General features: G+C 38.5%; 2 protein-coding genes across 2 annotated transcripts; both read right to left on the bottom strand.

Moving 5' to 3' along the window:
- Positions 1-11,571: 11,571 nt before the first annotated feature.
- Positions 11,572-28,869, bottom strand: BLOC1S5 (biogenesis of lysosomal organelles complex 1 subunit 5). The gene is made up of 5 exons (XM_057399276.1): positions 28,758-28,869; positions 26,764-26,846; positions 24,342-24,471; positions 20,140-20,198; positions 11,572-13,987 (listed from the first exon to the last, which is right to left on the bottom strand). The coding sequence occupies exons 1-5, from the start codon at positions 28,849-28,851 to the stop codon at positions 13,808-13,810; spliced, it is 546 nt and encodes a 181-aa protein (XP_057255259.1). The 5' UTR covers positions 28,852-28,869; the 3' UTR covers positions 11,572-13,807.
- A 7,821-nt stretch (positions 28,870-36,690) lies between these two features.
- Positions 36,691-53,221, bottom strand: EEF1E1 (eukaryotic translation elongation factor 1 epsilon 1). Its single transcript, XM_057399238.1, has 4 exons — positions 52,883-53,221; positions 50,921-51,121; positions 43,626-43,721; positions 36,691-37,348 (listed from the first exon to the last, which is right to left on the bottom strand). The coding sequence occupies exons 1-4, from the start codon at positions 53,219-53,221 to the stop codon at positions 37,208-37,210; spliced, it is 777 nt and encodes a 258-aa protein (XP_057255221.1). The 3' UTR covers positions 36,691-37,207.
- Between the last annotated feature and the right edge of the window lie 18,868 nt (positions 53,222-72,089).

Here is a 72,089-nt window from a genome sequence, read left to right as displayed (position 1 = left end):
GACAAGGAGCAACCCCTGTGCTTCCAGAGCTTCAGCCTCTCCCTGAGCTGGTGATAAGTTACTCCCCAAGTCCTTTTTGCCAGTTGTTCTTGGCAAGGGGATCAGGGAAGACTATTGTTGTTGCTGGCTGTTATCTCTGCCTCTGACTCCACTTGGCAGGGGTGCAAATCCATCTTTCTGGTGTGGAAACAAGCTGCTGGACTCTGGATGCGTCAGCTCATTAATAAACAAAGAGTTACAAAGGAAATGGGAATCAGTCTTAACAAAATAAATGTATAAAAAGTTTATTGGATGCTAGGGTGTTTGTCCTCCCCAGCTTGACACTGCTTTATCTTGGGCCCCAGCCTTCCTATCAGAAAATGGGGAAGGTAGTAGTTTATCAAATTTTAATCAGCTTAAATGTTGATCTATTACTTACATAGCATGGAAAGTATTTTCTGTGTTGTTACTGGTGAAGGTGGGTTATTTTTAATTATTAATATATACCCATTACTCCACTTCTATGCCTTCTCTGCTTTCTGAATGATGCCAATGCTAACTGGAAAACCTCCTATCACCTACTGCTTACACTCTTTCTGTGAAGGAGCCTAAGCCAGCTGCTTAGTGGGAAGCTCATGACTGAAGTATTAAATTCTCATTAAATTTTCTTCTGTGTTGAAGCAGAAGTATGTGATCAGATTCAGAAACACAGAACTTGGCTGGGGGAGGGGGTGTTGCAGCTTTTTGGCGAAGGGGTTGGTGGAGTTTGCTTTGCATTCTGTTTGGTTTTGAGGCAATTTGCTTGTTTTAAAAATTAGAGGGTTTTTGTATTTTCTCCTTACAACAGCAGCCTTTGTCCAAAGCTCACTGTTGGCCAGGGAAGATTTCATTTCAATTGGGCCTTAGTGTTGGGCCAACAATACTATTATAGTGGGAAAGAAAGTCTAGCTCTTCTAAGGTTCCTTGATCCCACCCTTCAGGACAGTACTACCACATTTCTTGTTCTTGCAGCAGCACTGGGAAAGCCTCACAATTTTCTCATCTGCAAGATGTCCACAGCTATATCCCCCTTCTCTCATGATCAGAAGGCAGTCTTGCTCTCCAAGAGGCACTTCAGCAGCCAGTCCCCACACAAGCACCCAGCTACTCCAGTGGCATTAAAATAAAGCAAGATAGATATATTCCAGCTTTTCTTCTAAAGTGTAAGCAAAGCCTGCTGTAGGCAAATTTACTGCTGGACTACGAAATTCCACATAAAGCAAAGCTAGATAGATAGAAAGCTTATTTACTGTGAAGTCTTATATACAAAAGCAACAGAATATTACAAATTTGGCACAGACAGCAGCCACCTTGTCTTTCAGTACCTTTGCAAGGTAAATTTATTTCAAAGGCCTAGAAAGCTTTTCTAACGGCGTGAATGTGGTTGCTTACAGAAAAATTTTGGATTCTTCATGTTTTCCTAATAGAAGCACTCTCTCTGTCCTCCCCAAGTCACATACCATGTAGTTATATCCTGCACCACCTTTCAAAGTCATGAAGGATCCAAAGCCACCCCACTTCCCACAAGGTATTTCTAACAGACAGCACTGCCTTAGTTCTTCTTCCTGCCTAAAATTCACTGCCAAGTTTAACTGTGGAAGTAATTGCAAGATGACCCGCCATATGCGTTCTCCTCATTCAGCATTTTGTGAAATACATGTGAATTTGTACCTACCCAGAAAAACATCAAGCTGGTATGAGATGGGGGGATTCTTAAAGAAAAAAGAATACAGCAGCATACTTCTGGTAAAATATTATTTTGTTGTTGTTGTTGTTGTTTATGCATTCCCAGAGTTCCCTAAACAATTATGAATTAGATAGCAATTGTTACACAAACACATAGCATGAGATTTGCTGTTTGAAAAAGTAAAATCCATGGAAAACACATACCCAAAGCTAAGTGTCCGACAAGATGCCCTCATCTGTATTAGAAAGCATTGTGTAAAGGATAGTATTCAAGAATTAGGAAAGGTCACATGAAATTGGCTTAGAAAAGCCAATGGAAAGTTTCCTAAATGAAGTCCTTCGATGAAGCATGGGTAATTTTCCCAGAAAGTTCACCTACAAAGCAGTTGGTCAATGGCAACCTGTAGCGTGGACTACAAATCAATTGCATGTTATAGAAAAAACAATTTCTTTAATCAGTTGTAAAAGTCAAATAGATTTTATCCATTTTTCTCTCTCCTCTTGCATTATATAGACATGATTTACTCTGTCCACACTATTTTACTATATTAAAGACTTTACTCTCCAAGTTAGACTTTTAAAGCTTTCTCCCTACGTATACACTTCTCCAAACTTTGTTTTCACTGTCCTTTTCCCATCTCAGTCATATCCCTTCTGCAATGAAGCAGACTGTATTTAGTAGTCTATGTGAGCGTGTACTATATGCCATGGTATTACATTATTTTATTTTTAGTATTGTCCTTTTAATACTACCTACTTTCCCATGTACCTATCTATTTTTCAGCCAGCACTGCAACATGAAGAAATGTTTTCACTCAGTTGTTCACAGGAATGTATCTTTTTCCCTTCTGGTTTCAGTAATTCAAAATCTAGTACGTGTAAATTGTCAACATTGTTCTCTAAATCACACTGTACTGCAATCAGAGCTCCACCATCATGTCAGATTGCCTGCTCTTTGTTAGGCCATTCTACATTTCCTTCTCTTCCTTTCTAAATGTGACTGAGTGATTTTTTTGGTCATGTGTTGATTTACCACCCCACTGCCTCTGCCTTCCTCCAAATCAAACATTAGACAGCACCAACACCAGTACAAACCTTGGGGGAACTCTCCTTAACCTTACTTAAACTCTGTAAAACCAACTTGCATCCATCTTTTCCATTATAAATCTTAGACCTTCTACCATAAAGTAAACCAAACTGACCTTTTCACGTTAAAGAAAGCAAGAAAGAAGGGGAAAATAAATCAGAACTGTGCAACCCGATTTAGGCTTGTTAAGGAAAAGCACAGTCAAGGACAAGGTAGGTAAAAGAGGAATGTTAGAGCTCAGAGGGAGTCCTTGTTCACTAGGAAGCCAAACACTGAACAGAAATGAGAGGAGAGAAATTCCCCTTGGGAAACAGCTCTTGAAGGCAAGTCCACATCATGCAAGGAGGCTGTACACATGACGTCCGCTTGCTCAGTTGTACCACTGGCACGCTGCACGGAGAAAGAGAGGACTGATTATTGCTGGAAATGTACGTGTCCTAGAGGATCTCTTCACCTATGAGTCCAAAAGCAGCTGTTGCACCCATTGCCAAGGGTTTACGAGATGCAAAATAAAAGTCATACTCAAGGAGAAAAAAAAAAAAGTGAGAAAAACAAAGTGCTAGAACTCTCCAATTCTTGCAGGTATAATTACAGAAAATTAAAACAAAAATAAGGTGGCTTCTGGCACTTTTGGTGTTCCGAGGTGTTTACTGTTTTGAGTCTCGACTGCGGTAAAGTGTAGGACGCGTAAACAGTGCAGTTGACCAACCAGATGGAGCACGCAACCTTCTAATTGGGGAGTCTGCCCTAGCATGCGGCCACCGCCGGACACACACCAGCCCCCACAAAGTCAATTTTTATTTTCATTTTTTAAATTATAATTTTAAATTATAACTTTAAACGTCAGCTCAACCACTGATCTAAAAATTCAATGAATATACATTTGGTAGGCAAAAGATTTTTTTTTTTCTTAATATGTATTAGCTTCTATCTTCGCTGTTTATATCATTTAACAGCAAGAAGTACAGGAAGAGAATCTAACTACAAATGCCTTATGTATCTTTGTAATACCACTACCCCTATAGCTTTGGTTTTACCCTTTTCCCTACCTACACAAAGTTAAACAGATCACAGGAGCAAGATATTATACTTATCACAAAACACAAATATTCCAGTAAGATATTCAGGAAAAAAAAATAATAAATCAACCAACCCCTCCCCAAAGCCCAAACCCTACTGCCCCTGGATCCACAGCAGTTACCTGCTGGAAAAAAGCATGATTTGAGATCTTCTCTTTCCTTTTCAATTTTACAGAAAATAAATTTTGAGCCTTTGTGACTCAATTATTTGCACTCTAAGATAATCCTGTGTTCTGCAGAAATTAAAATAACAGATAATAAATTCCTCTCTATTAAAATCCATGGTTTCTTTTTTTTTTCATACTGTGTGCCTAATGTTTCTGGACCATATGCCCTACAATACACTTTGTTTTCAAGCAAGCTGACACCTGAATCTTCTGAGCTGATCTTTACCTTACCAAAATATCAATATAGTTAATACAGAATAGCAAGACATAATAATGACTCAGTTTGCTTTGCTTGACACTCTGAGTCAGTTTTTCTTTCTCTTTCTTCTTTATGATCCTATAATAGAGTGAAGGTCTGATTCCCAGCCCAGATTATTTTAGTTAATAATCCTTTGTGCACACTTAATTGCATAGGGGGCCACAAACACTCAGAGTATTAGGTAGGTAAACAACATACTTGTAATTATGAAAGGTGGCAACTGAAATAATGTTTCACATTGTAAATTATCTGACCTTTCAGTTAAACATCTGTTACCAGCTTAATGGCCACTAAACGTGTTCCAGTTCTAGCAAAAGAAATCATTTATTACCTTTTATTCCTTTAAGATTACATTGCCAACTCAAAAATAAGCCAAAATGAAGCTGAAGGGACACTACTGGTGAAAAGCAGTGCATCAAGTCCTATGGCAGGCTTGAATCCTAACATCAGTCACAACTATGAGTCCATTTGAAAAGGCTCCACCAAGACATCTGTGGAAATTACTAAGCGAGAAAGAATATAGAAAACAAAATGAAAATAAAAAATTCACCTTTATATAGTCCCGTTTATGCACCCAGGGCTAGCAGGCAGGAAAAGAAAGATCTATTTGATGATAAGCTAAATTTCAACTTCATTTTTTTTTTTTGTTCATATGAAAGTCACTGTGACACTTTGGTAGTCTTACTATCTGCTCTTTACAGATAGTTCTAACCAGTCTGCTGTTCACAAAGTGTCATTAGCCATGAACATGAAACCTGCTAAAGGTGTCTGACCTCATTACTGATGAGATGCCTAGCAATTATAAGTGCTTAGAAAAAGCTAAGCGTTGAGTTGTGATGAACCAATGAAAGCTTGATACAGCAAACAGGATTATAGTTTCTACTATTTCATAAAAATAGAGATAAGCAGATACACTACAAACCTGTAATGATAGATTCAATTTGAAAAAGACCTAAATAGTATGGACACGAAAGTTATGTGTTACAAGAATAGCAATTACGTTAATCACATTTCTTTACCATAGTTCAGGGTCATTACTAAAAAAGGAACTACTTGCTTTTGGCCTTGAAGAGTCCCGATTCCAAAACCACTACCTAAATTCTAGCTGCACTGAAGTTACTGTGAATTTTGCTGAACATTTCAACAGGAGCAGGATTTTGTCCTTCTGTTTTCCCTGGCACAAACAGTACACACTGTGGAGACATGCAAACCTCTCTGTTGAGTGTAGTTCTTCCTGGCCAAGTGATCCCTTGTAAATGCGGAATCTGCTTCAGGATGCTAAGTACAGAGCTGAACTCTGCAACCTTTGCTGGCATGTGGCATACGCTTACACCTACCCCTGAAGCTGGCAGGATTGTTGAGTTCTCTCAAGTAAGTAACAAAAGAACACAATCTCTTTGAAAAACTGCACTATATGCATATCGTCTCATTAAACCAGGACTCTTTTCTTAATCAATTAAATACAATTTATGTATTTCCCATTTGTAGTTCTCTTCAAACTTCACCCTGAAGCAAGGATCAGAGCAGATTCAATTAAGAGCTTCTGTTTTAATAGTATTTGATTTTTGATGCACACCGATTTGCTGTTTTCTTGTTATGACTTTACAGATTTAATAGAGCAAGGCTCCTGGTGCTACCTTGCCAAAATGCTTCACTTTGGATCCAGACACACACTTCTTCACCAGTATCTTCCATCTGCTTGATTATTAAATACTTCAAGTCAGTTCTTCAAAGATCAAGTGCATCAACTCTTTTCCCAGGAGCAGCATTTCACTTTTCTATATGCCTATATAACCTCTGTCATACAATTCAAATGTACAATCCCTTCCAAGAACTATTCAAGCATGAATTAATGACTAAGCTGAAAACCAGAATTGACAGAGAACCCGCAAAAGCAATATCTGAATCCCCTTCAGTATATTTACTCTTCTTTCCTTTGCACTAATGGGGGGGAAACCAAGCAAAAACCCAACCAAAACCAAACATAAAATGAATATGGGCAGCAGATGTAGCTAGTCATTGGAGTGACAGAAATGGGACCAGGGTAAGGCTGTTGAAAATTGATTTCTTTGAGATGCAAGAGGAAAAGATGCTTTTTCACTACTTGTTTTTTTCCTGTTACAGTGCAGCTCTCAGACCATGTCACTGGCTTCATTTCACAGAGGTAAAAGGGAGAACCCCCCACCCCAAGTATTTATTATACTGTCCTAATCCCTAAATAAATTTTGTTCAAGGTACTTTGTTGTCAGATTGCTGTTTCTTCTACGTGCAATTCATACGATTGCTGTTGAAAGCTCATTAAGAAGCCATGCCTGTCACCAGACAGAGGAGGATGTAAAAGCACTTCACTGTTCCTGCACTGAAGAAAAACAATTTGCCACAGCCAGACCCCTTCAGCAGTGCCAAGGGCATGGTAATTTATTACCTCTGGATGTCTGACTCCAAGTGAAGGAAACTGGAATGTCATACCTTCATTCATAACACCGTCTCATGGAATTATTTTTTCCGGATTCCTGGGAAGTTGAAATATTTGAGAAGAATATCAGGAACTGTTGTTTTAGCCTGTTTGGTGAGTAGATAATTGCCTTCCAACTCTATTATTTCAGGAAATGATGTGAGTGTTGCATTGTTCCTAGACGGGGGCAGTAATGTTTTTTAACAGGACACATACATACATATTTTTAAAAGAAACAAAACACAACAAAAACATGCAGTCTAAGCCACTGTACTGGACCAGACTTTTTGAATCTGGTGTAGATAAGAGGTTGGCCCAGACAACATGTGCACATTTCACATAACTAAGAGCATTCTTTAGAAGGGATGTAAGCAACACTATTTGTTGAAGAAATAAAAAAAAAAAAAAAAACAAAAACCCAGCCTCAAAGAGAACCTTTTATGATGTGGGATTAAAAAGCTCATTATGTTAAGTGATATCAAACATGACCAGAAAAGACCCTAGGGAGAAATTACACTTCTTTATTGGATTCTGCAGGACAAACTAGCCTGGGAACTTGAAAGCACAGGGAAGGTGCACGTGGAAATCACATCATATATGAAGAATAATTTCTTACCGTGTGAAAATTATTTCAGAATAGTTTTCAGATGAAGTTTCTCTTTATGGCAGCCGTTTCAAAGGCAGCATACTGAGGCAATGACCTACAGTAGCACGAATACAATAGCTGCTGGATCACCTCCTTGCAGAGGTATGTGGTCTTAGTCTAGTCCTGTATCGACAGGCAAAATATAATCAGCACCGAAACTCGTAACAACAGAGGCTCAGCTTGAGCCTCTTACATTATTTTGACTGAAGATAATTTCAAAAGCTCAACTTGTTTTTTTTTTAATTTCTATGAAATTTTTGATAAAAGTGAAATTGGGCCTGGAAAGAGTAGAAAGAGGGAACTACTATTTCTTCTTCAGGAAAGACTGCAGAAGACAAAGGGATAGCATACAGAAACTCTGCTATGACTTTTCACGCTCCAGTTTGACGACCACACACTTCTCTAGGATTTGCATCCTCTACAACCAAACAAAATGAAGAAAGAGTTTGCATTTTGTGATCCCATGGTGATGGTGACTGCCGCCTCAGCAACAAACACCAACCACCATCATAAAGCAACCTGATGTAGTGGACTGCATCATCTGTTTCCTTGCTACTCCAACATCTGGCTAAGAAACAAAAAGTCAATAATAACTTTATTACATAAAATTGTATCTGTTCATGGATGTTTTAAAGGAAACTGCATTTGCTGTACCACGAGTCCCAGCTGCAAGGGAATTTCAAAACACAATACATCCTGGTCACCCCACATTTTTTAATATATATATATATTTTGTATTTTTCACAACCAGAAATGGCAGCCTGGCTTGGACCGACTTCTGCTGGATACATGGATATACAGAAAGCCTTGCACAAAATGAAAGGTACTGTCCTACACTAGGTATTTGTATATATATGTATATGTGTGTATATATATATATATATACACACAGCATTTGTATTCTGCACTTACAGTGTCCCAGACAATGAAGTCAACACATAAACACCTCTGAACTTACATCAAAGCCCTACACTCTCAGAGTGCTTCTGGATGCCACAGAACTTCTCCACTGTTGTGATGTATTGCAGGCTGCTGATTCTGAAAATGTTTTTGAACCATCTAGGGCTTGATAGTTGAAAGGATAATTCCTCCTTAGGATTCCAAATGCTGGTCAGTTGTTCAAAATCAATTGCTTAATAAGTATTTTCTAAGTTATGCTCAATTTTCTTTCAAATCAGTACACTAGAGGGATGCACAGTATTTCCTATTTATGTAATTCAGTTTAGAAGCTTTCTAGGTGACGTAACAAATATTGGAACAACTTAGAGTCATCTAGAAAGCTTATTTTCAGGAACCGGAATTTATTTAACAAGGGCTAAAAAACATCTGAAAAGGACAAACTTGGGTCCACGCATAAAGGACTTCCTATGACCTCAAGCAATGTGGACTAAATTTCCCAAAGCTAAAGCTACTGAAAAGTGCTGTGCATATTCTAGAACACGATACAGCAAGAGGCATTTTTGCATATCCTATTTTGGGAGACCACTGGCTAGGAACCACCCCAGAAATTTGCAAAGCAAGCTTGAGAATTTATTGTCCAGTTAACTCAAAACCAACTAAAAATGCTTATCCAGGTCCTGCAGTGTTTGCTTCAGCAAAAACAAAGGGTATTTTTCTCCAGATTACAGAATATAGGGACCATATGTCATGAAATGCTGAATAAATTTACAGATTATGTGCATCTCAAAATGTTAGTAATGAGTAACAAGCAAGAGCCATAAATCGGGCTTTGGTTCTCACTAAACTGTTAAAGCCAATGTCTGTTAAATGTAACAATGATACTCAGTTAAAGGTCTCTTTGTATCCACCCAGTGAGTCATCAGTAGAGAAGACTGAGGAAATATAAAGTTTTATTTTACATCAGTTTTGAAATACAGCATTTCCAACCTAATTGACTCTATGATTCTCCATCCTTCAGTGCAATTGTCTTGAAAGTTCATATTGAAATGGTCAGCTTTTTCTTCACTTTTGATAAAATAATATTAAATAAAATCCTGAACCCTCCAGGTTCTGATTTGGCCCAGAGAAAGCATTTAAGGAGGCAATCTGAAATCTAGCTGGATAGCTCTGCTAGATTCCTAGCCCTAGCATCTGAGCCCTGGATTTTGAGTGCTACAGCTTTAAGCCCTCACAGAACTTCTGCAAGCCTTTCTTTTTCCTGGTGCTCACCATTGTCTTTGCTCCTTACTATACATAAAACTGCAAAGGTCCTTCATGCAATACTACACACTTTTCAGAACTGGAAGGTACATATAGGTGGAGTACTGTATTTCTAAAAGATTTCTTTCAACACTTATAAAATTCCCTTTGTTAATTGCCCCCAAAATAGCTTTTGACATTTTTGACTTCTTTTAAATGTCTGTGTTACTTGGAATTTCTGAATAATATTATGATTAAACTATTCATGAAAGTTGTGTTATTCATTAAAATCCTATTACAGCAGCTACAATCCCATCTTCCTGCAGAGTCTGCTGTATCTTGACATACAGACTGTAACTACACCAACAGCACTGAGCCTACTGCATCTTTATTACTTTGAGAAGTTCATTCCATTACAAACAAATAAAATAACTGGCCCGTTTAAAAGTGCATTTTAAGTATGGGAATTCTGTCACAAAATTTATGTCAGAAGTCCTCATTTCTTTATTATGGCACAAGCTCTATCAATAAACTTTTGCCTCAAACCATCAAAAAACCTGATCCACTAAGCTGAACACCAATGAAGGTTTTAATTTCTGACACTGGGTCTAACTTCTGATTATAACAAATCTTAATTAGAACACATAAGTATTGTGGAAAACACTGTTCAAATCAGCAATAATTATTATTATAATATTTAATTATACATAAATAATTTAAGGAGTGACTTGTAAACTTTTTTGAGAACTAAAAGGGCAAAATGCTGTGGGTAAATATTTTTATTTAAATGATTTTTTTATTTAAAAGCATGTGGTTTCATGCACAAAATGTGTTGTACTTACACAAAATACTGCATTACAACTGAACCTAAGTGTTCACATGCTATACCTCTTGAAAAAGGCTAACATTTCTTCTCAGGCTTGCACTGACACCTACTGGAGAATATTTGGAAAACCCCAAATCCATAGCCATGAGATAACAGGAAGCTTTTCTACCTAGGAGTGAACTATATATGATTCAATCAATTGGGTAATTATGCCATCTATTTGCTATTTAATTTGACTACCAAAAAAAAACCCGCAAACCCTCTACAGTTTCTGAGAAAAGGTTTAACAAGCCATAAATTAAAATACCAGTGAAGATGCAATGTTCCAGCTGCAGTTATGGAATTTTTCTACAAAAAGTATTACCCAGTGTTAGCATAGAAAGAAGAGTAAGAGCAAGTAAATGAGTTTTCTAAGATTAAAAAAAAAAAAAAAAAAAATAGGCCTTAGATATAACATCCCAAGGAGAACACCAGATCTTGTTAAAACAAGGCAGTTAAAAAACAAAAGAAGCCATTATTTCTTCAGTTCCTCAGTTTCTTATTTCCCCTAAATACAGCAGGAGCAGATCTCATATAGCAGTTCCAAGAAAGATACCAGTTACTTGCTATGTATTCATTAGAATAAAAAGACTAAGAAAATATTTCAGAAAATATTCCAATATGCTGTTACCCGACACCCAAACTCACTGCAGTTACAAAAGAACAGTTAAACTTACTGTTCAGTATAATAAATAGCACCAATAGTTAAGTGAAAAGTTCTACACACAGTCTGGCACAAAGATGGATTGCAAAACTCAGCTGCCATACTAGAAGTTTATGTGTGGAGGAACTTTTCTAGCTCCTACTGGAATCCAATGCAAACTTCTATAGCTTTTAACAGGGATTAAATAAACTCTCAAGACTTTTAAAACTATGAAATTCAGTCATGCAAATATCGCAAGGTAAAACATGTTCTTCATGCACCAATGACATAAACCCAACTTTTAAATTAATTTTTATATTTCTCCTGTACAGCAGAGACTAGCGAATAATAAGAATTTGAATCTCACAAAAAGAGTCCCACTGTGGAACTATTGTGTTCACACAGACCCTAGTCCCACCTTGCTAAAAAACTACTGAAGATGGATCGTTTTTATCCATTAGATATGTTCAGTTTTGACACATCAGTGTTGTTTCTTTGGGGAAGGGGGGTGGGTGGGTGTAGGGGAGTTTAAGCATTTGGACAGAAAAAATAGGTTTTCCTCTAAATGTTGGCAAGTTGCTTCAAAGACAATGAAGCATTTCCAAGTACCTTAAAACCTCCAACATATCATATAAAAAAAGGTGAAAGTTTCTGAAAAAAGAATTTCAGCAACACAGTTTTCAGGCAGTCCCCACAATGAATAAGAGTGGGCCAACAGGCAGATACAGACTATGAAAAAAGTGTTTTCAAATAATCTTCAAAATAAAAATACCTGCATCGTTATAAAAGATGAACACATTTTTTAGTGCTGGTATTTAGAAGCTTTCCAAAGAATCAGGAGCATGTATCCCAGAAAATTTTGGAAATACCAGTTTATTTTCCAGTGAATATTCAACTTGCAACACTTGTAATCATTGCTTAAGAGCCCTAAAATTGGCAAAATACTAAAATCTACAGCTCCAGTGTACAGTTAATTAGATATCGAAATCTTAATAAAAATTATCAGTGCAAAAGTAAAAATTAATTCAGTATGCAATGAAAAGCATTTTGTTGTAAAGATATGTGGGCTTTCAGCACATATACATCAAATAATCTTCCAAGAGAGAAGCAGTTTTCAGTCTGTGCTCAAAACAATCAAAACTATTCCACACTCAATTCTGAAGACAGGCAAGAACTAACTTTTTAAAGTCTGAGCTTTGTTACAACATTCATCATGGGTACATAAGCTGAAAAATATTACAGAGGTCACCTTCTATTCAAATAGGGTTTTTCTAAAAGAGGCTTTCCTATTTTTCATGTGTGGGATACTTTTGAGACATCTACGTTTTTTCCATCCACAACAGAGAATTAACAACATTCCAACATGCCCCAGCGTCGGCAAGTCCTCTTTCCAGTCCAGATACACGATGATGATTGATGAAGCTGTTGGGCCTACAGTAGCAGGCAGAGCAGCTTGGCAGGAATTCAGTGTTATTGAAAGAAATCTCAAATACTTATTCCATCTCCTCTACTAACTTTAATCACACTATCAACAGGCTGCCAGGAACGGAGCCTTGACACGAAGCCATAAACTTACACAAGCAACCATTGTTGGCATATTACTGTTGCAATACAGGTAAAGGGTAAATTCTGTTTATTTTTACCTGTTTCCATTCTATATTGGACACCAGCTAAATTATGGAAAGATATTTCCTGTACTAACGGTTAGCTTGCAGCGTATTTCATTAAGGGACTATGTCTCATTTTGCTTGGTTAATGAACTGATTAAGTTAACTTTTTCAGTTACATTGCTGTTAACTGCAAGTTGCAAATAAAAGGAAGCAAAAGGAGTTTCACACACACTGTAAGAGTAACAGTTAGTAAGAAAGCAGATCAGTATTACAGGTATTTTACTAATCTGCTCATTTGTTATACTGATAAAGCAACGAAAATCTTTCCTCAATTGCTTTATAAAGTTCTGACAAGCTTATCCTTAGTAAACCAATAACACGTCAAATATTTAAGGTAAATACTGTACTAGCTACAAAGCTAATACAAAGACCAATATGTTTCTCTTGATTACTTTTGAGTTTGTTTTGGCTTTGCTTAGAACAGTAAAGCTTAGAAAGAGAGGACTGAGACATTTACAGGGAGAGAAAAGAAACTGTTGTCCAAGCTCACTTAGTCATTTTTATGTTAGCAAAAACCCACTGAAATCTCTACTTCATAATACTGAACATACAACCCAAAAGCTGGAATTAGAACTGGATTTAAAACTCTGTTGAGAGTTGCTAAAGCTTCAGAATAAAACATTCTGTAAAAGAGGTTGGTTTTCCTGAAATCTATGAAAGGGCTTTATGGTTTTCCCAATGAATTCTCAGCTAACTATGGCTGGAACCTATTACATCTACTTTTTCGGAAAGAGCTGAGGCTGCACACTGGGCTACTTAATGTTACATTAGTCTCTCTCTTCCCAAATGATACGATGGTCTCTGCAGATGGGAGAGAATTCCAGTTTGCAATTCCCTGAGCCGATGCAGTCACGCAATGTAATTTCCAGTTCCACCTTCCAAAAAACGAAGAAATACTGGCATTCCACCTGCCCTGAACAAAACAAGCATAGATAGGCACTTAAGTTGAAAGTATGCAAAGCTTTTCTTCCCATACCAAACCTGTAGAGGAAGGTCTTTTTCTTCTGTGTTTCAGCTTTCCAAAAGAATCACAATCTAAGTCAGAAGCAACTGAGTGTTGGCACAAACCCAGCGTTATTAAAAAAGAAAGGTCTTAAAAATGAGCGTATTTGGCCAGTTCCTTCTCCATATCAGAATACTGCTCTTTGAGGCGCTCCATAGCTTTTCTGTGCTCTTCATCCACCTCTGCTCTTTTGTTTTGTTGTTCTTCCATGAATTCCTCCCAGTGGGCTATGTGCTTTTCTTCACGAGCCATCAGCTTGTCCGCCTGAAGCTGAGAGAAGGAAAATGTGGAGTTTTAACAATCATTTCCATATTGAAACAGAGGGTTTGATGAGAGCTACATAATGTTCAAGTGCCAGAGAAACTGGACTTTACTTCAGCAGAGGAAAGTGAAACTAGCAAAAAAACAGATGAAAGGGTAAAACTAAACAGAAAACATTTATTTTTATAAAGTATAGTCCACCGAAAACAAACAGTAAAATGTCTCTGATAATATTAACATGACAGCATTCACGACGATAGCTTTTCTATACTATACTGGTGAAAAATAAAAAAAAAGCATGGAAAGACTTTAAAATTATTAGCTTGCCTAGCTCATTTCTGTTGGTTTCTAAAGGTCGTACTTTGCATTATTTGTTCTTCTGATTACTTATGATGTTATAAATACTGTACGCAGCTGATATAAATCCATATTATCTCATTAAGATTTGTTTTTAAATTCCGATTTTGGAAACAGTGTTTAGTGGTTTTAGCCCCTTGGTTATGTGGAAAAAAAAAAACCCAAATCAACAACCAAACAGCAAACAGACACTGCTCTCCCCCCCCGCCCTTTTTTTCTTGCGTTCACACAGAAAGAAGCTGTCTTCTGACAAAGACAGACTTAGGGATGTCCACTGTTCTGAAAGTAACCAATCCAGATATAATTAAAAAAGAACTAAAAAACCCCAACAAAGCACATCTAATTTTTAATAAGTGGTCTTGAAGATTTCACAGCAAGTATGAGCAGGCCTATGTTGTATATATACTACTGACTAAAAATATGCTGGACACATTATTGTGTCCAAGTTATGAGGAAAACACTAGGCCCACTATATTTTATATTTGTGAGTGCTAGACAAAATTTTATAAAGTTATGTATGTCTATTATTTAGGTACATATACATTACCAGAGATTAAAGGACACACTTGAACATTCAAGACAACATTTGAGATTTTATGTCAAATATGCATAAATAAAATGCTTATCTGCTTCACAACAAATTGCTATGGTTAACAACACTCCTACAAATGATGTCAGCCAATCCTTCAACATACCGTTCCTCTTTTCTTGACATTTGCTACTTTCCCCTTGAATATACGACTGGTTGAAACAAAATTATCTTCTACATTCTTGAATACATTTTTAAAGGAAGAAACAAACTACATTTCTATTTTACCACATAATAAAATAGTTCAGCATAGGCATCAGATACTAGTCTTGATGAAAAGCCCCTAATACAAAAAGGAAAGAATGAAATGGAATATAACCACATAGATATTAAGTGTTTTGAAACTGGCAGTTAGTGTTTCTGCTTTAGCCAGCTAGCCCTCACTGTGATTAATGTCTTCCTTTATAAATAAGTTATTTTTTCCCCTCGTGTTTTCATACTGCTTGGCTTCTGGTACGTCTGATTCCTTTCATTCTCTTATCTTGGGGGAAAAGAAAAAAAAAACAACAGCTATTTAGGAACAGAGCTCATACACACATTCAATATGCATGTCAAAATGAGATGTACTTCTGTACTATACGATTCCTTGCATACAGTATTAACAGTCTCTCCTCCTTATATTATAAATGCTGATGTCACAATAAATGTAGGCAGTTGTTCTTACATTTGCTCCATCTTCCAGCAAAAAAGATTAGTCTTTCTCCCCCCCACCTTTTTTCTCCTTTTTGATATATCAACAATGACTACTTTCTATGTACAGTACTTCTGTGTGGGAATAAAAACTATCATACAGCTTTTACAGACATCTGGAATTTTTGTCAACACAATGAGAACCCACTTATGCATTCTTCAATACTCTCTATGTATTTTTCTTCAAAATCACACACCGTGTGTGAAATTCACCATTTTTGCAATGCAGCATTTCATACACATAGTAGCAATATTATGCAGAGATCCATTTTGTTTGCAACAGATGCAATATTTGCTACTAATAAAATACATCAGTGGATACTAACAGTTTAACTTGTACACTACTTCACACTCAACACATTTTGAAACTGTCAGGCATCACACATTTTTTGACGGGATTACAGAGCACCTACCCGAACCACACTTTGGCTAGACTAACCCATGCTCCTCAGAACATGAACAGTTTGCAAGGAATATAAAATTTATGTTGCTACTTTCTACTTTCATTTTCTACTACACTATAATCTAACCAAGGATATAAAGTGATTTACCTGTTAAAATAACCTAAGACACTGCTAGAACATGAGATAGCAAAGTTCAGTTTATCAAAAATCTGTGGTCTAATTCCTTTCCCTGCTCAATCAGTCTTTAGCTTGCTCTAGCACAAGAGAACTGACATTGTGAAATAAAGGGGTATTAATGGCCAGACTATGTACATTGCCTAATCTATGCTTACATAAAAATTTAAACAGTTGAGTACTGAGAAGCAATTGTTGCAAGTGCTTGTTCTCTTAAGTACATAAATGCAAGCACCTTTCTATTGAAACAGTAATTATTTTTTTTTTTGTGTTGGAAATAAAAAAACTCCATAATTGCAATTTACACCTTTAACAAAGCAAAAAGTGGCACCATCTCTGGAGCTAAGGTACTAAAAGGCTTCCCTCATCTCAGCTTTCTCCACTATCTTGTAACAGCTTTAAGATAATACTTTTTACTGTGATGAAGAAGGAAATAAAGCTTGCATGTCTGAAAATGCAAATACGGTTGCATTAGAAAGCAACCCCTTTTTCCTCCTTAAAAAAAAAATATATAAATGAAAAAGTAGTAATTCAGTGTTAATTTTCATTATTTTTAAACTTTCCAGAGTAAGGCTTAATTTTAATAATTCCTACCTTTGTCATTTCAAATGACTGCTAAAACAAACAAATCTGTAAAATAACTATAGTATAAACTCACAAGTAAAAAACCTACACAAACAAGCTGTTTTCATATTTAGTTGTATAAATATACCAGTGCATGATAACAAGACAAAAGACAATATAAAGATACCATATTCAGGCTTCAGAACAACACATTTTGTTCTTGGGTAAATCCTCGTGTCTTTTGTAACATGGAAAAATCGCCATATGAACTAAAGTATCCAGACAGACTTTCCTGAGCCAAGAAGAAGCCTTACGCAACTCACAAAATTGTATGGTATTAGTACAATATTAAGCTAGGAGCCGAAAAAATTGTTAGCTATATATTGCAATGTTTTAAGCATTAGACTGTCCAACGTTTCCTGCCATGCTGTAAATTTCTATGTGAACCGAAAAACTGTTCAACTGTCAGAAACAGTACATTATGGTTTAGGCTTTTACTATCTGTGTTAGTGACCGGCACTTGCTACCCCTCTACTGCATAGAAAAAAACCCCACATCTTTACCCCACCTGCAAAGAATTACAAGGTAGTACAAATGGTCTTTCTCCATAGCTGTTAATTTGTCAACATCTGGATAGATGGTTTTTGCTTATTTAATCACAGAATCATCTCCTCAGCTCTGAACACTCTTAGAACTCCAGCTCTATCCTCCTATTAAGTTTCCAGCTCCAGACCAATACACCAATACAGCTTTTATCCTGTCTTTGGTGGTTATTCATTCTTTCTGCAATTCCTCTTCTCTGAACAGTGTTTCAGCTGTACTACTGGAAGTTCCTTCAGTCACCCAGCAGAACATAAGCCATAGCAAGCTGTTAAATTTCACTTTTCACACATAAGCTGAATATTTGGCCCAATTTCTGTCTTTCAGTATAACTTCGTAAATACAAGGGTTTGGGAAACTCAAGCTGAGCTTATTATCTGTTGTACGTTTATAACAATGCCGACTACTTTTATGAGTAATTTCTTTAATATTTAGACATCACAAAATTTGTAAGATTTTCAGCTTTCATGTTCATATAAAAAGTTGACAATAGTTCCGAGTTAAAGTTCCATTATCTGGTTTAGATAAAAGCCAAAGCTTATCTAAATCACAAACGTCGTTGCTGCCTTACTGATTCCTGTTCTGGGAATTCCTTTTGGTGTGTTAGCAAATTTACATATTTTGGCAGTGACATCTTTCATATTCCTTTTATATCAACAACTCAGTTCAGACATTCGTTATTTGGAAAAAATCTAATCTGATTATGAAACCATATTTCACTCAGTAGCGCATACTGCTTGAACCTGAAAGACAGTTAAGCCTTCTTGTATATAGTTCTGACTCATCTGACTTAGTTGTATTTATTTCTATCCTTGTTTTACTCTCATTGGTTATGCAAAAAATTAACATTTTTAAAAACATGGATTTTTTTTTCAGGAAACTCTGATTTTAGTATTAGTTGGGCTATTTTTGCTAGCATTAAGAAACACAAACAAGACCAAAACCACATTTGTAAAACCCCAAACCAAAACCACCACCATCTGTGCAAGACACAGACTTTGAGAACTGTCACCATACTAGTTCATACTACAACCAATAAAGAAGACTATTATGGGAAGTGGTAGATAGCTTCCAGTATAAGCCTATACACTTCTAAATAAAATATTAACAATAATAATAAAAAAAGAATATAGTACACAAAACCAGGTTGAACTACTAACTGAATATTACTGATCTGGATGGGAAGATGACTCAATGAGACAGGGATTCTATGAATGCTTCATTCAATGACACCCCTGTAATCAGACATCACTTTATACCTTAAGTGATAATGTGGTAGGGACAACATAATTTCCCTTTTTTTACTTGTTGATATCAATAGCTAAAAGGAAGTGTAAGAAAAAAAAAAGATACTTAGTAAAGAAAATTATCTTAAAATTCATTCCATTCAGCAGACATTGAACTAATTTCACTGAGGGCTGCTAACAGTAATCACTTGACACTAAATCCCACCAAAACTGCACTATATTTTCAGAACACATGATTTCAGGAAGGAAAGTAAGGAAAAAGTATTTTAAAAGTAAGGAAGAATTATTTCTCCTCAAATAGCACTATAATGACAGCTCCCATCCATAATTTTTAAGAAAATTACCTACCTGACACTACTCACATTAGGAAACTTTCAAGCCAAAAAGTCTTATTACACAAGCTGAAGGAAACAATATTAATCCTGAAAAGCTATTAGTATTCCTCCACTGCATACAAAAAGCCCCAAACCAAACCAAACCAAACAACCAAAACAAAAAAGAGTGAAAACATACAGCTAATATTTTTAAAAGTAATAGTTACCATTCTTATTGAGTGTTCATTCTATAAGTTATAATATTTCATTAAACTTTTACTTCAAACAGTAGCAGAACTGTAAAGAGTTTCCTATTTAACCTCCCTACCAGTATCTTTGCTAGTGTTAAACACAAGCAAACTTTGTCAGGGTTCAGTGGCATGCTATTCGCACAGTATGAGTATTCAAACTGCAACTGGACTGCCCATCTTCATCAATTACAAAAAGGAAAGAAAAACACAACTATCAGCTTACATAAATCAATACTCAGCCTGTTTTGCATGATGGCCACAGAAATGTCTTCAGTTTTTCTGAACTAAACGATTATAAATAACATTTTGCAAGTAAAAAGATAACATAGGAACACAATCATGAAGGAGTAATGGGAAAACATGTAACTAATTTCTTGTATAATTTTCCAAATTTTAGATTCAGAGCACATGTATTTCAAATGCGCAAAGTGTAGCCAACTGAAAAGATTCCAATGATTCGCATGTTCCTATAATATAGCCCTTCATTAAACAACCCATCCACAAGTGAAAAACACACTTCCTTTTCAACAAGCAACATATATAATATGGTCAATGTTCTCAGCTAACTAGGAAAGATTTACATTTCCATTCTGGTAGGTTAGTAGGTGTTTTTTGTTCCACAGAAAATATTTTTTTTTTATATTTAAGCTTTCCTTGTATGTGACAAATATTATAGTCTGAGCTAGGAGGGAAAATAAAGCAAAGGAGATATATATATATAAATTGTTTCCATACATCAGGAGATTGTAGGAAGAGCTAGTGATCCATTAACTCTGCAGTTGAGAACTTACATGTCCCTGCAGTATGTGTTTTATGAGTGAGAAAACCCTCCAAAATAAGTTTTACTGCAAGTACATAAAGTATAGAAAAATACGCTTTTAGGTTTTGCTATACTGAAGGGAGATACTGCTGTAGAAGCATAAGACTCTTACTTAGATCACATTATAAAAATCTACCCAACCATCCTTTACCTTCCTCTCTTCATGCTCCTTCTGTTGGAGTTTATGGATCATACCATTGGCAGCTTGCACTGAAATAACAAATTGCAGTAGATCAGTCTGCTGTTCTAAATAAAAAAAAAAAAACAACAAAAACTCGCTTGAAAGGGATTTAAAAGACATGAGGCCACTGCAGGTCAAAGATCATATTGCACTGTGCCACTTAACGGCACAAGAAAGATTTGTCAGTACTTGCGAAAATTACACTGGTAACTGTACATAGGCTTATTCGAGTTCAACCCTTGTGCATTCTAGAAGCCAAAAAGAGAAAGGCAGCTAGGTCCTCTTGTGCCCAGATGCCTTAGTATTGCTGATGAGCTAGAGTGCACTACTCAGCACCTCAGAAGACATAAAAAACATCTCAAGTCAGTAAGTAGAAACAGCTGAGCAAGCTCCATGTTTTAGTTGGGTTTTGTTTCTTATTTTTTCCCATCAAATGCAAAAAGTGATTTAGTATAAATGATCTACATGGAGAATATCTTTATGCTGGAGTCAGCATCTTCCCTAATGAGACTAAGCCTAGGAATGGAAACAGGAGCAGTGTTCCTAGGGCGTTTTTTTTTCCCTAACTTACTTAATGCCTAATTAATGCAGAATCAAATAAACTAATTACAACAAAGCAAAATCTTCCCACTTCTCCCACTAACACATCTTGGTATCAAGAAATACTTTACTTATCAGCATCTTAAAGCTGGTGACTTCTCACACCAGGAGGCAGGCTCCTGGCTCCTGAGGACTTCCAGTTACAGAACAGGCTCACTGCCTTTCTAGCTGATGAGGAGCTGGGAGCACCAGGAACTGGAGCATCTGGTGGCTCAGCCTGGAGAAGACAAGTAATAGTTGTAGCAGACTCCCTACTGCAGGGGACAGAGGCTTCCCACCTATCAATATGTTTTGGCATCAAGAGGTTTGCTGCTTGCCAGGAGCTCGCAATCAAGATGCTGTAGACAGGCTACTGAGGCTCAGACTATTACCACTGCTGCTCTTCCTTGTAGATTACTGCAGAGGTGACCTGAGAAATACCAGAAATGACCACAGGGATCTGGGACAGTCAAGGCATGAGGATCTGGGTAATGTTCTCCTCAAGTTTACTGGTGAGGGGGACTTGATGGACTTTTGGGGTTAAAAATTGGTTGCACAGTTGGTGTTGGCAGCAGGGTTTCAGTTTCTACATCCATGAGATTCATTCTGAGCATCAACAGCTATTTGGAATCTACATGACTAAAGAGGGCAAAAGTACCTTTGCCAAGAGGCTGACCAACCAGGTAGGGACAGCTTTACACTATAAAATGACAGGTGAAGGAGTGATTCCTCAAAAACAGAAAAAATAAAACCAAAACCAAAAGTAAAGCTGTGGATAAGGTAGACAAATTGAGGGTCTGGGATGATGGTAACAGAAAGGACATAGCACCCTTTTCAAGGATCACTTCCTCCAAGCTCAAAAAAAGACTCATCCCAACAATCAGGAAATCGAGCAAAGACAGCAGGAGGATGTATGCATGGAACCATTCTTGTATGAACAAGGAGCTCGTAACTGAATTCAGACTGAAAAAGCAAGCATATACGAGGTGCAAGCAGGGGCAGGTGACCCAGGAGGAGCATGAAGTTTCTGTATGATCTGCAAAGATAGGACAGGAAAGTCAAAGCTGATCCAGAGCTGAATCTGGCAATGGATGCAAAAGGCAACATGAAAGGATTCTAAAATCAGCAAAAGGAAAACTAGGGAAACTGCAGGGAACTGGGCATGGAATCTGCTGAATTACTCAGGGGAGCTGGTGACAAAGAACATGGAAAAGGGCAAGGTACTCAAAGCATTCTTTCCCTTAGTCTTTAAGATAAAGACCAGCCTTCATGAATCCCAGGCCCCTGAGACCAGAGGGGAAGTCTGGAGCAAAGAAGACTTACTGTTGGTGGAGGAGGAGCAGGTTAGGGAGCATTTAAATAAACTGGAAATATGTCCCCAGGGTCTGAGGGACAACACAGCTTGTGTCCACGAGTTTTGAGGGAGCTGACAGTATTGTGAGGGCACTCTCTCTCTTTGAAAGGTCACTGCATCTGGGAGAGGTTCCTGAAGACTTGATCCTTCAAGGAACTTGAATCAACAAGGACAAGATGGAAGATCAGAGAACACTGACCAGTCAGCCTCACCTCAATCTCATGAAAGGTGATACAGAAAAATCCTCCTGGAGGCATTTCCAAACACATGAGAACAAGAAGGTGAACAAGTAGTCAGCATGGATTTAGAAATGGGAATTCATCCTTGAACAGCCTGATAGCCTTTTATAATGCAGCAGTTAGTTTGGTGGATGGGGGGAAAGCAGCTGATGTTGTTTACTTCAGCTTCAGTAAGGCTTTTGACTGTCTCCCACAACATCGTCACTGACAAGTTAAAGTACAGGTGAGAAAGTGGACAGCGAGGTAGAATGGAAACTGGCTGCTAGACTCTGTGATCGGCAGCACAATGTCAAGTTGGAGGCAAGTCACCAGCTGTTTACCTCAGAGATCAGCACTGTGGCCAACAGTTTAATGTCTTCACCAGTGACCAAGATGCTGGAGCAGAGTGCACCCTTAGCAAATCTGCAGACAACAGAAAACCAGGAATGGCTGAAAGACTGTATGGTTGTGCTGCCATTCAGAGAACAACTGGACAATTGGGCTGAGAGGAATCTTACGAAGTTCAACACACGGAAACGACAAGTCCTGTATCCAGGGAGAAATAATCCCAAGCAGGAGGACCAGCAACACAGGCCACGTCTGTGGTACTTTGCCCAGTAAATAAAAAGAGATGGAGTTACTGGAGCAAGTCCAGCATATGGCAACAAAGACAATTAAGGCACCAGAGCATCTCTCACATGGGGAGAGGCTGAGAGAGCTGGGACTGTTCAGAGTGGAGAAAAGGTGGCCTGGGGGGAACTCATCAGTGTCAATAAATATCTGATTGAAGGGAATGAAGATGAAGGAGCCATACTCTTCACTAGAGTGCTCACTGCCAGGACAAGAGACGCTGGGCTCAAACTGAGACACATGAGATTACATCTATACAGAAGAAAACACTTTTTTCTGAGGGTGGTCGAACACTGGCACAGGTCACCCAGAGTGCCCATCTGTACAAATATTCAAACCCCAACTGGACACAGCCCTGGACAACTGGCTTTAGCTGCTCCTGCTTGAGCACGGAGGTTGGACAAAGTGACCTCCAGAGGTCCCTTCCCACCTCAACCTTTCTGTGATTTAGTAATAATAATGTATTGCACAGCTGACCATTAGGAACTCAGGTAGTAATATCAAAGGTTTACTCCATTCATTCCTTATTTGCATGACTAAATTTTAAGTTTCAAATATTTTCCTGCCATTATTTTGTGTGCATAGTATCACCTACCATCTGTTATTCTGCATATGCCAGATGCCATATAAATCAAATATATGAAATTGAATGCTTATACAATATGCTATACATCAAATATAACAAAACCCACACTGGCACTTTTCAACTGCATAAATTTGGCGGCTAAAGCTATACCCCCTTGAAATACCTTTTTCAGAAGCTATCCTCCTGAATGAGTAAAGAAAAAAAAAAGCTACTGAAAAATTATTACAACAAATTTTAAACTTTCTTCTAAAATCTGAGCAATAAGAATTATATTGGATGGTTATAAAGATGAAACTAGGATTAACATATAACAATTATTACTACTACTCTATTTGTGACTAAAGATTATAACAATAGCACATTTCGTAACTATAGAGCAGCAAGTTTTGTTTTAAATCATGGGGGCAGCATTATATTCTCCCACAGAAAGAGACTTGAAAGTCACACCATGTCACACTTGCAACAAACCAGAAAACTGAAATTTTATCCATGGCTTTAGCCAATATGGAAACCCATTGTCCTGTTTCTAAGTGAGTAGCAAAAGACTGAAATGAAATAACTTCTACTTCAATCAACAAAAAGCTTTAACATGACTTTAACAAGAGCTGTGTTGGCTGAACCAACAGATATAAAAAAAAGTCCTCGTTTCCTTTTCAGAATCTCACAGAAATGACAACAAAACACATAAATGGTAGAAAATTTATCTAAGGGTGGTAATTTTTCCACAAATCGTATTTTGGATCCAAACTATTTAAACTGTTCTTCAAAATAATGCAACAACAGAAAGAAGAAGCAACATGCTTACATTTCTTGAATACTTCATTCAAATTGTCACTCATTGCCTGCTCACACTTAGGAAGAATGTGTTCATTTGTGTCAAAGATTGTGTTCTTCAGATTTTCAAGTACTCGTAGTTCTCGGAGGCCACGTTTTTCCTGTCAGAAGAATTAAAAAAAATGAGTGGCTAACAAGGAATTTCCACTTTCCAAAATAAGTTGGTTTCCCAGTTGATAAACTAAAAGCTTTATCTCAAAGACTATACCATTGTCTATTAAAGTGTTACTCAGCTCAACTGATAAGATTAGTTTTATAAAAAAATAAAAATAAAAAGAGAGTAATGCTTCATTCTTCAACTAAAATGTAATAATATGTTGAATGACATTTCTGGCCCTTATGAGATACTAATGGAAACATTTGTGTGGAAAAATGCATTTTTTGGCATAAATCATTTCCAGCATATCAAGAAGAACAGGAAGAAACAGAGCTTGAAAGCACTGCGTTTTTATAACTCATTGTCACAGAGAAATAACACAGCAGTGATTCTCCTTGCTTGATGTCTGACCTTACAGAGTTAGCAGATATCTGACCGTACAGATTTACAAGGTTAAAATAATGTGAGTAAAATTATTTTTACTGAAGTAAAGCAATGATGTCAAGACTAAGACAATAACATAAGACAGCTGACTAAAGAGGCAGCCATTCTTCTGGCTCACTGCTGATCATAATTAGAAGAAGCTGTGCTTGCTTTATTGTTTATATTAAAAAAACCAAACCCACTCTTTTTCTGAAGCCACGGCACTACTCCCACCCTGAATTTCACCTGCATTTTCCACTTAAGACAATGGAAAGGATTCTAAAATCTCCTCCAGGTTATGAGTACAGTTGTACACAAGCATTCCTGTACTGAAAGTTATGAATCATAAAGCAATTTTAGATAATCAAAACATACTGCATCACACAAAGTGAGCAACTGGAACACCACACCAGTTTTAAAACTTCAGAAACACAGGCACAGACAAGTAAAGCAACTTAATTAAACAGGCTCCAGACCTCCTGAATGCAAAGCTACGTACTTTACGCACTAGATACCAATTATTGAAAGAAAAAGCATATGTCCTATCCTACTGCAACCAAAAAATATCTGGTATCTCCAAGTTAGAAACAAGTATAATCTTTCGAAGAAATTTTAAGTTGCAAAAACGTAAATAATCCTCTGCTTTGCCTTCCCCTCCCCGCCTCGCCTGTCCCCTTTGAAGTATACACCAGATATTAAAGAAAATATCTAAGAGAATACGAAACTTGTCTAAGAAATAGAACAAGACTTTGGGTGCAACAAGAGAAATGTATCATAGAATCATAGAATGGCTTGGGTTGGAAGGGATCCTAAAGATCATCTAGTTCAAAGCCTACTTCCATGGGCAGGGACACCTTCCATTAGATCAATTCTAATTTTATAATTGAGTTGAAAATTTTTCTTTCTCTGAAAAGCCATTTAAAGCTGTCTAGTGTATCGCAGAACTTGTTTAAGGCAAGCAAAAAAACCAGCTCATTCCTTCTGGCTCTCAAGCTCATACACCACAGATCTGATGAGACTTTGGTTCACATATGTATTTTGCCAGTATAGAGACAAATTAAACCTGCTTGAAATCCTAGAAATAATCGGGGGGGGGGGGGGGGGGCAGATATTTTATTGTTTCTTTTTCTGTGTTGTTTTTTTTTTTTTAATGATATCTGCAGACTGAAAGTTTGAATTATAACTGTATTTTCAGGACTAATTTTAATCCACATTCTGAAAGAATGAAGATCTACTCAGAAACCACCTTTGGCTGACGGAAGATTCTACTTTTCTACACTTTTACTGCCATCTTGAGGAAACTGTACTACACTTTCCAAGCAAAGTTGCATAAAACACTTTTATACCTTCAGTACTTCAGCCTTATCTGCAGCTAATCAGATTATATTAACTTGATTTTTAACAATTATCTTACTTTGCATAAAGTATTGCTCTTTTCTTCAAGTAATATTACTTTCTCACAGAACAAAAAAATTAAAGTAAAATTAAATTACAACTGTACCAGCTGAATCCAGCTCAGGAACAAACCAGTTTCTTAACGAGATGTAAACCTATACCAGCCAACAATATATTCCTTAAACCAACTAGACGTCTCTAAGATGTTAACACTACGTTCTCCTACATCAGTATTCCTGCCAGTCTTCTGCAAGAAAAATATTTATGTCCCTTTTGAAGCTTAACTTAAATAAAAAGACCTCAATTACTGCCTTGTTTACTAAACATGCAGATATATACTACAGGAGTTTAAGTTATTCTGGGCAGCAAATATACACCAAGTCTTTCTGAAGAATTTACATACACATTATAATATCTAAATCTGTTTAAAGTCTCAGACTCCAAAGACTGCTTCACCAGATATGATAAAAATACTTACTTCAAATTCTTTAATGAAGTAACGTATTTCTCCGTGAATTACTGGTCTGTGATCCAGTAGTCTTGAGTAGATTTCCCCAACATCTAGAAGATAAATGAAAGTCAGATTTTTAGCTTTATTCGCACACTCCAAACTAGGCTACACAGCACACCATACTCCAATGTAAGAAAGACTACTGCTCTCCAAACACATGCAAAATCAAAAGGGCACCAGAACATTATTTGCTGGCTAATCTATCTATTCAGCGAACCAGCAACTTAGATAAAATGCAATGAATTGGTATTCCAGGTGCTGCCTGGAATATGCCTCCAAGATTCACCTTTCTGTGAAGGTGTATGTTCTTCTCTGTCTCTCAGCATGCTCAGTTTCAATCCTCCTCTTCCTCTTTAGTACAGCTTCCAGTGTAGTTTCAACAAGCACTTAAACTGGTACTGCTGTCTTCACAAAGAGCCCTACTTTTTCTGTCCAAGCTGTTGAGTTACCATGTGGAACTCCCTCTCTACTGTATCCACACCTGCCCGTTTCACACCCTGAATCCTGTCCCATTCAAAAAAAGTGTAATCATGCAATTTCCAAATTAAAATATTTAGGTTTATGGACTATGTTATATGACCTTTCTGTTATCTTAACCCAAAGACTTAAATGGATAATTAAAATAAAATCAAACTGTATTTTCTGACAAGATTTTTATTTGAGTGGGAAACACCCTTGTCTTCAGGGATGTTATGAGACAGAAAGGGACTTGAATGGCTTCTAGGTAGGAAATCTGAGGACAGGAGCATTTTCTCTGAGCTGTTACTGGCCACTTTGAAAATCTTTACCCAGAGTACTCTTAGAAGGGTCAAAATAAGCCACATGGAAATAACAATTATTTCATATTTGCGGAACATGACTGCAGTAGATACAGCACAGGTTGAAACACTTCCAAATTCAAATGCTCCTGTGTACAGATGAACTACTCCAGAACACACGTGCCTAGACAAACAAGATAAAAGTAAGAACTTCCCAGGGAACTTAATGCTAGTGGCAAGGACCCAGTGTCAGACTCCACTTTGCAAAGTAAAGCCAGACACCTGTCTTGGATTTGGCTTTACTGTGAGTAAAGCCAAATCCAAGAGACTAAGAAGCCAGTTAAGCCTCCCAGCTGCCCAGCTTCGAATGACAGACCACGCTGAGGGTGGGAAAGCAGCCACTCTTTGGGAAAGCTGGAATGCTGCCTGCCAGAAAACGACCTGGGGTGCTGACTGATGACTGCTGAACATAAGTCAGCTTGTGCCCAGGCAGCCAAGAAGGCCAAAGGCATCCTGGCCTGTATCAGCACCAGTGCGGCCAGAAGGGCCAGGGCACTGATCTCCTCCACTGGTGAGGCTGCATCTCGAATACTGTGTAATACTGTGTTCAGTTCTGGGCCTCTCACAACAAGAAAGACATTGAGATGCTGCAGCAGGTCCAGAAAAGGGTAAAGAAATCTGGTGAAGGGTCTGGAGCAGGTCTTACGAGGAAAGGCCAAGGGAACTGCGGTTACTTAAGAAGGCTCTCTACAACTACCTGAAAGGGAGCAAGGAGGTGGCTGGTCTTTTCTCCCAAGTAACAACTGAGACGACAACGGGTAATGGCTTCAAGCTGCACCAGGGGAGGTTTTGACTGGATATTAATAAAGATTTCTTCACCAAGAGAGTGATCAAGTATTGGAACAGGCTGCCCAGAGAAGTGGTGGAACCACTGTTCCTGGAAGTGCACAAAAACGGTGTAGAAGAGGTCCTCAGTGACAAGGTTTAGTGATGGTCTTCGCAGTGCTAGGGTAACAGTTGGACCTGATGATCGTAAAGGCCTTTTCCAACCTAGCTGATTCTACAGCCGCCCCTCTCAAGAGGCCCCGCTAACGGCCCGCAGCCCCGCAACGGTCCAGGCGCGGTGTTTCCCCCGGCTGCTCTGTATACTGCGGGCTCGGCCACCGTAAGGAGCCACCGAGCTGGGCCGGTCCCGCTCCTTACCTTTGATGATGGGCTGGATCGGGGACCCGGCCGCCAGCGCCTCCCGCTTCCTGCCGCGGGTCCGGCTGGGGGATGCGAGGCCAGCCCCGCTCATGGCCCTCAGCGCCCCAGCTCCGGCCCACGGGCAGCCCGGCCCTGCCCCGCCCGCCGAGCTTCCGCCTCGACCCAGTGCCGCGCGGTGAGGTCATCGCCGCGCGCCGGCCGCAGCGGCAGCGGCCCTTGCTGTTGTAAGCGGGGCGGGCAGGGCGGCTGTCCTGGCCGTCTGCTGTCACCGGGCCACAGCGGGCACCGGCCACATCCAGATCCTCCCGCGGATCCCCCGCTGGCTGCGCTGAGGGGAAAGGTTTCTACACGGAAGGAAGGTGCTGCCGCCGTGGGGGCGATCTGCGCGGCCAGGCCGGCACCGATTGCTCCGTCCCAAGGGGTGCGCCAGGGACGGCTCCAGCGCAGAGCCTCGGGCTCGGCTTCCTCTGAGCACAGCACCATGCGTTCCTAAAACCAAACCAACCAACCAACTAAACCAACCAAAGGACCAAAACGCACACCACAGCCCCCAGCAAAACAAAACACACCTGACCCCGCCCTCCCCCCCCCAAAACCCCTCAAACAAAACAAAGAAAAAACACCCACCAAAAAAAGAAACAACAAAACCACAAAAAAAACAAACAAACAAACAAAAAACCACCAACAAAACCCCCAAAACACCAAACCAGTACTTGCTGTTCGTTTTTTAGGAGACATGCGTTCAGATAAATTAGTTTGCTGATATTTATAACAGTATATATATTTTCAAAGTATATAAAATATTTTCAGTGTATTTAGTATTTTTAAACTGCATAGAATATTTTCAAAATATATTGAAAATATCTTAATATTCTTAACTCTTTTACAAGAACCCTAGCGATTTTATGTAGTTTTTGCTTTTTTGCTGGATGTAAAATAGACTGCCGTGCTTAAGTTTTGTAGCCAACATATCCAACAGTTGTAATTACAGTATAATAAGTTTCTCTTGGGACTTTGTTTTCATGCTTCATAAGCTCAATAACTTTTAGAACAGCTTGACCCTATTTCAGTCATTGCACCTAGCATTTGTTTTCTTTAACACGTTCTTTTTTCTTTGCATTACATACCCCAATGCTCAGTGTCTTTGTATGGTCAATGAAGAAGAAATGGACCACAAATTCTTCTACAGCTGCTGCAGCCTTCAGTGTCGTGACCTGGAATACCTGAAAGGAGCCAGTTTACAATTAGCGTTTTATCAGTAGAAAGCAGTATTATACATTTCTTTATTAGAAATTAGTTATGCCCATTTCCATCTCTGCATAGCTTTTGTAAGTAGGAGTAATTGCCTCCAAAAAAGGACTTTATTATTTTTTTTTATAGTGTGAAACTATTGCACAACAGACACGCAAAAATGTTCCTATTCATAAATTGTTTCCCATCATCAAAGCTCAGAAACTGCCCACTGAAATCGCCTTTTTTTTTTTTGACAATACATATAATTTTGTGAACTCAGTGTTAAAAATGAGTGCATTGGTTTCATTGAAACAAACTCCTCCAAAAATCAGTCTAAATGTGGTTAGAATCTGTTTAAATGATAAAATGAATCTTTGGAAAGTGTTCAATACTTCATTTAAAATATTACTAAATTCAGCATAAATATGTGCTCTAAAAGAGTTTTTCCCTCCGTCATTGTTACTTTGTCTTTAAATATTATATTAAATAGGTAATTAGCAGATATAAGAATTGTTACTAAAAAACCCCCCCCCCCCCCCCCCCCCCCCCCCCCCCCTGGGTAACTACCTCTTGCAACCTATAGATCAGTATTTTTACTTTTCCACTTGGATCCAAAGCAAGTAAGCACTTGCCAATCACCAATAAATTATACTAGTGCTTTTATGTTAACAATATTTGTAGGATATTCCAGCTGGTTTGATGATCACTGATAATTAGGGGTAGAATTGTTCAAATGTTAATTTTATCCCTTTCCAGTCTTGTTGTCATCCTTTCCTAGTCTTTCCCTCTAACAACTTCTTTCCCCCTCTAAGCCCTATGCTCCAGCTATCTTTTTATTTGCTGAGGAGGAAATCCTGTAGTTAAGGGGGTTTGTAACTACTGCATTTCTAGGAAAGAGTTTTTGCATTATGAGTAATGTCAGGTTCAGAACTACAGGACTGCAACAAGGACAAATCCTGTGACAGATAAGTGCATCGGTTTCTATTACTACTGTCCTGAAACCTTTTCTCCTCTGTTTGTATACCGATTATTTATTGGTTTTTTTTTAAGAATATGCTTTATTTGCTGCATTTATGCCTGGTTTGTTTCTTTTTAATTCCTCCTCTTGCTTACTCCCACTGCACTGTCAAGTTTATTTTCAAAACATATTTAAAAGAATTAAGGAGGACTTAAAGAGCGGATGGCTATAAAAAGACAAATACTTGTGGAGCCTCTAACCTGTCAGTTTGTAGGAAGTAGCCATCAAGTCACAAAAATATGGAAATAGCTCTGGCTTGGAGCATGAAAATCAACATATGTAGTCATCATGTATTCTTTTGGGAGATACGCTAAACAACCTCTGTCACTTTTGCCGTGCAATGGAACCCGCTTTCTCTTTCAGGGATCACCCTGCCACTTCCCATTAGTGTTAGCAGCACTCCGAATTGCAGAATCTCCAGATGAACGTGCCGAATCCTGTCATTTCCCCCACAGGCTGTCTAGCGATGATAATCCACTAAAGGATTGTTTCATCCAAGTGGCGGTGTCCGAGTCAAATGCCGGCAACAGGCAGGAAAGCCCAAACCTGTTGAGGCAGACATCTGCCAAGATGGGAGGAATGGGAGCGACGGCCCTTAAGAAGGCAAGGCGGGGGACATACTTTGCGCCAGCAGAATAAGTCCATGGGCTGCACCCGTGATGGGAGACTGAGACCATGATCGTGATGGGTGGAAGTTTGCGGGCCGCAATGCCGATGCTGGCCAAAGCAGGCCTGGGGGTGCGCTGTTTGGAGGAATGCCTTGTCAGATTAGTCGCGCAGCTACTGTATTTGATGCTCAACCTGGATGGACAGGCCTGCCAGGCAGAAACTGCTCAGGCAGATGATGCTAGGGAAGACAAAAATTATCCACCGCAAGACTAAGAAGACAGATGACACCCAGCAGGAACAGCAAGCCAAATCTGCAGAATCCACAATGCAGCTGGCTTGCCTGAGGCTACCTGCCTCTTTGAAGTGGAATAGGCATCACCGAGGAGCTGTCAAATTAGATCACCAGCCTGGAAATGCTGAAAAAGACTTTGTTCTTCCAACACAGAAGGGAAAGTTTAATAGATGAAAACCTTCCTAAAGGGGCCAAGGTAGTGTGGGAGGGGAAAGGGGAATCCTTCAGATGCAGCAATGATAAAAAATTATTCACCTCCCGCCTGCCTGCAGAGTGAGAGTTGGGATGTGCCATGATCTGCAGCAGCCACAGTGGCTACAATCACTACCAGCATGGAAAATAAAGGCCTGCAGGAATGTGCACAGAGCAGCAACAAGTAACTTTGCTACAAAATCAATTCCTCCTCCCCTCCAAATCTCTGGTATCTTTACATATCTCCCTAGAGCTGGGTTCTGAAGTACTATACATCTAATACTCAAGACATGTAGCGGTGGGATGCAAAGACCCAGCCTGAATCTGAAAGCTTGTGCAGCAGAGGTGCATGATGGCACCTCTCCTCACTCATCTTTTGCAATAAAGCACAAAAGAAGTGTGTAGCACAATTCAATTTTGATAAATCTAGAACAAAAAATAACATTACCAAGTGATTAAGCATGTGCTCAGGTGTATGGCGACTATGAAACCTGGCATAGCCATTAGGGAGAGCAGCAGCACGATCCAATTATAGATGCAAAGAAGAAATTCTGCTTTTAGGGGGAAAATATTAAACATATTAATCCATTAAGTAGCTGCATCATTACAATTACACTTTGAAGTTAAAGACCATGAAACATACCAAAGATTAAAAGAAATGATAGGATTGAAAGTGAAAAGGAAAAAAAAAAATATATAGAAAAGAAAATCACATACTAGAGTCTAGGTCTGCTAGACCTTTGAAAAGAGCTTACACTGGATTTCTTGACAATGACTTTATAGTTGCATCTATTTATTTTCATCTTTCTCAGCTAATCTCTTGTGAAGCACTTTGTCCTTACGTCTTCCAAATCCATAGCACTGGGGAGCAGTTAAGATCATCTGTTGCTTTTTAACGAAGAGGAGAATAAAAATGCCCAAGTTCTATAGCTGTTTTCATCTGTGACGTCACTTGAGTGTATTTTATTTCACAGACAAAAACATGTTAACACTTCTAAGCTGCATTTTCATATAAAATAGTTAAATGTCTTACTTGAATTGCAAAGTTCTTGTGTGCATCTTAAATCCTAGTGTCTCAGCTCCCTGCTAATAACCCAGGATCCACACCCACACCGAAGAGTCTAGATTACTCTTCCATGAGTTATACTTTAAACAGGTGGACATGCATGTGAGAGAGAAAGCAAGCAAAGTTGAATAATTATTTTATCAAGATACCCAAATGAACTACACCACCTTCTGGGAAGTTTAATATGTACCATAAAAAAAAAAAAAAGTTCCCCATTTCTAGGCCTGTGTATTTCCAAAGATTCAGACAATAGCAAGAAATTCCTGGGAGAAAGGCTACGTCGGTTTAAAAATATTTTGAAGAGGGCAGGGTAGGCTATGAAGAAGGATTACAATATCAAAAAACAAGATTAAAAGGATGCGAAAGTATCACCTCTTACATGCTAACAGCTAAGGTGCTAGCTAGGAGACTTCAATCTCTGGTAATTCCATAGGAGCAACTGTTTTGAAAGCAAGTCCCTACTGTGGGTGGGCAGCGAAGAAAAGGAAGAGACTTTGCGTGATGGGACTGTTTCAATTGTTAACCTCAGGTGGTATCTCCTAACTTGTTTTCTGTGTAGAAAATTGGGATGTCAATCGGATAGGTAAATCACTGACAACACAAAAGGAACTCACCCCTCCCCCTTAAATGTATTACCATTATATACTTAATCTATCACAGAAAAAAAAAACAACTCTTTACAGGTTTGCTGCTGAGAAGCCTTTGCTTCAGTTCCAGTCAGGTTTTCTTAGTACCCAGGTCTAAACTGGAACAATTTTTTTTCCTGTCCAGTGTAAATCGTATCTCAATTTTCTTATTTCTACTCACTTTTCTCTAACCCTATGTTAAACCTGGATTTGTGTTTAAATCACTGCTGCCCAGCTATAAGTCTCAGTGCAAGAACTGCCCCATGAGACTTCTGAACTCTCACTTGAAAATAAAGTGATACATTCAAAGACAACTAAAAATCATCAGCACATTTCTAACATATCAGGTATCTGTTTCAGCCTGGCTTTTCTGCAAGCAGCTGCCATCTTGGCATCAAAGGGAAAAAGACAAGTGGTAAGTGTAAGTTTTCACTGAACACTTACAATTACCATATTTATTTTACTGCTGAATTCTTCAGTTGCTGAAAGGTTGTCATGCAGCACTATCTCACCATATGGCAACAACCTCAAGTCCCAGAGGCACATACTTAAAAGACCATAACATGTCAGGCCCCTTGACTAAATTAGATAGTACAATTATGCAAAATAATAATACTGCAATGATGAGATACATTAACAAATGAGAGTGCCACTGTTCATGAAATACTGTGAAAATAAATTCCACATATCACTGTGGTCATCATCATCACCAAACTGCAAAGCAACAAAGTAAAACATCACAGTATTTACAGTGCCCTTCAGCAACTGAAATTTTGCAAAAGAAGGTTGCAAGGGAGAAAAGTCACTTCTACTAATGTTCAGTGGAAGTATGATAACACATAGACAAGTGTTAGTAGCTTTAAAATCACCAGAACATTTACCCATGTGCACTCTTTATACAAACCATTGATGTTAGTTTGAAAGATTACACACACACCTCATCTGTACATATCGAGAAGCATCATCGTAAAAAATGTACCTCATAGAATTCCACATAGATCAAGCTGTTTTGTGATTTTTCAGAAGTTTTTGTGCAGACCTAGGTGTCCTTGATGATCAAAAGGCATTATAAAGAAAAGGGGAGAGAGAAGGAAATTAATACTATTTGGTTTTCTCAGTCATCTCTCTAAAGACAAAAATCTCGGTTCATCGTCCTTTGCTTTTATCGTCTACCTCCTTCAGCTTCTTCATGCAGGGGAGGCAAATGGAAATGCTCAAGTTAGCATACAATAATGACCAAATGCCTTTTTGGATAGCACAGAGTTAAATTTTACTAATACACTTCTAAACATTTCATCTGTTAGCTGGTTTTTTTTTTTTTAAACATTTCAGCAGCAAGAAACACTTCTGTTCTACACCAGAGAAAATAAAACTGGCACAAGAGGCTAGGGGATACTGCTACAGTAGCATGCAGCCACCTTGAGAAATCCTAACAATTGGAAACAGCAACTGTTTGGGATTAAAAAAAGACACTTCATAGTAGCATCCTGAAAAAACTTGCCTGAGCAGATGACAGTATTGTTTTCAGCAGTATTTTTAGCTCTGGTTCCATTTCAGTGTTCTTAGCTGTAACATAAGCTGCTTGTTTCCACAGATGAAGGTTTGCACATACACCTTATAAAGCTCCGATTATTCTCACTCACAATAGCGTGTATAAGACCAATGTTTGTAAGATGAACGTGGAAATTCCGCAAACTCCAGCCAAATGCACTGATCCCACTCATGCTACCCTTCAGAAACAGGAAATGGTTCATCACAGTAGAATTTTGTAAAAGACATTTTTCCAAGTCTCATCATCACTTTCTCGCAACCATAAATGGGGAAAACAAAAAGCAAACTCTCTTATATACATTTTACTAGGTAACAAATTGGGAAGAGTGCAAGTACTGACAATAAAAACCTGAAACCTTCAGGTAGTCAAAAGCGAAAAGTATGGAGTATGAAGTTTCTAACGTACATTTGTGCTAAAGTCCACTCCACAATTCTTGAACAGATCTCAGTATTTCAGTGAGATCAAGTATACAAGGCCTACTTCTAAATAGCAAGGAAGAAAGGTAACTTATAGGAGATATAGTAGAAGCTAAGAATTAATTCCTCTGTGAAAGAATAAGAACTTTTTCAAACCAAACAAGAGTATTTTCGTTTTTAACAATATAAGACATTCCTGAAAGTGTGCCTGTAAACCCTCTGAGGAAATTATGCATATACAGAAAACACCTAATAGCCTGGAATTGTGCAAGATAAGCTTACTCATGCGAATTTCTCCTATCCTGTTATGTGTTAGGATAGATTTTAGTATCTATTTTTTTTTCCTAAGGCTCAAACACCTGTCCAAGGTACCTTTATATTCACCTTATTGGATGGGAGGCTTCTAAAGCAGAGCACAAGACGAAAGAATCCACAATTGAGAAGTTGTTTTCTGAATACTGTTGTAGAAACCAAAATGGAAGTTTACCAATTAAAATATCAAAGTATCTTTATATTTCTTTCGGCATTTTAAAAGAAAACGTTAACTGAATTGCACAGAAGGTAATTACGTAGTTCAGGTGTATCCTTAGGGCATTATGTTAGCGATGTCCAAATGCCTGCTGATCCAACCTTGAGAGTAAACTTGATAGAGGATCTCATTATCGTCTTAAATTGAGGGGGAGGTTGGTTTTTTTCCTGTTATGTGGTTTGGGTTTTATCATCTTGAAACTTGCATTTGCGCTTGTGTGGAAACAGCATATGAAGCAGGAATCTTGAGAGAATGATAACCTTTGTTATTCAGTTTGAAAGAAGACACTTCTAGAATCAAAATAGAAGTACATATACCACAAAATGAAGCAGAAGGTGAAACAAAATTTTCTTTACTGTAGAGCTACTAAGAAGTTTCACAGCCAAATTAAGACTAAAGAGTTTTAAAATAATTTATTCAGTCACATAAATACTTTGTAACATTTGCATGTTCCCTTTTTCATATCCTTGGCACACAATATAGCTCTTAACTTTTACAAAACTAGTGTAAACATCCATGGAAAATAAAATGAAAAGAAAGCATGACATACATAAAAATTCAATAAATAGCAAAAGGAGTGAATAATTGAAGGAAAATAAGTAATTCTTTCCTATAAGGACCATGTTATTAGTCTTGAATACTTAATTGAAAGAACTTTTCATTTTCAAAAAATAGTGACTTAAAACTCAATTTTCATCTTTCCACCTTTGCTGCATTTAATCAGATACATGATACAATTTAATAAGTTCAAATTCTTGAATGAACAACAGTAATTCAATGCAATTCTATTTGAGGCATCAACAGTTTTGGTTCACATACAGAAAGTTACAAACCAGTATTTGGAAGTTAGTGGTTTTGGACAGTATAACTTCTAAACTCCCAAACACACTTCTGACATGACATTAAGATTTTCCTTAATGAGCATTAGTGTATAATCTGTTTTTGATAAAGACTACATTAGACAGATGCTGCCGGACACCTGGATAATGTTGAATGTGGTTGAACCAACGAGACACATTAAGGTATTTCTCCTTTTCTTGCACTGTGAGGTCCACCTGCATGGGGAAGAAACACAAGGCACCAATAAAACGAGGCACTGCATCATGGGGAAGAAACACAAGGCACCAATAAAACAAGGCACTGTATCATTAATGTCAAACGTGGTAAGGGAAAATAAAAGTGGACAGTTTTATAGCTGATTCCAACTTGCATAAACAGTTGTTACAGTCTGGCACTATTCTATCTTAACTTCACATATGAAAAAATCACAACCCAAAATATGGATTTACTTTTAATTAATTCAAATGAACAGACTTGGAGGGTGGAATATATATTTGCATTACAACAATGGGTTAAAAAGGGTGTTAGACTGCTTGAATTTAATGCATCTATTTATGGGGTTAGCATACATTATTGGGGGTGCAGGGAAGAGTTCCACAGGGGGCACTAGTCTTTCATGTTAATCTAGCCAGCAGTCTTATCAGTAAAGTAACCACTTTGTATTTCAAGGTGTATTCTAAGTACAGCTATATGGGTTTTTTTTCAGGCAATTTCAGACTGGACAGAAAAGTTGAAAGTTGTTTTCTATTTTGAGCAGTGGTCATACAATAGTTACTAAGAAACACCATAGCTTAACACTTAAATGCTCAGATGTGCTAGCTCACATTGGCAGCAATGGAATGATTCAAATTACTACAGTAAACCAAACTGGAAACCTGTCCATACTTCATAAACTTATTAAAGTACTATCACTCCTACAGTTTGACATCCTGTTGTGCTCTCAAGTCAACAGCATATACACTTGTTTATTTTAATCCAAATCTAAACAGCTGCAAGAGCAGACAGGAAGAAGCCTCCAACTACAATCTAGCTATTCCAACAGCTCCTTGCCACTGGAATTGTGGCCAGAATTAATCAGAAGCTTCAAACCTACCTTTACTTTTTATTAGAGGACTAGCTCAGATGAAGTCATGTACTATTACAGATATTAACTATATCTTTTAAAGCCACCAAAGTTCACATCACCAACATCCTCACTGAAGTCTTTTATTATTTCAGAATTAAGCCAGCTGCAGAAGAACTATTCCTATCCTCTATCACCTGCATTACTACTCCTTGATTAGCAATTTTAGGTCTCCTCATTCCTCTGTTATGAGGTCAGCTTATCAGTTTAGACAATCATGTGTTTCCTCACATTAACCCAATACAACTGAATTACGTATCAGGTAGTCCTCAAAACAGACTACAAAAACTGCATCAGGAACAAATGTGATCCTCACATCAACTGCCCTATCTCATCATCTCACCAATACTTAAACTGAGCAGCACGGGATTCACCTCACTTCATTTTCAGTTAGCCAAGTTACCCATCAAGCTTAAATTAGTCATCTTGACAACACCTGCAGTCAATGAAAGAGGGCACACCTGTAGAGGATAGTTTTTAACAGACAAATCACAGCCAGACGTGCCTAATACTTCTCACATTTAGACTTCTAGAGCTGATCTAGGTTAATCCCCTTCTCAAAAGCTAAACAGATGCCATATTCCTTATGCCTTGTTCTGCAAATGCCAGATTTTATGGATAATGCAGGTGCACTGCAAATTTCATCTTGGGCACAGGACACCTGGAAACAAATGCTGCAACAAACTTTAAATCACAGGAAGAGCTATACACATTCATTTACTCGGCTATTTAAGTGAAAAGCTGGTGTTCAAAACTAACTTTCACATTAAATTTTACCTCGTGCTGCACCAGCCCTTTCCTGAAAAAGAGCTGCCTGTAATATTTGCTGCTTTTCCTGACTGTTCTTTCACACAGCCCAGCACTGGGCTAAGAACTGTAAAGATTTAAGTATGTAGTTGTAAAAAGAAAATATAGATATATACTAGAAGATGAGCCATGGGAAAACTACCGAGGAAAGAATAATTTCAAGGAGTTGCGGAAGGAATTCTAAACCAATGCCACATACCATTAAAACTCTATTAACAGCCAGTTAAGAGCACAATAACTGCAGCAACAACCAAAAACCAGGGATCTTGCAGCTGCTCCTAAACCCAACTAGCTGTTCTTATAGAACTCACCTGCCACAATATAAGCATAGCACTGCACATGCATTTCCTCAAAAACTTCTGCAATTTTGAACTGCTGTGAACCCCAGTTAAGCAGCATGAGAAAATCTGAGTTTCTTCCTGCTGGCATGGAAATGTAAACACTATTCCTACAGCTGTATAGACTGACAGAAATGCACAGACAAATCAATTACAGCCACATATTATTTTTGCTGAGCTAGAAACATAAAGGAGTCAACCAGCATTAGCCCAGTGGAAGAGAATGACATTGATAAGGGGAAAACTCCAGAATTTTTAAATGCATTACAAAAAGAATGGAAGCTATTAAAATGTGACACTAAGTGCTTCACAAATTGCCTCAGCTTCTGCAAGTGCAGGATATCCATGACAAAACCTTCCATGCAGCACCATTTACAGGGAAAATGCTTTGATCATCTGCAGTTTGTTATAATGGTAGTTGGAAGCCAGTGTTTGGTATAAAGTTGTAGAACCCTTTACAAATTAACATAGAGCATGAAAAGAGCAGCATGTGTATTCGAAGGCCATTTAAAATTACTGAAAATGAAGAAAAATATGTAAGTATCAGCAGGTAATAAAAATACCGTCAGCTTTAACTGTCAGTTGAGCATGTGTAAAGTTATAATTACAATGCCTTTTTTGAAAGTCTTTAATGGGTAAGCACTTTGTTAGGAAAATGCTGAACTAAATTTCAGATTTTGCAGCAGGTACAGTATTTCCTCCCATAACTTTATACTGACAATTCTCAATCTTTGTATTTCCCTGCTGTAAATAAAAAATAGAGTCTGGAAAACTAGTCTTCCTCTGTTCTGTTCGTGTAGTGAATAAACATCTGAAGGGCAAAACAGACAGCTACTCTAATAACAAAACCCCCTTTCTGTACTCTAGGCACAACAAGCAAGATATTTTTACTTATTTACATAATGTACTCCATCAGTGAAATATATTAAAAAGCACTTTGTGGCATGCTCTACTTTTTACTTGGAACATAACTCTTAGGTTAATTGTTTAGAGATCACTTCCACGGCGTTTTTTTACAACATTGTTAGATGGGTATTTTCTGTTCTTCCTCATTAAATTAGATAATTCCCCCAAGTTAAGAAAGGCTGCTGTTCTGCTGTTAAAATAATTATTTGCTATTAAAGCAATTATTTTAATAGCAAAGCAGCAGACACTCAATTTGACAGGCTTTTTTATGTCATGGGGAAAAAAAAAAAAAAGAATAAAGTCTTATTCTTTCACCACGAAGCTCACAAAGGGTAACCAAGGTGGTCATCATACAACACAACTAGAAGAGTTTCTAGAAGAGCTATAAATATACATGCCTTAATTATATTTGCTTTCAGTTGCATTGGGGATGGAGGCAAAAATTCCCATTCCCACACCCAGAATGTGCATGGAAATTCTAAAAATACCTGCCTATATCTCAAGTTCTTCAGCATCAAGAAAAAGATACAATCTCACTTTTTAAATTTAGCCTTTAGATATGAGGGGAGGATGGAAAAAAAACCCCAACGCCAACCTGCTAAACAGTTTTTTTTTTAATGAATTATATGCACTTTTACATAGTTTTGACTAATTTTCTGTTGTTGAAGGAACATGCTTAAAATTAAGTCTTCTCTTTAAAGTGAAACTGGTTTTGCATTTAGTTTAAGTACCATTTCTAGCATAATTTTCCAGAAGGAAAGTAATGAGGTAACAACCTCATTACTAAAAGCAGTGTATCGGTGAGTATTAACAAAAATTCACAGCAATCTGTTTATTACAGGAAATGTTCATTATGGAAAAAAAATAAGTGGAAAAAAAGCTCCTAGTGCATTCTCATTTTAGTTCAGTATTAGTTCTGACCTGAGGAGAACAACTTCGTTTTGTACTTGATTTGACCCCGAAACTTTGACTGAGGCATCTTCCATTTGCAGATCTGAATTTCACCCAGAACTTATTTCTAGGCCTTATTAAAGAAATTTCCAAGTCAGACATACAAAGTTCAGACTACCTCTTTGCTTCTGACAAAGTTTTGTATTGATTATTTCTCTTAAATAGAACTGAACTTCTGCTGTTTGAAAATACTTAAGAATAAAAACATAGGGAAACAAGTTCATTACCACAGGGGGAATTTAATGCTTACTGATTGCTTGAGCTATCCTTAAGCAATGCTTCCAAATTCATGTTTTCTCTGCAATCTATGCTTTAACCTAGTAGAACTTCATTGTTCATTATGCTTATCCACATATGTACTTAAGTAATCAAAGTGTCTAAAGACAACAATATTTATATCAGATACACGGAGACATGAAATTACATATGACAATGTAAATCACACCGATTTAGAAAAAACTTAGTATCAAGCATTACACTTTTAGGGTGTTTGACCTATATTATGATGCAGAACAATAATGTATACAATTTAGTTCCTGCCTTATTATTACAAGTGTATTTCTAGACTCAAAATAAATTCAAGTCTGCAGTAAGCCTGAAACACTACCTGTGGATCTGACTTTCATTAATGACGGTGGAAGGAAGGAAGTAATACAAAGATGTATGATCTATATTCAGAAACACTACAAAAGGGAAATGAAACTGAGTGCAGAAGGACTGAGTGGTCTTAAATCATTTCCAATTAAAGTCGCACCAGAAGACTTTTAATGTTTGAATAATACTCAGCTCATTCAGGACAATCATGGTCTGCCACTAATATTTACAGTATTTTGTTACTAATGCACATGGTAGCATGTAGTTGTTAGTCTATCAAAATGTAAGAGATTAAGCCTGAAGGTCATTATCAGTAGTATTTTCAGATCATTGTTCTAAACAGCAAGAACTGTGGATCTCCCTCTCGGTGCCTTCTATTTCTACCTTCTCTCTTGAAGGATTAGAGGAAGCATTTATTGATATTTTGCACAAGGCTTAGTTGAAACAGTCATGTGTATGACAAACTGCTTCACTAGACCACATCACATTAAGAGATAGAGCAGCTTCCCCCCCAAAGCTTAGGGCAGAGCTGCAGCTCTGGATGTACTCTCCTCTCATTACAGGAAAAATAAAAATAAATCACAAGATTCTACAGTTCAAGTGTTCACCTTTATAGTTAGGAACCTATATTAATCAAGTCTGAAACCTTCAAAATACATGCAATTCCCAGCTAGCAGCTTCTAAATTTTCCTCTTTATTTAGGACAGCCACCCCATTATTTGCCCTTTATACCCTTCAGATTCGGAAAATGAACTTCCATGAAGTCACACATTTCAGAAACAGATGCTGTACTATAAACTTGTCCCAAGTAGTGTCTGGATGGTTGCAGGCACCCAGGAACACCAGGTCATTTGTTTCTACCATCTGTTCCATTTCCCAAAGCTTATCTTCTTGATTAGGTGGTCTACTCTAGAGCAAACGCTAAATTTAAAATATGCTTTATTTTCTTCTGCCTAAATTATTTTCAAATAAAAAGTATCATTGGAACTCATACTCTCCTACAGCATATACAGTCATTTTTAGAAAGTACTTACACATTTTTTCTGTCTACATATCATATGTGAAAGGTAACCCATTCTGACACTCTAGTCAACACATCCATCCTATTACTTAAGATACTTTACAAGGCAAATACAGTTTAACAGAATTAATTCTAGGTGACTTACTCTAACATGTTTTCAAAAACCTTCTGAAATGAAGCTTCCCTTCCTGCTCCTCTGCTTCACACTTTCTCGATTTAACCTACTCCTCAGTCTATGTTCTCATTTTTGGTAGTATTCCATTACTTGATCTTCCCTCCCCTTCTCTGCCTCAGCCTGCCTTTTGAAGTGTACTGTTCTTGCACTCTTTAATCAGAGTCCTGTTTTTAATGGTATAACATAACCATTCACCCAGTTGATTAAATTCACTGATTCTCAGACACACATGCATGTCAGAGGGACAGGTATTATCCCCGTTATGTAGAGGTAACTAAAGCATTCGGAACACTACAGGTAATACACTTCTTTTTTGACAGACCCATACCTAAATATTAAAATAAGTAAAAAAAAACTAAAAGAAAAAAAAAACCAAAAAAACACAAAAAAAATCCCACAAAAACAAACCCACAACTTAAACCCGTTTTATTTGAAGATTTTTGTACAAAATCTCTCAATTTTCATTCTGTGATTTTCACTGAGCAATTCAGTAGGTCAATTTCTACAACAATAAGCTGCCCTTTAGATAAACAATTATGAGAGCTGTACATACAAAAATAATTCAAATAACACTTACCATGACATGATGCAATCCATAGTACATCAGAATGTCTGCTAAGGTAAAAATGTTTCCTGCAAGGTAGACTTTATCTTCAAGGTGTATGTTAAGATCCTGAAAATGAAAAAGTCATTGTACTGCTGTAGTATTAACATCGTAAGACAAAATATTAAGGCAATTGTTGAAAATAACAGAAAATCTACTCTGGAGACCATGCACATAAAATAAATGCCAGCTTAAATTTATCCCTATTCAGCAAAGGAGAAAAAAGTGTCAAGATAATAAACTATCATACTTTGACAGTGAGGATTCAATAAAATGTAAATGTTGCTCTCTAAACTCAGTACTAGCCAGTTTGCTACTGGTACATAGTTTTTTGTAATTCTTCCCCTTATATCCACTCAAATTTTTGTAAATACAAGTGTGATTTATTTTATATTCCCATCTGACTCCACACAAGTACTTTCAAGTCTGTCTTCTTGGCTCCAAATTACTGGAACTCCAAAACCAAGACTTTTGTTATTGTTAGCACATATGACTCAGAAGCATTGCTGTTAAAGACATTTAACATTTGATAAGTGGAAAATACAATTCTACAATCAAAGGAGAGCGCATTGCTCTTCCAGTAGCAGCTTCTCCTGTCCTCCAGGACTCAATGCAGCTGGTCAGCAGTCTGGAACTGCTACCCATTTCAGTAGCATTTGACACCTGGTTTTATTAACACTGAAATCACTGCTAGCAACTCTTATTGACTGATACTGTAAATTCAGTTGTTGTCCAAGTCCCTTCAAAGAGAACACTGCTTCAGCATTTTAAAATCATCTCTCAACTATTCTGTATGAGAGGCTGAGGGTGGGTAGCAGAAGGCTTCCATTTAGGTTCAGTGAGTAATTATTTCAAATCTCTACTACTGAAAGACCTTTTTTCACATCTTTTTGTATGCAGTCATTCTCCGCTGCAAAACAGGGGGGCTGACAGACTTATTCTTCCTCAAGTGTACCACTTCTGATAATACAGGCAGTCACACATAACCTCTACCTCCCTCCTCTTCTCCACATCTTACCTGCTTCTCATTCAATTTATGCGCCTTTCTGCCCCCTACGTTGAAGAAAGAAACACAGCAGCAAAGTTACCTATATTAACCCCGATCCTAGCATAAGCAACTTTTAGTTTTTGTAACCTGGAAGCTCTCCCTGTTAGTATTCTTCTGCTCACTGAAAAAAATTGTAGTAAATGCCCTCCTGTTTCCTCAGCAATCTCCTTAAGCCACCCCTCCCCTGCCCCAGAAACAGAGGTAAGAAACTCAAATATAACTAATATTTAAAAAAATGTCCCTGAAATAGTTTTTCGGTCTTAATTACAACACATTCCATTTTAAGACAATCTTTTATTTTTTTTTAAAAAGAGTCTAGGGCAAAGAGAAGGGGGTTAATAATTAGTGAACAATTAAAAATTATATCTAGCCATTGGCAGACTGCAGTTTTGTGGTTCCATAATTTTACTGATCGAGATATCCTACAATGCATATGTAAAACCAACCAAAATACAAAACTAAAATGCTGAGACAAAGACATCTAACCCTGCATTTGATTTTAACAAGTTTGACTCTATTATGCCACCTAATTCTTTGATAAGTTCTTCATGACAGAACTCTTGTACTTCTGTAGTATTTAAACATCCTCATGTCTGCTTTGATTTCTTTTATTAGAGCAAATCGGAGAAAAATATTAACCCCTGCATAGTTAAAATTCTGTAAGGTCATCTGCCCCTGGCTATATAGCTTCTTTTCTTTAGACTGGTTTACTGCTTCATGTTAGTAAACCCTCAGATTACTTTAATCATATAACTACCATTCTGTGGAATTTCATACACACATGACAAAAGCAAATGCAATGTCAAGAAAAGGTCTGCAGGAAGGAAAACCCCCAAATATACCCAGAGATCTGTCTACTAGGAAAACAAAATTAATCATTCTTCATCTATTGTGACACAGATTCTTTGACCGGTATTTTTCACTTTGATTAACCACAAATTTAACACATAGTGAGAAGTAACACCACTGAAATTATATCCTCCCTCCCCTCTTTCTCCTTAGTCCAAGCTACGGACTGAGGATTTCATAAAGTAAAAACTTCATCATTCATGAAGACACAATCAACACATTTATTTCCCTGCTCAAAATTTTATACTGTGCATGTATACGCAGAATACTAATCAATTAAAAAAAAATCCTAAAACTTTAAAGGCAAAATAAAACATTACAGTGTGAACAATTATTTATTCTGGTTCATGAAATTTTACAAAATCAATTAACTGAACAAATGGAATTTGGCAAAAATGGCTTAGTCTTGGATAAATTAGTCTTCAATTCTTTTCTTGATCATGTGCTTTCCTTCCATAAAATACAGATAGATACTACAATTTCATCCTGTAAGTTAAAGTAATTCAGAAATGCGCAATTCTTTTCATGTGCACTAGGTGCATCTAGTTAATCTTGCCTCATGGGTTTGTTTCCCATAGATGATTATATTATTGGCTGATAGCCAACTGTGTAAGAATTCTGTGTTAAAGTCAAGCTTTCATAAGTGACCATGGTATTAAACTGAACTAGTGTTCCTGTCCTGGAAAGACTAATAAAAACACGAATACAAAACTGTATCCGAGTTTCTATTACATCCAGGAGACTCAGGTCTGTCGTTTGTACCATTGTCTTTCATGTACTGAGCATCACTACTTAAACTGATTACATAAATACAATCCCAATATTAAATGACTGAAATAGACTTGGAAATTGCTTGGAATTGTATGAACTTATTGTTGCAGTCCCTCAGAAAGCCCCTTGTCAAATTTCAAACAGGTATTTAAGACATAACTGCAGTCTGATGCACTAGTATACGAAAAACCACTGCAATTCCAATTCCATTTTTGGGTATAAGGGGAAAAAAGCAACAGGAAGAAGAGATGTTGCATTATTTATGGACTGATGGATTCCCAGTCCCTTGTTTTATGAAGAAAAAAAAATTCCAATTTACAGCATATATCTGGAGCAACAGCTCAACACACCCCACCCACGGCACACTTCTGGCTACCCCACAGAATCACTTATTATCTTTTAAATATGCAATTTAATTATCTGTAATCCAATTCATCCATTAAGGCAACTGAATCCCTTCCAACCACCACAAGTCAAGAGAATAGCTCAGATAAGTAACAGCTGCTTCTTACATGACTCAAGAGCTGACAATGGATCTAATACTGATACTGTTTTGGGTATTTTGTCCACAACACACCACTGGTGCCCGTATGTATGTCCAGCACATACTGCGTGTGCACAGAAGCACATCCTTGCAATCAGCAGTATTCTCAAGGTCATTTATACCCTAAATGCCTTTATATCTCATCATGCAAAGACAAAGAGCTGAGCACTCTCAAATGTATCAGGAAAGCCTCTGACGATGCAGAACTCAAGAAAGGATTCTGCAGCCATACCCAAGAAAAGTAGAACTGCACTGCTGGGGCATAGGCATATTTTTAATTCTCACGCAAGACTTCTCTTACTGGCAAACTATGAACTAAACCTGGTCTGGATGAGTATTACATTCAACATACATTCAACAATCTCCTGTAAGAGACAGAAGAAAAGATACTTAAGACACATTGCTCAAGTAATCAAAATAGAATCTTTTACACCTGCAAGTGAACAAAAATATCCCGGTGCTAACAGAAAAGGGAGAGAAGTGAATACAGAAACTTGAAGTTTAATAAAGACTTGCTGAACAAGCTTGCCAGGGTAGGCATCCCATTTAGAAGTCTGTCAAAAAACAGTGTACAAGAACTGTGATTAATGGCATGGGCAGAGTATGGATTAACCTGCTTATGTATTTGTAGAAACAGTAATTTTTCAAACAAGGACATTAAGTAAGAATTGAAACTCTCTTACTCAGATTTCTAATTGGATTTCATGTTTCTAGCCAGACAGCACAGGAAATTAGGACAAAACTAGTTGAAATCATGGAACATTTTTTGTTTAAGACACTAAAAGCAGAACACAAAAATTCTTTGCTATAATTATCGTTCAGAATCTAGAGATTTCTATAGCAAGCTCACAATTATTTAGCATATGCCCCTGAAGATGTAGTAGGGTGGAAGAACTCTAAAGACAGACATTCAAATCTCTTCAACTGAATCAATTAACACCTAAGTGGACATCTGATGGCACAAGTGTCTCACAAACATTCAGTTCCTTCCTGGAAGAATAGCAAAACTGGTAGTTATCAGGCACAACTCCTCAGTAGTTTTCCATTTTTTTCCTATGAAGCTTCATTTACCATTAATCAAATATCAAAGAAGCAAAGGAAAATACTCTCTCGTCCTGTGGACAACAAAGTTAATATAATGCATTAGATATTATGCTGTCACCACTATTAACAACCATCATTCCTGCATATATGCTGAAGAACAGCCCAGAGGTACTACTCCTGTTTATTTTGCTCAATACAGGAGCATAAATCAAAAACCAAACTCCAAGAACACTTTCATTGGCCACTTAAAACAGCATGGCATTTGCTCTGAATGAAAATAAAAAACCTGGCTGAGATGGTCTGGCTACTTCATGATTGCTTTCATGCCAAGTAAGAGTCAACACACCAGCAAGAACAACTTAAGAACCTATTTTCCTAAGGCCAACAGAAACCCCTTCCTAATCAAATTATCAAACATTAAACCAGTTACTGACATTTTTCAGAACCACATCACCTCAATTAAGGGTTAAACAGAGACAGACTAAAGTTTATAGCAGAAGTAACTGAACTGTTTTTGGCAGCTTATTATAAATTGTGGCTCTAGGCTGCAGCTGTCCCAAGACTGCCATTGTGTATTCCAGACACGTTGTAAAACTACAACCTCAGACTTCCCTTCCTATTTTAGTTTTTAATTTTTTTTTCATTCCTACTCCCTCTTGGCATAGTATACTTTAATGGTAGGCTGCCTCTTTTTCTGATTAATCATGGTAGCAAGAGAACAAATTAAAAGAAAAAAAAAATCTTAATTGCTATACTATGAAATTATTAGTGTTGGAACAATTCCACAGCAGCCCTGTGTCAAAATACATTCTGGTTATTCAACATCTGCTAAGAAAAAAAAAAATCCACAGGAAAATTTTAAAGTTGCAATATCTACCAGATAATACTTAAAGGCAGAGATTCTCCCTCAAATGACACCATTTCTCAATAGGGAAATTCTGCTTTGTTTGGAAACACTCGATTTATCTACATATTTGTGTTTCAGTATACTGTCTTTTCAACACTGCCAGTGCTTCTAAGACTGAAACTGAAAAGAGGTATCAGCTTCAACATGAAATCGTATCACTGTGTCTAGTTTTAATACTCAAATGCAGTTCTAGAGATACTCGTGTGTGCTGACAAAGGTACCATCACTTAAGCCATCCAGAGCACATGTATTTTGTTATAACAAGACAGAAAACTTGCTTTTGTTTTTTGTATAACAGAAGAGCAAGAAAAGTAAATAAAAGTTATTTATTCTCATATGGTCTTCTCACAGTTTGGGAAAGAACAAAAGGCATCACCAGTTTGTTTGAAAAAATGACTGAAATTATGTCATACTTGTCATAAAGGTTTTATTAAAACAACATTAATTAGACAACAGGAACCTCCGAGGGCCACCCAGTCATACCACCTGCTCAAAGTACAGGTAAACCTGAAATTAAACCCCGATTAATCAATGCCTCCTTCAGTAAAGTTTCAGAAATCCCAAAGGTAGACAGTTTTTGTGCGATATCTGTAGAGTAACCATGACTGTAAAGGTTTTGATAGCATTTGCATGTAGAAAATGAGAGCAGTTTGTTACAAAAAGAGAAGCAATATAAACAAACTGATGCTTAACTGATGGAAGATATTACATAGCTACAATGAGATCTTGGTAACTCAGATTATTTGGGGCATAAAAGAAAAAAATGGTTCTTTAGAGCTTTCACCAAGTTGATCCTTGTAAAGCAGGCATAACATTCAAAGTCCTCAAGATCAAGGAGGCTGTCAGTTTGAAAAGGACAACAGATTACTAACAGGGTTTTGCTTGGCACAATTTTAAGATGCAAGATCTTTTTTTGACTATGTAACACAACATGTTAACTCTTGAATGCTGCTTTAGTTTATCTTTGGTTTCTGCAATAGTTCTAGTTGACTCAGACTTACCACACCTAACAGAAGTTAGAAGTGTTAAGACTCTGCTAGCCTCATGTAAAATCAACCTTCCTAATACCTCTTATGTCACAAAGCTATTTCTAAACCCGGAGTCAAAAGTAGCACTGAGCATTGCATACTTGCCATCTAAAATACACCTTTAAAATTAGAAAAAAATTAACACTTCAAAAACTGATTGAATTTTACTAGTTTCATATACACTTATTAAACAGAGCCCTTAACACTTAACAGTGTTATCAAATTTAACAGTTTAATAAAAATAATAGTTAAATCAAATTTTCTCTTCAAGCTCTGTTCCCACAAGACTTCAAAAATCAGTCTTGTCACAAGATTATTTATTTTGCCTTCATTATCAGTCACAAGAAGTAAGGAGGAAATAGAGTAAGTTTTGCTATCTACTCCTTGCCATATATTTCTTGCTCAAGTAACAGAGTGACCCTTGAGATCCTCTTTTATGTTTCCACCTGCCTAAGAGAAACTAAACTTCAGACTACAAGAAACATTTACTACAGCAGACTAAACCCACCATATAAGGTTAACTACGTGAAGGGTAGTTTTGCAAAGTGCCTTTATGATTTCCAACACAGGAATTCTGTCCACTAACTCCTTTTGATATCAGTATCAAGTACTACAACATAAAGTATGGCCTGTATTCCATAATTAACAAATCAATAAGAATTGCTCTTAAAACAGTCAGAGCAGTGTTATCTTGAAATACAGCGTCAAATTGTTGTAGGATAGTAGGAAAATGCCATCTTACACAGCAAATACAAGACTAGGCAGCTGAACAACCTCTAAACTATCTGGAACACCCTGGGTAGTTTCCAGCACTACAGCCATAAAACACTAAGAGCTCTGCTTCCCATACTTTACAGTTGAAGCTCTTTTCCCTCTTATTTCAGGTTGTTGGGGTATTTTTGTCAAGAAAAGTGAAAAGCAGCAAGCAGAATAAAAGCCAGTACTGAGAGATACTGCCAAGTTTTCACCATTTACTCAGTTTTATTACTCGGTTGTTCACACACATCAGCACCGTACTTTTCTTCAAGGGCTAGGTCACTCCAAAATTCAGTGGCAAGGTAATTAAATACTCCTTACCTTCAGAATTATCCTTGTATCTTCTTTACTAGAGCTTCCATCTACTTGAGTCACTCTATATTCCAACCACTGCTGGACAAGAGCTTTCTCTTCTGCAGTACTTCCAAGCAGTTGCTCTTTCTTGGCCTGTTTAACTAAGTAGGCAGCTATGGTCATTATTCCTGTCAGACCAGGTCCATTGTTTGTCTGAAGAACAGGAACCTAGAATAAGAAAAAAAAAAAGTGCAGTAAGAATACTTTTTTTTTTTCTTTTTGCTCTTCAGAAGGATCTTTAAAGCAATATATTGGAATTCAGAAATACTGATACTAAAGGTTGTAATATTAAAACCATGTGTATATTCTCTTCTTACTCTTTGGGGTGGTATATTTTCATTTTTTATAGAAGAAACAGTACTGAATATGCATAAGCCAAGATACCTTTAGCTCAAATTAATAAAATTCTGCCTCTATTAGCAAGAAATGTTATTGCTCATTCTAACACTGTCAGAAATGTAATTAACTTTTAACTTATTTTCAAATTCAGGACTCTGACTTAGGATTGTAAAGTCAGCAGCACCCAATTTCTCTCTGGGCAGATTACAGCAGCAAGGTTTACCAAAATGCTTATTCATACTTACTATTCTATTCCCAAATGCTCTGACATATGTTAGTAATTCACTGATATCAGGGGAGGACAACACAACACACCTCTAGCTTTAACCATGTCTTTGTTAGTGACACTAGCACATACTAAACTGGGGGAAAATAAACTGAACTGCTAAGAATCAGAAATTAAGTGAATGAATTGAAACTAACTGCAACAGACTAAAGCCCATTCAGTCATTTACAACATCAAAAGACAAAAGCTGCTGATTAAAATGCAATACTTTCTTTTTTCAAAGTATCTGACCACACAAAGGAGCTTTTATGTTTGGATTTAATTAACATAAAGTACAAGCTAAAATCATGATTTTCATTTTGTAGTTGCACCATGATTCTCTAACAATTATTCACTTTTTTCTCTCAACATGCAGTCTGGAAAAGTGCAGATCGATCTAGTTACTTGACTTTTCAGACTTCTGCTTTACAGCAACAGCATTAAAATACCACTCAGGTTGTCAAATAATTAAGGAAGCTTTTGCAACTGAAGAATGCATATACTGATATTCAGGACTTTAATCATAAGCAGTAAAGTCAAGGGGAAAAAACCCTACAAAGCAACTAACACAAGGCAACCACACACCTTCTTTTCTGTTATCTTTCTCCAAAAGCATCATGTAAAGGCCCTTACACATATGTAACACTCTCAGCTCCATATTACACTTTTCAGGCCTAAGATGCCTCTTAAACTACAGAACCTAATGTTTCCGTAAAAATTTCAAAACGCCAAGACTTCTACTTAAAAAAGCAAAATATTTAAGAGCAATAACTCCTCACTACAGATACTTTCTTAATATTAAAATCGTATCTTTTTTTCCATGCAATTTAACCACTCCAGCACAGATGTAACTTGCGCTGGCACAAGAAAAGCATAGGGAGGGGTGGTGTAAGAACAAGCACATTTTAAGCCAACATCCCTCCAACGACAGACAATTTTCCTTCCACAGGCGGAACAAAGAAGTTTCCAGAACCTACGAGTAGGCAGCGAGGCCCTACAGCCACAACTTAGGGCGGGTGATGAAGGAAGAGGCTCGGGGAAAGAAAACGAAACCCCCGCTCAAGCGAAGAGCTGACGGAAACGGGATGGGCAGCTGAGGCCAACACGGGGCACGGCCCGCCCCCCCAAGGGAAAAGGAGTTTGGGGGGGGGGGGGGGGGGGGGGGGGGGGGTGTGTGTCTCAGCCACCGTCGCAACGGCGGTGAAGGGAATGATCTGGCAGGGCCGGGCCGGAGAGGTGGGAGGGGAAGCGGCGAGGTAAGAGACCGCTGGGGAAGAGGGTGGGTGAACCCCCGCCCGCTGCCAGCCCCTCCTCGCTCCCTTCACCTTCCGATCCCCCTGGACGCCGTACTTGCTCCCTTTCGGCAGGCCCAGTAGCTTCTCCAGCAGCACCAGCTCCTCCACGCCGGGCCCCGGCCGCGCCGCAGCCGGGATGGAGATAGCCTCTGTTTCTAACGGGAACAGCGGTTGCTCTCTTCCCGGAATGTGGCAGGAGCTGTTGATGGGTTTGTCGCTGTGCCTCTGGCAGAGGACAATAAAGGTGCGACCCCCTCGAAGCCCCTGGCCCTGGGATATCCCGGCTGCTGGAGGCGGGCAGGGGCGACCAGACGCTGCGGGCCGGCTCTCTGGCCTCCAGGCCTGTCCTGTCGCTTGCTGGCGCTTCATCTATCGTTGGATGCAATGGCAGCGTGCTGTCGGGGGGATACCGCCGGGCTAACGAGGCGTACGCGGCTCTCCCGTCGCTCGGGAACCGAGACTAACGAGATCACACTGCTCGCCCGCCCGCTTACCGGTCATGCCTTCCTCCATCCACCTCGTAAACTTCCGAGCTGCTTGTCCGAGTGAAGCCAAAAGCTGGTTTCAGAGAGCTGCATTTTTGTGCTATTAAGGATCGCGCAGAACCGAGCTGTTAATTAGGCGCGCTGATCAAGGGCAGCAAAGGAAAAGGAGGGACATAAGTAGGGTGAAGAAAAACAGTTAATAAGCCACGTATAATGATAGCAGTGAAGTTAAGAGATAAAACCCACAAAATCTGAGCTGGCCGTGAAATAGCCTGATTTAACTCACCTTAGTGTAATTGAGATTTGTTGAAGACAATGATTTAATCACCTTTCTAATTGAATATATTCTGCTGTGGATGTCATACCACTATGTCTGATCATAAACGTTAGAAATTAAAACAGTTATAGATCGGCAGATGTATTTGTGCAGAATATCAAAGTGCAGTACTTGATAGAAGACTAATAAATACTACTGCTTTTACTAAAAACAACAGGCTGGTCTTGTCCTGCTACTGACAGTTCCAAAATACAGATTCAGGGCTATTACTGCGTCAGTCATCTCAGATAAGGTGATCCTGATAAATGTCCTGGTTCCTCAGTGAAACACTTTATCTTGATACAGGGTGACATTTAGATTTGTACCTTCTGTTGCAGAAGTCTGAAAGTGGCCACAGAGCCGTCCTCTGAATGGGGAGCAATTCTGAAGTCAGGAGTGTTTTTTTAAGGTTTTGCAGGAATTTGTCCAATCCTTTATATTAACATTTGCAAAGCTCTTATTTTAAAAAAATATATATTAAAAAATTGCTATGCTTTGAAAATGGCAGTGCTCTTTGCAAAGTTTTTTTAATTCCTCAGCTCTTTTCCTGCAGCAATATCTTGAAATGCTAGTGTTCCAGCTGTATTCTAGTGTTATAGCAATGAATGGCCTAAAATTGTACAGAAAGCCTTAATTTTCAGTGGGGAAATTGATAGAAAGGTTTTGCCATTTTTTAAAAGAGCTAGTTGATTGTTTCATTATTGAAAGATTTAATTTTCAATAATGAGCCACCTATCAGTAAATCTATACCTACATTTACAGGTTATTATTTATATTTACAATTCTAAAATGCTTTGGAACCTAGAAGGTGAGACTTACCAGTGTGAAATATGAGTATCGATGGATTGAAATGTTATTGGTTACAATTTCAGTCAAATGAAAAACTGAAGTTTTTGGCTTTCCTCCCATCTAAAATTTTTAAAGTCTTAGGAAGACGAGGCTTTAAGAATTAGGTGGAGGAGATTAACTCTTTACAGTTACATTGATAAGAGTCAGCAGCGTTTCTCTCCTTTTTCTGTGCGCAGTTCTCCCCTAGTTCCATTAGGTGGAGCTTTGTGATTGAGTCTGCGGAAGAAACTTGCACAAAAGTGCAAAACAATTCACCACGGAATGGATGGGGGAGGAGGCGGAAGAAGCCTTCTTTGCTTTGAGGTATCAGTGTCCTGGACGCAAGCTCGATACAGAAATCTGAATCGAGACCCTCACATACAAGGAAAATAACTTGAAAAATCGATTCTGTCAAACGGAGCACTGCTCTGATCTGCTGTTACCATGGTCGAGTTCCAAACCTAAAATACCTTAGGTTATAAATTAAATGTCAAATATAATTAATTTGGCACTTGAAATGTGAAGTGGATGACTGTCCTTTAGAGGAAGCCTGACAGCTTTATGTATGTCACATTGGTATCTGTTAAAACGAGCTTTACATGCCAGACGATCCTTGTGAATCATATTGCTGTTAGCTGTACCACAATTTTGTCAATGTAATAAGTCTCCAAACAGTTTTCTCCTTAATTGTCTGAAGCTTTTGCAAGACAATATAAATCAAGTGTCATCTGCCTCATCTGTGCAAAATAATGGTTTTATCATACATCAAATAAGCAATTTATTTCTTATTCATTACTAGAGAAGTTATTGTTGAATATTTACATACAAATCTATATTTTATACAAATGGAGAATGTTTTCTGCCCTGTGTCTTGGACACACTGCAATTACAATTTGCATTCAATTTTCCTTCCCCCTTCTTAATTTCAGCAGCAGTGGCTGTAGTCCTGCAGTGCCCTTCCACAGGATGTCCCAGGTTATAGCTGCACATAACACCTCTTCCTCAGCCCACACTGTCCTGACACAGGGAGGCCCGTCTTGCACACCATCCCCTCCTTGCCCCAAAGCAGAAGCAAAGAGGTCTCTCTTTGCTTTTGGCATTTGTGTCTCTGCTTTTCACAATGAACTACTCTACCCTTAATATGTATTTATTCACAGGTACTCTGGGGGAATTGGAGAAGGCAGGTTTGCCCAATGGGCACTTTTACACAGTTGTTGAAATAAAGATATCAATAAACTACATTATTTTCCACTAATAGGACCAGTAGGACCTTCCTACTCCAAACCTCATAAAAATTCCGCAAGCAAAGATTTAATAGCAGAGATTTGCAGCAAGGTTTCATGATTAATTTTCAGATGTGTGTAACAAACTGGTTAAGTGTTTGTGACTGATACCCCTTACACTGCCTGATCTACAGCCTGTGTAAGCACAGCGATTCCTTTAGCTTAAGAGCAAAAAAAGAGACCTTGCTGCTGTTACTCTGCTTGTTGAAATGAGGGGAATATATGCAGTCAAAGATCCAGACTTGTTCCCTGTTCATGCAGTGGCTGAATGAAACAAAGATGAAATTGGCTTTTTTTTTTTTTTCCTTCAAGATTCTCTTGGAAAATCGAACACACAAAAAGAATGGTTCTAGTAAAAGCCATTTCTCCTCTGTTTCAGCTTCCCTTTTCTCCTGCTCAACCCTGTGCTATACAACAGAAACATGAACCCCAGGTCCCTGTTAAAATTTAGCCATTCTTGTATGTGTCAGGCAGAAAACAACTTCCATTCAAAAGCAGTATTTTACACCTAAGAGGCACAGTAATTCTATTGCTTTGCCTCATTTCCACTAGGTTACACTGACAAAAAGACTTCTAGTTAGAAGCCTTTCTGCAGGCAATGACTCAGAGATGTTACTGTCCCCGCAGCCAGCAGCTGATTTTAGCCTGAGTGCATATGGAAGGAAACAGGGAAAGGAAAGTTGCCGTGATATTGCTGCTGTGGTAGTGCAAGACCAAAAGTAGGGCAAGGGAGACTTGTCATACTCTTTAGAACTCTGATCTCATGCACATGCATGTCTTAATTTAGCAAAATAAGCACGTGTATGTTCATTGCAGTTGGAGCGACAACAGGATTCATCACTGACCATTACAAAATCGACTTCTTTCTGTCTTCTGTTCTGTGGAAGATGATTGCGAGTCACAGCAATGCCCTGGCATTACATCTCAATTGCAAGGCAGTACCAGATCCACAGGTAGGATAGCTGCATTACTGCACTGCTGCATATGTTCCTTAGACCAGGTAGGAGGCAATTAGCTCCACACTGCTGTGTCTGATTTTAATGTGTTCCCAGAGAAGGCTCATTCATAGCTCAGAGTTCCAGGAACTTTGTCAGTCACAGGCATGTCTGTGTTTGGATCTCAAAAGCATCATGACTCAATTTTGAGATTAAACAACTGTTGAACATGGATGTGAGACTGGGTTTGATAATTCTAGAATAATTTTATAATTTTGACTAGCTTCCATGGATTTGGAGACCAGTTGTGTGTATGTGTTAATTTATATATATCTATCCAAAATGCCTCATTGATACTCCTTTGAAGTGTTTTTTTTTTTGTCAGAAAGCCCAGGTAACTCTATTGTTTAATAAGGAAAGAGTCAATTCTTAGGCACTGATTGGCACCAATTTGATTTCCCTGAGACAAGACAATATGGACCTGCATGGAAAATTTACTGAGAGATATGTAGAGACATACTCTACTCTTGGTTCCACCTTGTTTATTAAGTCAAATTTACTACCCTTTATTATTCACTCACCTTCCAAATTAGAAGGTGTCATTAAAGAAAAACAATTGAAATTGATGGGTGTAAGGAAATGAAGGATTGTAGCAAAGAGCTGGCTGTTCAGCACAGAAGGGGAAAAACTGGTGTCTGATGTACTAATCTGAATGCTGGGGTTTGGTGTGGCACAGGACCACTGGTCTGCTCAGCAGTTGTGCATGTCTGTCACAAGCAGTTTTGTTCCTGAAAGACAGTTAAATAGCTGAAGCAGATAGCTAATTTAAAAAGTAGTATGCCTAGAACACTACACCTAGTTTGTAAATTTACACACATCGTATGTAAATGTGGTACATTTGGTTGTTGGAAATGTAATCTGCTTCTTTTATAGCTAAGTAAGCACTGGGTTTTGTCTGCTATGTTTTTGAAAACAAGCGTAGTTTGTTGTTAACAATCACTACTGCCTTTTTTTTTTTTGGGGGGGGGGGGGGGGGTATGCCCTATTTACATGATGCAGAGTCCTGGGGTGAAAAGGCCAAGCTATTTCGGCCTAAGATATTAGTAACGTGCCACATTAGTCCAGGCTAATTGTGTTCTTTGTTCTCCAGCTATTGCTGTGCTGATCTGGAAATATGTCCTGAACATACACTAGATGGCAGGCAGGTCAGGTGGCTGGAAAGGAGCCTTTCCCATTCATCACACAGCCTTCCCTCCTGCTTCCAAAAGATCAATTGGTCTTCCTAAGGCCTGTACAAAAGCACATTTGGATCGCTGTGCTGGTTGTGAGTATGCAGTCAGCAGACTAGAAGCTGATCTAGCCCTCTGCCCACAAGATGCTGGGCATGTTGTTTCCGGCAGATTTACTTTTGCCTTTTAGCCGACAAGAAGGAGATGCCCGATCAGTAACAGCTCGATCAGTAGCAGCTGTTGTTGAGAATAAGGCTTGTGTTAGAGAAGTGGATGTGTTAAAGAAGTGCTGTCAGCACCTGAGGCAGGCTCTGATCGCTTGTCTTCAACAGTAGATTCCTGTATTTGCCCTGCAGGAGATGATGGCAGCTTGTCGCAAAATTTTTGTAGCAGAACATCTTTCTAGTGCTCTGTGTTTGCCCCAGGATGAACGATGCCCTCAATGTTGCCCTTAAAGTGCAGATCTTGTTGCAATGCCAGAATGTACAGCCTTGAATACATCAGTGCTTACTGCTGGATCTTCTGGGAGCTGTCATGACGCAAGGTCAAGTATGGCCCTCGTGTAAACTGGTGTGATGCTCACTTGACCCGCAGCTCTGTCAGTGTAACAGAAATGCTGTCAGCTTTCACCTCTCCTGATGTCCTTGAGGAAAGGATGGATTTGAAAGGAGATATCACAGCACTACCAGATTACGCTGATGTCATAGGTGATTCTCACAGTCTAAGAGAAAACTGCATTTAAAAATAGTCTTTCCAATATTTTTTTATCCATTAGTGGTATTTGTAGAAATGCCATGAGTGGGCATCAAGTGCTTTTTTTCCCCTCAAATAGAAGGTTTCCTCAGTGTTGAGTTGCAATCAGATGCATTTAGGATTCCTGCTAGGGTACAAGAATTCCTGAGCTGGTGCACCTCTTCTGATATTAATTATCAATTAATCTCCATGTTTTAGGGACACAAATACTCTATGCTCAGACTCATGATAATGTAGTTAGCCCAAATAAGTCTATATTGAGGATTTTAGGGAGTTTGCTTCATCTGTTGCAGGGCTAGAGCACTTCCATAGAAGCAAGAGAGTTTTTTGTTGCCAGTTCAACTAAACCTACTCAGCACATCTCTAGACAACAAATGGTGGAAAACCTCCCTTTTTCCTAGACTTTTCTCTAGAGTAAACGTTACTGCTTGTGGCTCTGTATCATTTTAGAATTATGGACTAGATGCTCATGTAGCTTCAATAGCCTTATTTACTGAGTCAGGTAGTATGTTAGCTGGGACTCCTGAGAACAGCAATGGGAAAACCTCATTTTGAATAAACAGACGTAGTTAGAAACTGGGAAGTTTAAACTTCAATTTAAATGTGGCTTTAAATACAGTGGTCTTTTGAATTCTGGACAGATTCATACTGAGGTGGGTTAAAACCACGCCTGGATGCTGTGCTGAATAACTAATTTCCAATCCCAGCAGCGTCTCTACTCCCCTTTTATTCCATCTGTCTGCACTGATGACACAGTTATGCAAAGCTGCTTGGAGAAACACCCTGTGTTGGAGGCATATCTCATGAAATAGCAGCCTTGATGGCTCTCCAGGGCAGATATTGCCTCTATTGCTGTGTATTGGATGCACTGTGGTTAATAATTGTGAGAGAATTCTGCCTCTGCCTGTATGCTTCTCTCCTGGATGAAAAGTCTTTATGGCCTTCAGTATTGTACCTTGTAGTATTTAGAGAGTTCAGTATTTTAACAAAAAAAGAGGAATCAGGCTACTCTAACCATCTGACACTTCCTACAGTATCTGTACATTTTCTGTAATAGGACAGGAATGACCAAATACTACACGCAAGCACAATTTTCTTTTGATCTTTTTAAAGTCAATGAGGAGCCACTCAATGATACTAGGAAATGTCGCAGAACAGAGAAAATTAAAAAAAAAAAGTAATACAGACTTGACATGGCAAATAGGCAGGTGTATTTATATGGACATGAACACCAAGAGCGCCCTTCCCTGAGCAACAGCCAGCCTCAAAGGAATGCTTACAAACCCCTTCTGCTGCAACTGTGGCTTGAGACAAGTCGCATGAAAACAACAGGCACAAACATCAGGACACAACCAAGAAAATGAAACTATGGAGCAAATGACTCACCATAGTTTTGACTTCTTTTCCCTACACATGCCATCACAAGGTTTATCTGTCTGCAGCAAAGCCCTTTGAAGCCAGTATTGCTAGTGAAAATATGTGTTGTGGTCCTTTATTTGTTCTTTGCTTCTCTTTATTCTGTTTCAACTTTCAATTGCTGGAGACATAAATTTACAAAGCAAGCAAACATATTCAAAATGTAAAACTGTAAAGCAGTACATTGTATGACTTTTTAAATGCATTTTTTTTCCATTAAAGCAACTTTCTTAAATATAAAATACTTTTGGAATATGTGTTATAGGCCCAGTCCAACACAAACTCTGTCGAGGCTGCCTTTCTGAGAACACATTTACATTCAGCTTTTGGGAAGTGCGTGCGTTTGACATTAGCACATACGTCATCCAAAGGAAGATCTGTATTAGTGTAGGGATGTCACATGGTGCTTGACCCAGGCCTGCAGGAAGAGCTGCACACTAAGTTTATGAGTTTAAGAACTTCAGGTTATGTTGCACCATAACCGATGAGTCTGATAATGGATCTACTAGAAAAAAGTGGGGCAAATTTAGTTTTTTGTAATGAACTCCTCTCTTTTCCCTGTTGTTCCCTGCAGTGATCTTCAGTCTTGGTTTTTGTCTCCATCCAAAACTCAAAACTTAGGGACAAAACCATACCTCGCAATGCAGCCTTTTTTTTTCTTTTTTTTTAAATCAACTGTTTATTTGCTGTTGTGTTTCGGAAGGCATTTTGTGGAGGTGAGGAGCGAGGCTTTGGTGGTGATGAGCATTTGAGCTGATTACAGCAAGGAGGTATAATGCGAAAGAAGGTGGTTATGATTATAAGCTGCTGGGTGGTGTTCAACACATCAGTGACATTGTGAAAAATCTGGTTTAGAATTATTTGAGCCCACAGTCTGGCGGCCTGTAATTGGGTTTTGCTTCACAGGAGCTCACAGAGGTTCAGACAAGAGTTTATAAAATATACACAGAGATCAAAGTGGTTGGAAATCCAGACTGATTTTCTGTCTGTTTTTTTGGTGCAGGAGAAATGAATAAACCCTCAAAACACTTTCATTTAAGGCCAGTTCCTGCCAGCAAGGGAAATTTAATCCACTCAAGCCACCAAATCATTGAGTACATTTATTCATTAAAGTAATCAATCAGTGGAAATAGGTTTTTCTTTTTATATATTAAATGGCAAAAATGATGAGTTCATAAAAATGTCAAGAAATTTTCATCTCTGCTATCTCTTTTCTTAGGTCAGCTGTCTTCAAATGTATTATCCCATTTGTAGAAAACTTACTTATTCTGTCTTTCTTGTACAAAGCTGAGTACTGAGTATTACACAGAGATTAAAATTGAGTAGAAACTGTAGAAAATGTCAAACATAGCAGAAATCATGACACTTGCTCTTTTGACTAGTCATAAAAGCATCAACAGTTGTTAATTCTTGAAGCAAGTACTCTGGCGGTGTTACATGAACACATCAGTCACAGCAACTTCTTGTTTACATTTTTGCTAGCATCTAGAAGTTTGTCAAGACCTGTCGTCTCTTTCCCTCATGCAGTTGGCTTCTTTCATTTTGACAAACAGATCCTTGCCAAGAAGTTATGTATGTGCCTCGCACACCGTCATTTGGATGCAGGAGACAGCACTGTGATTATCATTTTTCTCTACTATTTACAACAAAGGCTCCTGCTTTGAGATCTTTTAGTGGAAAAGACCTGGTGAAGGAAAACATCAACCGTCGGTTCGGTGCAGTAAATAGAATTATGTGCATTGTTTGTCTGACTTATTCTAAACCTAGAACTTAAGCTCCTTTTAGTCTGGGAAAGATGTGCTGCCTCCCATGTTCTTCTTTGAGCTCATGTTCATTTAGAAAAGTAGGAATAGCAAGGGACCAACTGCATGTCATGATATCGAGTGTCTTACATTTGCAGGCAGTTCTGTAATAGAGAGTAACCAAAATTTATAAAACACCCCCCAAGACCTTTGAATGAAAGACATTACAATTGTTATGAAGATTCTGAGCCTCAAAAGTGGTGCCATAGGTAAGGAAGAAATGAAATAAAGGGTGCATTGCAAACATTTTGGATGAAGCAGGAAATTCTTAGGTGATGTTTCCAGATCTTCCCAGTAATCTGTGGTACCATGAGCCATGCCCCAAACTCCAGAGGAGGAAGGATATTCCCTGAAGCTAATTTCCTGAAGTAAAATCTCATCCTGAAATGTCTTACTATCAAACCATCAGTTTGAGTCTGGTGACAGTTTTAACCCCGAGAGAGTGAAAAAGACATGCTAAAGAAATAGCTGATCTTCCACAATAATGCCAGGAACATCCACCACCTCCCCCAGCACTGCATCTCCATCTGTGACCAATCAACAGAGGAAATTGATTGACAGCTGCCCAGAAGTATGGACTAATTAAATATATCATAAGTAGGTTGCAGTGAACAAATCAGTTTGACCCAAAAAATTTTGGTTCCCAGGTGTCAGCAAGATTTTCTGTTTAGCTTTTTAATATGGTCAGGGTCCAGAAGCAGTCTCTGTAAATAACAAGGGCATCTCTGATGCAAATTACTACTCCTCACAGTTCTAAGTTGACCAAGAAAGGTCTTTGGAGCAAACAGACTCTAAAGGGCAGCCAAAGGCCTGCTTATATAGAGAAATCAGCATGTGGTAAGGTAAGATGAAAACTGATGGTGCAATAGCTATCTGCATTCATTCTTCATACGGAGAGTGGTGAGCCCTTAGGGTGTGCTCAGATGGCTTCTGCCAGTGCTCACTGAGGTAGTTTAAGGGGGTCAGTGTCCCTGGATATCTGCTTTGCCCGTTAGCTGGGGATTATGGCTGCTATTCCAGCGGTGATAGAAAGAAGCCCATAGCCACACTTCTGCCATCCTCCTTCGCAGCCTGCTGAATTCGCTGAAATTACCAGAGAAGGCTGAGCTGCTCTCGATGGAGGCTGAAGGACTGAACCACATTTGGGTTTGCTGCCCCAGCTAAGGAAGAAAACTGCTGTCAGAAGAGAAGGGCAAGCACTGTAATGACATAAAAATCTTAAGAACATCTATTTGTGAATGGAATGAAATAAGTTATGATGTATTTAATGATTAAAAGCACCTACGTGGGGGATTGGGTAAGAGTGTCTAGTTGCTCGCATATTTGCAGTTTATATAGCTGTGTGTGGATGGTTTTGCACTAGCTTCTTGGGCACATCAGCAGAAAAATCTCTGCAAGTTTCAGTTATTCAAGACACTACTAAAACTGTTCCTTTTTGGACAGAACACCACCATATTATTTAATTGTTTCACTGTAACTCAGCAGCCCTTGTATTCTTGATGGCATTAATCAGGGCAGAACTTTGCCTGAAATAAGGGTACAGCTGTCATTGACTTATCTCCCTAAATGGAATAGCAAAACCCTTTCAGATCCTGCTGAGCATTTTCTTACATGCCTACTGCATGCAATGCAACCTCTCTTTTTTTCTTGAGATTTAGATGTGGATCTATGAGTTTTAATGCATATCCTTTTGAGGCCTTAGGATTGTGCTTCATTGTCTTTCCCCAAAGATGCAGTGTTAAGAGAGCAAAGAGGCTGAGACCAATCTCAAAGACTGTCTATGCAGCTTTGAGACCATATTGTCAGTGTGAAATGATTTGTTAAGCACTCAGCAGAGAGCTAACAGAATATCTTCAATTGCTTTGGATTTTTGAAGGAATTCAGGTATCTTCAAAGTATCCAGAAAATAGAGTTAAGTTTCAAACTACTGTAGTTGGGTTCACAGTCTTAGCATCTTAGCTCACAGGCTCAAAATCAGGGAATCAGCTAGGTTGGAAAAGACCTTTAAGATCATTAACTGCAACCATTATACCAAGTCCACCACTAAACCATGTCACTAAGGGCCTCATCTACACATTTCTTGAGCACTTGCAGGGACAGGGATGCCACCATTTCCATATCATAGCAGGATCTCCATATCCTGCTTTTAAAAGCAGGTGACTGAATCAAAGATGCACAGGTGATGAAGCACAGAGCAGGTCCTCAGGTAATTAAATTAGCCCAGTTCCACTGTAGGCAATGGTATACACTGTATTTACCGAAGTTATTTCAATTTTTCCTAGCCAAGGCTCAGGCTAGGAGTGTTTGAACACATCACTGTGCATTGACTGCTGCTGTTTGTATGTCTGGGTGGGACAGAAATCAGTGGCCAAACACAGCCCTCAGGTAACACTTCAGAAGTGTTAAAGAAGACTGTGCTGCATTTTGTATAAAAATTGTAAATTCTTTTCAGAGTGAATTTAGTTCATTTTTTATCACTTAGTTTTACAGCTGAGGACTATCTGTGCTAGCTAAACAATGCAGCCATGGTGAGGGTCCAGTCACTTGGAGGGCTCGCAACTTCATAGACCCCCATGAAAATGGCTTTCATCCACATGCTGAACCTCACAGCTGAAAAGCAAAACCTTTTCATCTGGTCTGATATCTCACATAGATACAATACACACATGCATTTATAGGGTGCAAATCGTACATATTTAAAAACAAAATGAAAGCAAACACAAAACTGGGACGTGCGATGTGAAACATACAAGCACGCTGGAGGTAAGGCCCAGTTTCCAGAGCCCACCGACAATCGCCATGTGCTACAGGGAGAGAAGCTGCTTTCTATAATGCATGGAGCCAATTATACCAGTGCCTTGACAGAGGGGAGGGTGAGAAATCTTTTTCCTGACCCTGACAGACAACAAACTTGCACCCTGAAGCCCGATGTCTGATTAATTTTTCAGTTTTACATTGCATGGCTGTTAAGTAGTAAATTAGTTTCTTCCTGTATTCTTACCAATATGCTATTTGGTGCACTCCTCTTAGTTCATTTCCGACATCAACTTAAAGATCTGTAGCTCCTCTCCTGATGATGTGGAACAGCAAACTGACAAGCCCGGTTAGTGGGAGCTGAGTCATTAATACCTCCAGGGATTAAGGGGACAGAATATTTTTAGGCAATCTACTGTTTTTGAGTACTTTTCGTTTAAAAGAAATCTATCAATTAGGCATAAATATAAAAAGCACTACATATTAAATTACTAAAAGGTCATGTTTACATAATATGTTTTGCCCACCAGCCACACAGAGAAAAAAGTTCAGCATCTGATTTCACTCTGAACTTTATGCTTTTGATAAATTTAAGATTATTGCTGTATTAAAGCCATTTTATGTCCTCAGTGGGAGTTAAGGCACTCAGCACTTGCAGGATTGAGTCTGAAGTAAGGATGGGAGCAGTAACGTGACCACTCTTGAATCATACTGCCTAACATCTGAAAAGGATCAGGAAGACAATCCTTAGCCCTGAGCATTATATACAAATGAAATAGGGGTTATCTGGGGGCAGCATAATTCATTAAATGTTCCTTCTAAATGTAAAACACCAAATTCCCTCGACACTGTCAGCCTTTCAATCTGCAGTCTAGTTGTGACATAAAAAACGGTATTACAGTAAAAGTAAACTTAAATTCAGAGAAGCTCAGAAGTTCACTGTAGAAGCTCGTTCTATTATTACAAACAGCCAGGAAAAACATTATAGATATCATAGTCCTTTGAAAAAGTGTCTGATTCTGGAAGACGGGACTAGATTCTCAGATGGTGTCAATCAGAAGATTTACAGTAACCGTAATCCAATTACCCTGTAGCTCTCTCAGCTGAGAATCTGATCGAGGAGCTGTAACAGTTAGAAATGCATCCAGGTATAGTTTCCTCTTCCCCTTGAACATCTTCCTCTTCTACTTCAGAGCAGTGCTGGGAAAAAATTCAAACAAATACTGTGATCAGATTTTTACAAAGACTGGATAAAATCACATTGTGACTGAGAACAGTTTATTTCAAGGGAGGGTGTAAGGTGATCAGACCATGCAAAGTTCAAAAACCCCTCCCAACTAATCATACGGTAAGACATGTACATCATCACTGTTGTTACACAGGTTGTATGCTCTTCTCATTCTTGATACATTTACCCTTACATCAGACTCCTGTGAAACAAGGGAGGATTATTTGTCCACTTCAGTCACACAGAGCACAACAGGGTAGGTGGTTTCCTTAAGGCTCTGCAGGAAGCATGTATCAGAAGAACATAAATCTTTCTCATGCTGAGCTAATGTTCCAGTCCCCTGACCAGTTCTGCCTGCCTAGTTCACCTTCTGTTATTTAATTAAAACAAGCTCTATCAATAATCTTTGGAAAGTCAGTTATTCATACTCCAGTTTAACTAACACAGAAAAGTTGAAATGACTGCCTTGTGAGCTGACAAATGGAGGGTGCTCTATAAAGGCAGTGGTTATTGATTTAAAATATACTATCTGTTACCATGCCATTAACAGGAGACTAGTCCAATGATGAGGATGATTCAGACATGCTTCTCTCAGCTCCGTCAGTACTGCCCAACACCCTGCTTGTACTCTGTGTCATGTGAAACAGAGGCAGTCACGTAGCAGCACTGCTCAGCCTCCATTGTATAGCCCTATTTGTCCTCACAAAGATGGACCAAGCCTCGGTCTGAATGAAGGCTACTGCTAACCCTGGTGAAGATTCCATTATGCCAAATGACACTCGCTTTCATTATAAATTGCCAACAAAATGTGAAGGAAAATTAAAGAACTTAATGCTAAGTTAAGCATTATAAAATAAAAAGGATAAAAGGATAGAAGCTTTGTAGGAATTATCTTGTTTGAGAATATAAGAATATTTGAGGGAAGAAGGGAAAGGAAAAATCTTAAAGATAAATATGTTTCCTTTGGTTTTTTTTCTTCATAATTGTGTTTTAAAATTTCCTCATGGACAGCTGCTGATTTATGTACATGTGAAAAATACACTCCCTGCCTGTTCTGTCTGTCCTGGAGTAGGTCAGTCCTGATTCACTGTCCACTGAAGTAGACAGTTGTACTTCCTTGTGTTGCTGTTAAATTTAACCTAGAGGTTTTGAAACTATAATGAAAATACACATCTAGGGTCCCTACAAAACTCAAGATTACATTTTAACTACAGATACTATTTAAGTCCTATAAAATAATAGTGTATACTAACAATGATGTTCCAAGTAGTCACTAGAAAGATTTGTTTCCTTTTCGATCTGCAACAATGCAGCATTCCAAAGGGGTCAGTGGAAGAAAGAGGTGAATCTGGCCACTTACTGGCTTTTTATTACCTTAATATGGTGAGACTGGAACAGAAAAAGTATGCCTTTCTTTAATTGATTCCTTTTTATTCAAAATCTATGAGGGCTTACCTTAAAAATATATGATGCTGTCAAGTTCAGCAAGCTGCATGATTTATTAAACCCAGGTCACCATTTCTGCCTGTCAGTTATATGTAAGTGCCTATCAATTGTTATGTACTTATTGGAGGTTAGAGAGAGTCTCTTAAAAGACTTCCACAGACAGGTATGGGGGCACAGTACCCAAGAGCTGACTTAATAAAGTAATAAATGTTTCAGGCCGTATTATCAGTTGATAGAAATCCTTTTAGCCTCATTCTTCCGATTTACCTCAGCCCCGAGAATCTGGCCTATTATCAGTGACCTTGTACCTGACCATTTTTGGTGCAGTTTTGCTCTGGCACAGTGCAGTGATGCTGAGACATTTTCCCTGAAAAACACAGTGTGTTATACACCATCTCGTGTCAGGTATTCTGTACCTCAAATTGGTGGAACAGAGCATGTTATTTCCACTTAGTGGGAAGAAACCAACATTGTTATTTCTACTGCTCTAGTGTCAGGGCTTTTTATTTCCACTGCAATGATTGTACAGTCTCTCATAACCAATAAGCCAACATCCACCCTGCCAAGAAAAACAACAAAAAAAAAGCCTTGGCTGGGCTGAAGCACGTTGGAGAGCACAAAAGAAAACTGACTCTAGGCTGCAGCTAGACTGGAAGTATCTGTGCTCCTGATAGCAGTGGTGGGATTTGACTGAAAAATTACCTTTTCTGACACATCAGCAACCTCTGGATTGTTTCTGGTTCTCCGGATGATGCTAGCAGAAAGAAACAAAACAACAAATCAAGGGTGCGTACAAATTCCGTGCTACCTTCAAAGGGGGGAAAGGAAACAGGTACTATTTGCTTATGGTTTAAAATGAATACAGTTATGGTGTAAAATGAATACAGGTTTAAAGCTTCTGGACAGAAGTGGTCAGATATAAAAAGGACCAAGGTACACCATATCAGACCCCCCCAAAAAGTTGTCTCTGCAGCAGTGTAAGTTTTAAGACAATTTTCTCTGAATAAGGGACATAGCATCACTTTTCAAAATTTCCAAGAGCAGCTCAAGGCTGAAGCTGGGGTTCCCTGGAAACTTCTCCATCACGTTACTGACATGAACCAGTGCACTGTGAACACTGGTTGTGCCCCATTCCCAGCCCACTCTTCCCACTTGTTAACCCAAACTGCCCTCGTTCCCTAACCCTCCAAGTGACCTTCTCTTACAGTGCAGCTTGGTGCTGTGACCTCCTCCAGCTTCCAACAATGGGATCTCTGTTTCATGGCATGCGAACCTGGGCCAGGAAAAGACGGGTTACATTTTATGAGGACTGCAGACTATGGAGTCATTGCCCCTGAACACACAGAAAGTTGAGCTCTTGGTTCAGTGCAAACCTACATGGCTCCATGGATGAAAACTGAACAAAACGAGTATTTTTTAGCTGAGTGTACAACCTGTAGGTTCTGGAGCTACACAGGATTTATTTGCTGTGGTGAGAAACAAAAGATCTTGGGTTTACTGCTTACCAGTGGAGAAAAAAGAGGTCTCTATTATCTATGAAACTAAGACTCATTCAAGTTTATATGGCTTTATTAACACCTGATGCATTTTAAAGTGAGGGAAGCTAAAAGGTTTTGTTTTCTGGTGAAGATGACAACCTTGTCATTTGCAGATGTAAGGACCTTCTTATTTTCATAAATTAGGACAAAATATGGGCGGAAATATGAAAATGAGCTCTTTGATGGAGATTATCACCCTTCACCTTGCAATATGTATGTAAATGCTTTTTACAGCGTTGTTTTTTTATGAAGCTGTACTTTGGACTGTGACTCAAGAATTCACAATATAAGAATATGAAACAGAAAATTTTGTAGAGCATAAATTTTTTTTATAAAATTAATTTATAGGGGATTTTACTCATTTTAATTATTTATTTCAAGTCCCCATAGCCTTTAAATTTGAGGCTGACTTCAGTATAAGATGTATGTTCCTTATATTACTAAATGCTTGGGACACTGTTTCAAAAAGTCTCCTAAAAGTGCCTGCACAGAAATATAAAATTAATTTTAACCCATAATAAACCCCTATTACAAGTACCAGCTAACATCTGCCTAGTTGCTGTCATATATCCTTATCCAGTGGCAATAGAGACGTGCCCATCCTGAACCACATTTCTCAGAGGGGATGAGAATGAGGGACTGGGGAAGATCTCAGTCTGGCATTGGCTATAGCATCTGGATCTACAGTACCAGTGAGCAGAAGCAGTACCTTAGGGCAGGAAAGCACTCTGCACCCTCAAGCTGGGAGCATGGCTATGTGGAGCTGTGGATGCAGTCCCCACTGGGGTGCTGGTGCCGCACGGTCTCTCCAGCGCCGGCTGAGGTCACTGTGGCTCCGCACCTCCAGCTGCTTTTGGAGCAGCTTTTTGCTGCTGGAAGAAAGGAAACAGCAACAGATTTTTCTGCTTTTTTCTTTTCCATTTTTTTTTTTCCCCCAGCACATATAGTTTCTAAAAATGGGGACTAACTGATGGTTGTAATTTTGATGGAGATTTACCTGTAGGCAAGACGGCAATCAAACCCGCACTATTAACCGAAGGCTGATTGAGTTAATGAATATAATTGTCAACTCTACAAACTGATTCAGTCTGTCTAACAATCTATCAGTTTGTCTTTCCTCCTGCAGTTTGTCCCCCTTTATACCTACCTCTATGGTGACTGCAGGTGAGTACCAAAAATCCTCATAAATACAGAATTGTTTGAGGGAGGATTTATGTATGCTTGGGAAAGAAGCTAGAGGTTCTGCTATACTAGGTAACTGAGTTTATCACTGTTCAATTAAACACAGTGAATTTGGGAGCAGCAGCTGAGCTGGTAGGTAATATTACCCTTTGTCTTTGTCGGTCTGGAGGAAATTCAGATTATTTTACTCATTGGACTAAGTCTGCAAATGCCACATCCTTAACTTAAATGACTTACAGTCTGCTGGGTGAGATAGTGGGCAGGAAGCATTGCACGCAAATATCAGGCACCGGTTCTCCAAAGTAACAATAATATCTTTAGGGGAGTGGGGAAGACAGAAGATGGGAGAAAACATCAGAAATGCCTTCTGTGGTTCAGAACTTTAGGCTTGGAAAACTTGCAGCCTGCCAGCCTAAACAGACACTGCAAAGCCCATCACCTGATCTGCAGATTTCCTTCCCTACAGGGAAGCCCAAGGGTCTCCAAGGAAAGACTTTCCACCCTCCCCATCAGTCAGGCTCAAAGTTGAGAGGAAAGGGAGTGAGGTGTTAGAAGATGAAGACTAAACTACTAAACAATCAGAAAAGCATAATTCACAGCTCAGACCAGAGTCAATTCCAATTCAGGCAAGTTCTCTCTGGATCAGACATTTCTGCTAGAAGCAGTTACTATAAATGAAATCAGAAAAGTTTACATTCAACTTTTGGAAGAGGCATGCATATTTTATCTTCTGGCCAGGGCTTGAAACCAGTATTTAGAGCTATCATCAGTGAAGAGGTGAGAGACAGCATGCAGCAAGAGAGTTACTTGCCTTTCTCCTGGGGTCATACACAAGCAAGAAAACAAAAAAATGAGAGCACACTACATGACTGTAAATAACACTGTAAAGGAATGTTACATTGAAATAATAATACATACCTTTTAGAGCAGAATGAGGCCTGTGTTTGCTGAGAAATCGCTATGAGCGCTACTAGTGAAAGTAAAGAGCAAGAACCCATGAAAAGAGATCAGAATTACTCCCCCAGACAAGGAGCTGCTCTTTGTGAAGCAAAATCAGAGATGCCCTCACCTGCCCCAAGGGAAAGACCAGGTGGAATCAGATTTGCCTCACCTATATTTGTCTGTCTGCAAGTGAGGCTCTTAGGCCACTAATAGTGGGGACATAGGCAAGTGTAGGTAGTCCATAGCTGCATTTTAGTAGAGGACACAAGGCTGTGGCATGGGCCTCCTCTAGCTGAGCTCATGGAAAGAAACACAAACACAGTTGCAATACAGTTAGCTTATGGGTGCACTGTGAGTGATGTATTGCCTCACTGGGGGGCAAAGTGGCACATACTTGTATAATTTTAAGAAGTGTAAGTGGGGAGCCATAAAGTCTCCTAATAAAGGGGTGACCAACTCTTTGAAATACAATCCCATATAGCTGTATGTAGGTAATTCTGTGTTTTGCTGTCTTCCTTTCATCTGTTGTTTTGTTGTTTTTTTTTTTGACGCACATGATAATACACTAGCAACCTGTATTCCAACATGATTTTGCATTATTAAAGCCTTGCATGTAACAGATTTATAACCCGTTTTCTCATATTTCAGCTATTCCTTAAGTGGCTCTTGCATATTACTTATTTTATGTTGTAGCAGAGCATTTTGCATGCCCTGTCATGCAACATTGCAAGCCTCTTTCCAGCATAAGGAATCTTCCCCTTCCCAAATTTTCTTACTCTGTATCACTGTGTATGTGTCATGGCTAACAGCTGCTTAATACAAATTGTCTGTACAGCTGCGAGTTTATCCTCAAGTTAGTTGGATTAGACAGGGGGTTCCAAAGACTACATTGCCACTGAATACACTTACTTCAAATTTAACATGAGGTTTAATCAATAAAAATAACAGCAGTAAATTTGTCTCATTCTGCTTTTCTATGTTGTAGAAATGCCTAAATATAAATGGCTTTCAGCTGTTCCTCAAGAGATACCTTTGTCATTTATTGAGCACTTTGTGCTTCACAAGAATTCCTATTACAATGTCACAACTTAAACTTGCCT

The sequence above is a fragment of the Pezoporus wallicus genome, unplaced genomic scaffold, assembly GCF_028554395.1.
Source record: "Pezoporus wallicus isolate ANWC-B61680 ecotype Strahan unplaced genomic scaffold, APGP_CSIRO_Pwel_v1 contig_818, whole genome shotgun sequence".
NCBI lineage: Eukaryota > Metazoa > Chordata > Aves > Psittaciformes > Psittacidae > Pezoporus > Pezoporus wallicus.
Note: the sequence above shows the minus strand (reverse complement) of the source record. Positions and strands in the feature narration are given on the sequence as shown.

Coding starts and splice junctions, on each gene's coding strand:
- EEF1E1 (XM_057399238.1), bottom strand. CDS start 53,221: ATGAAGCGCCAGCAAGCGACAGGACAGGCCTGGAGGCCAGAGAGCCGG. Junction 51,122..52,882: donor GCGTCCAGGGGGATCGGAAG/GTGAAGGGAGCG, acceptor TTCTTATTCTAG/GTTCCTGTTCTTCAGACAAA. Junction 43,722..50,920: donor ATACAAGGATAATTCTGAAG/GTAAGGAGTATT, acceptor TTTCATTTTCAG/GATCTTAACATACACCTTGA.
- BLOC1S5 (XM_057399276.1), bottom strand. CDS start 28,851: ATGAGCGGGGCTGGCCTCGCATCCCCCAGCCGGACCCGCGGCAGGAAG. Junction 24,472..26,763: donor ACTTCATTAAAGAATTTGAA/GTAAGTATTTTT, acceptor TTCTTCTGACAG/GAAAAACGTGGCCTCCGAGA. Junction 20,199..24,341: donor GAATGAAGTATTCAAGAAAT/GTAAGCATGTTG, acceptor TTGTTATTTCAG/TGCAAGCTGCCAATGGTATG.